The sequence below is a fragment of the Ruditapes philippinarum genome, unplaced genomic scaffold (genome assembly GCF_026571515.1).
Source record: "Ruditapes philippinarum isolate M1 unplaced genomic scaffold, ASM2657151v2 ctg4367_1_1_1_1, whole genome shotgun sequence".
Taxonomy (NCBI): domain Eukaryota; kingdom Metazoa; phylum Mollusca; class Bivalvia; order Venerida; family Veneridae; genus Ruditapes; species Ruditapes philippinarum.
The window spans coordinates 164456-225403 of record NW_026859066.1 but is presented as its reverse complement, the minus strand read 5'-3'; the positions used below and the strand labels follow the sequence as shown (position 1 = coordinate 225403).

The 60948-nt window shown below is 31.4% G+C and overlaps 2 protein-coding genes and 1 pseudogene across 6 annotated transcripts; 1 reads left to right on the top strand and 2 right to left on the bottom strand.

Annotated features, from left to right (window-relative positions):
* The first annotated feature begins 2809 nt into the window (after positions 1-2809).
* On the top strand, positions 2810-38290 carry LOC132755042 (transmembrane channel-like protein 7). Of its 5 annotated transcripts, none has more exons than XM_060745829.1 (17): positions 2810-3287; positions 9615-9675; positions 10210-10291; positions 11274-11536; positions 12410-12555; positions 19699-19849; positions 21091-21252; positions 21656-21831; positions 22360-22477; positions 23036-23133; positions 24586-24693; positions 28421-28496; positions 30571-30701; positions 31756-31911; positions 32730-33006; positions 35744-35800; positions 37411-38290. In XM_060745829.1, the coding sequence occupies exons 1-17, from the start codon at positions 2935-2937 to the stop codon at positions 37774-37776; spliced, it is 2781 nt and encodes a 926-aa protein (XP_060601812.1). In that variant the 5' UTR covers positions 2810-2934; the 3' UTR covers positions 37777-38290. The 5 variants fall into 5 exon arrangements, with proteins under 5 accessions (XP_060601812.1, XP_060601815.1, XP_060601816.1 ...); XM_060745832.1 differs by lacking the exons at positions 24586-24693; positions 35744-35800 and adding exons at positions 24950-25057; positions 34155-34180 and having other exon boundaries at positions 37411-37549; XM_060745833.1 differs by lacking the exons at positions 24586-24693; positions 37411-38290 and adding exons at positions 24950-25057; positions 34155-34180 and having other exon boundaries at positions 35744-35797.
* A 5786-nt stretch (positions 38291-44076) lies between these two features.
* On the bottom strand, positions 44077-45771 carry LOC132755058 (uncharacterized). The gene is made up of 2 exons (XM_060745845.1): positions 45634-45771; positions 44077-45421 (listed from the first exon to the last, which is right to left on the bottom strand). Exons 1-2 carry the CDS (start codon positions 45648-45650, stop codon positions 44275-44277), a joined length of 1164 nt encoding a protein of 387 aa, XP_060601828.1. The 5' UTR covers positions 45651-45771; the 3' UTR covers positions 44077-44274.
* A 4121-nt stretch (positions 45772-49892) lies between these two features.
* LOC132755057 (ADP-ribosylhydrolase ARH1-like) lies at positions 49893-51171 on the bottom strand (annotated as a pseudogene).
* Between the last annotated feature and the right edge of the window lie 9777 nt (positions 51172-60948).

Below are 60948 nucleotides of genomic sequence, written 5' to 3'. Positions count from 1 at the left end.
AACAGTAATAGTTTACAAAGAAAATATTAGTTTACTTAATGTAAATTTTTTCATTTTTTTTTCTCCAGTGGATTTTAAAAATTGTGGAATACTGGTATAAGTTTTTACACCTGTAATATCAGTGATTTGAATCAGTTTTACTGGTTTGTCTCTATCAGAAGGATTTATAACTATGTATTTCTGATTTTAATGTTTTGATGTACGAATTTGTTTCTTAATTTATGAAAAACAAATCCTAAAATTGGATTCTTAGAATTTTATAAAAATTTTAAATGTTCTGAAAGGATACTGATCATTTCTTTATTGGATAAAGAAGGATTTTATTTTGTTTGTAGATTTTGTGTTCACTGTAAACAAATAATTTTTTTTATTCAAAAGAATGGTAGAATAAGACAGGAGTTCAAAGAGCTTGTGTAAAGTAAATGTATGTTTGGTTATATAGGAGGCTCCAGTTGATTTATGTATGGTTATATAGGAGGCTCCGGTTAATTTATGTATGGTCAAATTTTAGGCTCCAGTTAATTTATGTATGGTTATATAGGAGGCTCCAGATAATTTATGTATTGTTATATAGGAGGCTCTGGTTAATTTATGTATGGTTATATATGAGGCTCCAGTTAATTTATGTATGGTTATATATGAGGCTCTGGTTAATTTATGTTTGGTTTATAGGAGGCTCCAGTTGATTTATATATGGTAATATATGAGGCTCTGGTTAATTTATGTATGGTCATATTTCAGGCTCCAGTTAATTTATGTATGGTTATATATGAGGCTCCGTTTAATTTATGTATGGTTATATATGAGGCTCTGGTTAATTTATGTATGGTTTATAGGAGGCTCCAGTTAATTTATATAAGGTTATATATGAGGCTCTGGTTAATTTATGTATGGTCATATTTAAGGCTCCAGTTAATTTATGTATGGTTATATAGGAGGCTCCAGATAATTTATGTATTATTATATAGGAGGTTCTGGTTAATTTATGTATGGTTATATAAAATATTATGAGGCTCTGGTTAATTTATGTATGGTTATATATGAGACTCCGATTAATTTGTGTATGGTTTATAGGAGGCTCCAGTTAATTTATGTATGGTCATATTTCAGGCTCCAGTTAATTTATGTATGGTTATATAGGAGGCTCCAGTTAATTTATGTATGGTTATATATGAGGCTCTGGTTAATTTATGTATTGTTATATAGGAGGCTCTGGTTAATTTATGTATTGTTATGTAGGAGGCTCTGGTTAATTTATGTATTGTTATGTAGGAGGCTCTGGTTAATTTATGTATCGTTATATAAGAACCTCCGGTTAATTTATGTATGGTTATATATGAGGTTCCAGTTAATTTATGTATTGTAATATATGGTAGGAGGCTCAGGTTTATTAAATTACAGTTTTACTCTGCTAGCTTGCCTAACTGTACTATAATAATTGATAATTGGTCATGTTGTACCTATTGAGAAATACAATAAGACAGTTTGAATAATGAATGATATTCCCGGCAATTGTTCTAACTCAGTTAATAATGCTGTGTCCAATAATATCAAACTGTTGATACAGTTTTATTGGGTTCCTCAATATCATTATACTTTGTGGGTAGATTGCGTACTGATGAAAGACAGATTCATTTTGGAAATCAAACTTTAATACATAAGGAAAAGGACAAAATGTGGATTTACTTGTTGTTTTTAGAAGGAAACTAGTGTATTCTACTTTACTTTGGAAACTTTTATGATAATTGTAATAACAGAGATAGATTTTAAAAGAATCCTCTTCAATTAGATGAATAAAGGGCTAACATTTTTTATTCGGTTTAAGAGACACATAAGAAATCGGCATTTTAAGTTTAGATTCATGTCTATAACAGTCATGTTCATGATAGTATATGAATATCATTATTAAACAACTGAATTTTATGACTTTAAATAAGGAAGGAAAAGTTTTGTTGTTTATATCTTTTTTATTCAAAAATCTTCAGGGACACAAATTGTGTGAAAATTAGAGAATTATATCAAACAAATTTGCAATTTGTAAACGTATTAAGTTCAATCCAAACTTTTTTTCGAAAAAAATGCTGAAAAGGTTATTTGAAAAATATCTAATTTCTGTTTTGAAAATATTTGATGCTTTGTTTTTTTGCATGGCTATACTGCTGTGATTTCAAAATTGAAACTCTTAATTTCTGTAATAAAATACATAATTTGATTAATCTCAATATTTAATACATGTATATACAGGAGAATTACTGTTTGACAAAAGAAATACATGTATTTCACAAGTTTTAAAGGGGAGCATTTAGGAAGAAATGTTATACCTATTCATGCAGAAACATTTGCTTTGATTGTTTAATCTGATTTAAAATTGGGGAAAAATAAGAATTGGGTATAATATTACAGATTTGTGAAAAATAAGATAAAATGTAATATTGTGTCAAATTGTGAAGAAAGGAATAGTAATCAATAAGTCAAAATTCTTGGGTTTTGCTGTGAAATTTAAAAGTTTTCAGATATTTTTATGTTTTGTGTGCTATATAATACTGCTACTTTGGAGGGTTTTTTTTTATCAAACAAGAATTAATTTTGTTTAATGTAAATAAATCACAAGGAGTAAAGGATATATTGGATTTTACAATTCTCATTTGTATTTATCTAGAGTAAATGAGAAACAATTGAAAGAAATGAATCTAGTAACAAAGATATTTGTTAAACATTAATCAAATGCTGTAAATGTAACACAACAATTGGTATGATCTGAGGTAGTATACCCATTTATTGTGTTACATTTATATTATAATGATCATTATAAATTAATCTGTTCTTTAGCTAAAACGAAACATTATAAGAAAAATTGTGATAAAAGAAACTGAAACACACAACAATTATTGGAACTATTTCAAAATTTAAAGTTAAAACTTTTGATATAAAATTATGTGGAAAGGGGCCAGAGGAAATCAAGTATCCCCCGATCCCTGGGGTGATGATCCAGTTGAAGTTGAGGAAGTGCCCATGGAACCCCCGTCATATAATGACTGGGACCAACCAAAACAATCGTACAATAAACCAGTACAGCAGAAAAAACAGGAATCAAAAATAAAAAATGAATCAAAGTCCAATGGTGAAATTAAAATGGAAAATATTCCTGAAAAGAAAGTTGAATCAGAATTCGTTTATCGAAGTAAAGAAAAAAAGCAAGTTGAAAACATGGAGGAAGTTGATACATATATAAACAAAAGATTCAACAACAGTCATGCTTGGACACCATATCTCTGTGAGAGAAAAAGGTAATAAAAAACATTAAATGAATGGTATACATGTATATATTTATCATATGATAGAAATACATGTAATATTATATGAGATTGGATCAATTATGCTTATCTTTAACAAATGAAAATATGTTGAAGACTGTATCCTTACTAAAACTGTGTCAAACTTGTAATAATCAAACTCTGTCAAACATTTATAATAGAACTTAGTTTTAACTTAGGTGCTTGCTTATTGTCACATTTCTTTTTATTGAACGGACATAGTCAGACTTAGTCATTTATCTTCAAGGGCAGATCCACAGAGGCAGTAGGGGGGTTGTGCATAAATGTGCCCAAAAAGCAATGTGTTAGTCAAAATTTCTCTTTATTAAAATCATTGTGTTACAGTGTTGTTGGGGACAATGGACATATGAAAAAAAGTGAAAAATAATATTTTTTGAAATTTACTAACCATGGCATTGCATGTGTAATGTACTAGACTGACTTTTTACATTTCTGAAGGTGCTTTAATTCTAAGACTACTGATTGCTGTTATAAGATATAAGCAGTTTGGTAGCATACAGAATTACCATGCTCTTTAATTGATGTTCAAAACAATTATATTTTCTTAATGTGGGTTACATACATATTATTATACTTAATGTTTGGTACATATTATTAAATACTGGGTCAAGATTATCAATACGGATAATATGTTATTAAAATCAGTTTATGCACATTCATTGGCGCAGTATTATAATGGTAGAAGGAATTGGGTTTTCCATGTTAAAAAACTGCTCTATGATTATGTATTTAGCTCTGTTTTTGTAAATCATGAAAACAAATTCCAAATTATTTGTAAATCTGTTCAAGAAAACAGTAACAGATTGTGCCTTACAGAAACTATTTGAAGATATTGAGAAAAATGAAATACTGAAATCCTTGTACATACATTTAAAACCGAGCTTTGGTATATCGGATTACTTGATTAAAATTAATTCATTTAAAATACGTAATAGCACAATTAGATTGCGCGTGTGGTCGCATAATTTGTTTATAGATTCTCTTAGACATGGGCGTAATCGAAAACCAAGAAATGAAAGATTATGTTATTTCTGCGGTTACAATGACAAAGATGATGAATTTCATTTTATAATCACATGCAAAAAATATTCTGACCCAAGAAACAAATTCATACCAAAATATTGTGTGAAAAATCCGAGCATGTACAAATTTATTAATTTATTGAGTTCTAAAAAGAAAAAAGTCTTGTTAAATTTGGGAAATTTTATAGCACAAGCATTTAAACGCAGGGCATTAAATCAACCGAATCTTCAGACATAATTATAAAAATGTTATCTTGTTAGTAATATTACTTTATTTCTTTTCATTCTCCATGTTCCAAAGATGTAGTTGTATCATTGTATGACACTTTGCTACAAATAATGTTAACTTTGATGATTACGTGATGTTTAATTATATTTGAATGTATGTATTTTGTGACCATGTGCATTTTGTACACGTCTTATATGAATAAACTATCTATCTATCTTAATGATTACAGCTTCTATAAATGGGGAAATATCTGTAGAATCAAATAAGACAATGATACTTGGAACAAATGACATAGGCAATTTACCATAAGTATTTAAAGTTAACAATATACATGAACACTTTTAGCTTACAAAAGTTACTAAAGTTCTGTTGCATGAACTTTGATTTTGTTTTAGTGCTAGCTCTTATAATGTCCTGCCATTGTCATTAGTAAAAAGTGCACTTAAATGAGCAGTGTTCATTAGGTAATACTGTCTAGACCGATTCCCTGTGAGTACTACTCCAAATAAAACAAGTAAAATGGTTTCCTGCGGTGAACATTTTAATGATATAAAGATATTTCATTTAACTATTTTCAACATTATTTTGGGGGGGGGGGGGAATAAACGTTTGTATCAGGAATATAGTTGACAATTGAATAAACGATCAATAAAGAAGGTCTTTGGAAACTGGTGACCGTTGAAGACTGGAGAAGGTCGAACCTAAAGCAATTATTTCTTTTTAAGAAAATGATTAAATAAGTCTACCATTTTATGAATAATTCCGAGCAAAAAATAAATAAAGTAAACACACAAGTTAATGCAGAAAATATCTCTATTTATTATGGCAGATGCCACTACTGATGTTTTAATTTTGTAGATTTTCAGTATAAACAATTTATTGTCATAGATATTAAAGAAACATTGATAATTTTCAAACACATCATTCAAGTTTTTCCACCTCAAACGGTAAAATAATTATAGAAAATTAGAAATATCACGTAATAGTTTTTTGTTCTTAATTAGATATAATTCAGACTAATTCCCTACAGGTAAATCCGTAACGTACCGGCAAACGGTATTTAGCTAGGTTTTCGAAAAGGTCAATTAACCAATTATGTACGGTTTACAGATCACATGCTCCTCCATGTACCGAAAACAGGTCACGTGCTCCTCCATGCCTCAAAAGTTAAACGCATACCAATTACCTGCGGTCTCCAGACCGCAGGGAATTACTTACATGTTCTTATGATAAAATTTTAAAAAGCAGAGGCTCAATGTAACAGTGCTATAACCTTGCAATTGTCAAAGTTTTATTTGTTGGAATGGTGTGAATTCTGTATTCTGTCACACATTTTGGCTTTAAAAAATATAAATTACTAACTGTTACAGTCGTCTAGAAATTGAGTTGCACACTTGGGTTTCATTAAATTTAAGCCTCTTAACATTTAATTAGACAGTTCTAAATTAAAAGTAGAACGTCTTAAAGCATTTTAACATTTACAGACATTGTGTTTGCATGTAAATTCATTTCGAGGTTCATGATTTCATCTAATAGTTACACTTAATGACTATTTTTTTAAAAAATAGATTTTTTAATCATCATAATTTTATAGTTATAGGTAATTTCATTTGATTTTAATAAATTGTAGGTTTAGTCACTTTTTTTACCTGTTTTTATCTTTTAAAATCAAAACAAATTTTTGATTTTCATAAATTAGCATGAACTATCTAAGCATGCAGGTTTCAATAAGATTCAGGTGGTTTCTGAAAAACTGTGACCATTGACTACAAATCAATGCCAGAGTTTAAGAACTATAGTCTATAGAAAGAGTCCTATTAAAAGAATTGTTTAAGTTGCAGAATAAAAGATTGATCGTGCAAGTATGAAAAGCTTGTTTAATGGTAATTTGAGAGTAAAATCTCTACTCCAGTATTGATTGGCTATTACACCTTCAACAGACTATTTGTTCTTATTAATATAAATCAAATAATTCCAAGAAGAAAACAACTTAACAACGGATAGAATTTCAATCTTTATCATAAAATATTCAGTTTTTCTTTTCGCTGTTAAAGTTTTGTTTTATAGATTACTGTGAATTCACTTATTTTCTTGGGCATGAAATTTCAAGGTTTTGTCAAAATGGACAGATTTTTTGTGATTTTTAATTTGGGTTTTCTGTTGTTGTTTTTTTACAAAATAATGCAAAAAATCTTAAATGTGTGTATTGACCTATTCACCAAAAGCAAAAAATTGGTGCCCCACAAATAATAATGATTTTACAATAAATTTACGTGTACATCTAAATTGATGTTATTGTTTACTTGTAATAATAATAATCATAGTAAAAATTAATCTTTAACTAATGAATTTGTAAAGTGGACCCTATACCTGTAATCATGCTTTGAATTTTCAACCATTTCTTCTCACTTACCGTAATGAGATAGTTTAATAGTGACAGAATCAGAAGCTATACATTTTAAAGTGATATTATGCATGTCCATCCAAGTGTATAAAGTGAGTGAAAAGGTGAATGTCAAAATAAGTTTACAGTTTGCCATAATTCCTTTCAGTTTTATAATTTACTTTACATGAACGATAAACAACTGACATGGTCCAAGGAAATTTCTGTAAATATCTATCAGAACTAAAAAATACCAGTATCATTCAAGATATAAAAAGAGTGGGGCAGTCTTTTTATCATCATCAGCTTTAGACATATTTGATCCTTAATATTTTCCGATGACAACTGATAGTCAATCACCATTATTAGTCAATCTTTGAAACATATATAGTCAATTCAATGAAAAAATGAGCATAATGTCACAGTAAGTTGGATCAGAAATGCCAGCTAGCTAATGGATGTTATAATATTTGTGACGTCAGTGACAAGATATAAATCATTAGAAAAGAAGAAATTATTTCCTCTAAATGATAGTGATATCAAGGCCAGAGAAAAACCAAAACCAGTAGATTATTACATAAAGTTAAAATCTCAAACTCATTCCAGTGTTATATATATTTGTTTTCTTTGTTAACCATTTATTATTGTCCTGTAATTTTTGTGCAACAATAAAATGTGTTTACTTTTATTTGAGCAGTTAATTGTTACCATTTGTACAAGTATTAAATACACCTAGCAGCTTTGTTTGATTCTATTTATCAAGAGTATGGATTTCATATTGACCTTACATAATTCAGTAAATTACATGATTCCATAATACATTCTTTTAATAGTCAATTACATAAATCATATAGCAAGTGAATGGTTGTCATAAAAATCAATTGAATACAAAACACAGGTAATTTGTTTAGGATATTTCTATTGTTTTATAATGAATGTTTAATGTATGCTGTATTAAGGGATTATACAATGAATCTGAAATGTTATTGAAATATTACCAGAACATTTTGAATTGCCTTAAGTGAATGAAGACCCTGCAATACTTTCTCCTGTTCAAAACATTGTAATAGTGAATTAAATCTTATTAGACCTTCTGTATGCTCTCTTTACAGCTTCCACACATATCACTTGTACAGAATACTCACTCTTGTTTTTTATTTATAGCTGGACTTTTCAAACAACATTGGGAAGAATTCTTGGGCTATCCTATCAATGTAACACTTTGGTCAAAGTTTTGCCTGCAACTTTTTGTACTGCCTCATAGGGAATCACTATCCCGTCCTTCAAATAATTGCATGGATTTTGACAGAATTATGGCTTTTGTGAAGACCCCTCTATTTGCATTTTCAAATGTATATTCTGTCAATTCCTTGTTCTCAGTTTAATTTCAGGTAAATCAAAACACAAATATAATAGTGAAACTTTCAAATTGTCATTTAATAATAAATGATTGAAATGCATAATAAAGTAACTTAAATTACTACTATGACATCATTCTTTTGTTCTGTCCAGATACTGTGTTGTATTTTTGATACTGTACAGGTAGGCATCCAATATTAATGTGTAAGTCCATTATAAATCATGTAACACATTTATATTAAACAGTGTAGATTAGCTTGTATATGACCACAGGACTGTGGAATTTTACCCAAACAAAATCTTATATCAGATGTAGATACTAGGAATGCAATGCCTTCCCCAACCCATTTCGCATGTTACAGAATTTTACGAATGGAACAATAATCATTTGTCTACACAATACAGAAATTCATGTACATTAAGCTGACATCCATACCTGATTTGCATCTATGTAATGTGTCATTTAGTTCAACTTTTCAAGTACAGGTAATAAACTTTTCAAGTACAGGTAATAGAGGTAATAAATTAATCTATTCAATACAAAAAGGATTATATTTGATAACATTATATGAAATACTTATAATATTATATAGAAACAGACTTCTGTGGTATGACAAACATCAAATTAAAAATATGAAAATATCATTTTGTTGCTATCTTTTTAAATTCACATATACAAAATATTATTTTAATATTAAATAGTCAGTATAAATCATCCTTAAATCCCCCTCTTGTCTTGGTCAATCATTCAAAATATCAGAAATTTATCACAAATTTGGAAACTTTTTTCTACTCAATTTGGAAAGTTACGGACATCTTATCAATCAAGAGGCTTAGCCCTATGGGGAATTTGCCTGTAAAAAACAATTGCTTAAACATTAAAATTGTACATTTCTAGCACAAGAATACATTATTTGAAATTCTTTGATAAATTACATGATATTTGATAATTAAAGTAAAACATAAGCCTCAAACAGTCCAATAAGTAAAATATTGAATTCCCTTTGGCACTACATGCCTCATGATATTCAATATTTTATATGTTCGACAGTTTTCGGCTAAATACTACTAATTAAAAAATGTACAACAAAGTTACATATGAAATACAATTACTAAAGAAAGAAACCCACCAACTGACACCTACAAGCTACCCCCAGCCCACTAAAAAATTAAAAACTAAATTTTTTCAAAAACTGCAAAAAAAAGTTGTGGTTGTTTTTGGAGAAATTTTATTAGAGTAAAGTATGAACTACAAGTTTTTATTTGGTAATTTTTTTCCATTTCAGGGAACTGCTGATGGCAGGACCAGTGAAGCCAAGCAAAGGTCTCAGACACAGAGTTAAAAATGTAGGTCATATACGAATATATTGAATTATACCATAAAATTCCTATTAAATGCCTCCGGGGGCTAAACATTTTCCATTTATTAAAACACATTTTTCCTAAATCCAAAAATCATTGTAAATACATTTGGTGTAAAACTAGTTAACGTAATAATGTAAAAAAAGTATTAAAAGTTTTACAGTTTATAATTTTGATTTTTATGTTAAAATTCTATCCAGCTAGCTTACAGAAGGTTGGTGATGGAAATAATGTACTGAGGGGTACTACTGGAAATTCTTACTCCACCTGAAAATCTGTAACCATTATGATCTTAATAGATAAACAATGTGACATAAAACTCATGCAATTCATCTTACAATAGCCAACACAATTCAAGCATGAAAATGATATTTGTTTCTGATGGACATTTTCAAAATAAAACTTTACATGCCTGCAAGAAATGTGATAATGACTAATGTTCAGCAATTATAATTATGAACAGTACATTATCCATTAAGCGACATAATACATGTATATTGTTTCTGTTGTTTCTTTTAGAGATGGAACAGCTTTAAGATAAGCTGGAACGAGTTTTTGTACAGCTTTGAGGTCTGGAGAAATGCTATCAAAAAAATTGAAGGTATCAAAACAATTATACTGATAGAATATCATTGTTTTATCCTGCATTGCCTATTGAATTTTAATTATGTTCACTTTGCTACAATTACAAAAGTTTCAGTGCTTGCTAGCTGGGATGTTAAATTATTAATTTATCTGATATTTATGCCCATTGATAGATTGGTAGGAAATATTGTTTTCAGTGTGTCTGTTTGTCTCAAATCCTGATCATAATTACTTAAGTTTGACTGGTTTTAAATGGATTTACAGAATTGTTGATTTGAAAGAAGTGACTTAATTATGTACATAAAGACAAGGCTAAAATACTGGCTGGTTAATGTTTTGTACTCTAATACCATGTAAAAAGCCATATATTATTATCATAGTTATAAAGATTTCCGACAGGTTGTATGGCCCTATATAAACAGTTGTTTGCATACATATCCTGAGCCACTAGGCAAGGCTTATATTGTAAACAACCGTATAACCTTTCAGGATTTTTTTTATAACAAATTTATAATACAGGAAGCTTTATTTTTGAGAGAAAGGGGCGTCCGTGGCCGAGTGGTTAAGGTCGTTGACTTCAAACCACTTGCCCCTCACTGCTTTGGGTCGGAATCCCGACCGGGGCATTGGATTCTTTCATGTGAGGAAGCTATCCAGGTAGCTTACGGAACGTCAGTGGTTCTACTCATGTGCCCGATCATGCCTGAAATAATGCACCGAAGGGCACCTGAGGTCTTCCTCCACCAGTAAAGCTGGAACGTCACTATATTATGACCTATACTGTGCCGGTGTGACATAAAACCCAAACAAACAAACAAACAAACAAATTTTTTAGAGACAAAAAAAATTGAGATTTCTAATTCATTAATTGACAGCAGCCTTGTATAAAAACTACATAAACATCACAAATTTCCGTGATGTTGCAAACGTGCAGTATTATAAAAAGCATATAAAACTAAAATAAAGTATGATTTAGTTTAACTCTCATTTTGTTTCAGGTCATCAAGGTGCCGGTGTTGCGTCATATTTCGTATTCTTACGCTGGCTTTTCATTTTGAACATCTTCATATTTCTGCTTATCTTTTGGGTGATCACATTCTTTCAAGTGACGTTTGATCCTGAGACAACATATGATACAGACCTGACAGGAACTGGATCTTCAGCCTTTACAACAACTGTAGCCGAGACATGTACGACCCAGTACAACCCAAATGTCACCTCTGATGCTTTGAGCCTTATATTGGGATTTTTTCAAGGAACAGTAAGTTTAGGGTCACATTAGTATATTGGCATTCAGACTGAAATTATCATCTAAACTTCATGTGAGGAAGCTATCCAGCTAGCTTATGGAACGTCGGTGGTTCTACTCAGGTGCCCTTTTGTGCCTGAAATAATGCCCAGAAGGGCACCTGAGGTCTTCCTCCATTAGTAAAGCTGAAACATCGCCATACTGTGTCAGTGTGACGAAAAACCCAATCAAACAAACAAATCATCTAAACATGTATATAATTATCAATCAAATGAATTTTTTTTTTTAAAGTTATATTGAACTATTGTTCCTTTGTTTTAATTTGATTTTGTTATGATGTCCAAAAAAAAAGAACATTTGAAATAAATTGCTTTTCTTAAATGTGATTTATTTTATATATTTTGGGTTTTTTTAACATAATTTTGTTTGTTAGTACCAAACTGTTGGAGTAATTTTAATTAAAATTTCATTATTGTTACAATCATGTAGTATCATATTTGTTAAAGTATCTCGTAAAGCTTTTAAAATTTCATCACCGGAAAGAATATATGAGCCGCGTCATGACAACTAATATAATGGGTTTGCGACCAGCATGGATCCAGACCAGCCTGTGGATCCGTGCAGTCTGATCAGGATCCATGCTGTTCGCTAACCAACTCTATTACAAGTAGAGAAACTGATAGCGAACAGCATGGATCCTGATCAGACTGCAGGGATGCGCAGGTTGGTCTTGATCCATGCTGGTCACAAACGCACTATGTTGGTTTTGTCATGACGCGGCTCATATCATCTTCATTTTATTTTTGCAAAAGCAAAGAGCATCATCTTTTCATATCATTTTGTGATAAATATCCACTAAGTACATTCTTGTGTGTATTATTTTAGGGTTGGATGGAAGAGACAGCCATGTTTAATGGTTACTATGTAGACAGGAAAGTGAAGCTGGCAGCGTCAAATTACAACCTTCCATTAGCATACTTCCTTGTTACTGTTGCTGTCATGCTTATCAGTCTCATCGTAATGGTTCGCAAGTAAGATCTTTACCTTGTCCTCTACAGTGTTGATCAATATCTAAACTTCATAAACCTTTAATTTGACCCGGTATAACTTTAATATACTACTGGTCAAGTTACTGTATTTCTAAATGTTCTTCCGGAAATATTGACCTTTAAACGACCAGTTTGGTTTAAGTCAATATTTGTTGTCATGGCTAATTAGTTATTAATTGATTTATGATATTAAAAATTGGCAATATAGTTCAGGAAGGACACAGATTTATATTCTCATGTCCAGTTTATAGATTCTGTACTATTTCTAATCAGACTTAAAGACTCACCAGTGCATATCATTTGTACATAATCACTGATTGAAAGACAAATTGAAAAAATGTCAGTCATGAATTGTCTTTAGGTTATTGGTTCATACATGCTTTGCTGTTGTTTCCAAGTCATGACCAACAAGTACGTAAAGAAATTGATTGTTGCTATTTTGAAAACTTTATTAAATATTTGAATTGTTTTGCACTATGCCTTTTGTACAGGTTTAGATATTAATCAGAATATAACAGAGATGTGGATATTTACCATGTACACACTCAATGAAATTATCAGATAAAGTAAATAGCTTTTAAAAGCAGTAGGTCTGATTTGAACAATGTCGGATATTAACACTTCCAGGCATTGCAATTACTTCCAAACATTGTATTTTGAAGCAAAAAATAGTATTTTTTCTTTTATCTTAATGTGACACTGTCCATCCAAAGACTGCCAAAACATTGGAATGTGGGTGGCATCCATGTTCTTTGGTCTCATTTCTAGATACCGTCTGCTCTATATTTACCAATTCTTTGAGTTTTTTTTTAGGAAAGTTTGTTTAATAGTTAACCACATTGTTATAATATTATGGCAGCATTAGTTCAAAGAATGCATGAAGATCTTTTTTTCAGCCTTCATTACTATTGCTGATAATGCCTTGGAAAGTTTTTCATGAATTTTTAAATTGGTATTTTATAAATGGACTTAATGTATATAATGCATGGCACAGCTGTGTCAGCTTAAGATCAAGGTCACACTTGAAGGTCAAATGTTTTAATGTCTGCCTCATATTACATTTGAGCCACGTCACAACAAAACCAACATAGTGCGTTTGCGACCAGCATGGATCCAGACCAGCCTGCGCATCTGCGCAGTCTGATCAGGATCCATGCTGACTTCGCTATCAGTTTCTCTACTAGTAATAGAGTTGGTAAGCGAACAGCATGGATCCTGGTCAGACTGCGCAGTTGCGCAGGCTGGTCTGGATCTATGCTGGTCGCACTATGTTGGATTTGTCGTGACGCGGCTCATTTATCTTTTGAATGAATTTTATGACAATTGGGTCAAATGACAAATGCAGTGAGACTGTGTGTATGTTAATATCTTTGAGAATGTACAAGCTAATAAGGTCAGTATGATACTGTAACAGGGGACAGAGCTGTCCTTTGATCTATCTTGTCAGTATCAAAAAGCATAGAAATGTGTCAATTGTTTTGGTAGTGGTAGTAATAAATTATTGGCAACATTTTTATATTATAATTATACTGGCTGTTAGTGAACCCACAATAAAAGGTAATAAAATAATCAATATTATGATCAAATAATGGAAATATTAAAAAATCATAAAGTTACATTGCATACTTCATTTCTGATTATATAAAGAATTTTAAAATTAATATGTTTTTAATTACATGTATAAAATATTCAAAGGAGTTTATGCAAGTTTGAAGTTAGCTTTATTAATAAATTATGTGTGAATTGTATTAAGTTTCGACAGCAGCAGTATACAATTGACAATTCATTTACATGTTGTAATTACAAATTAATAGCTTTTCTTGGAATTAAATTGATTTGAATTAAAATGATTTTATAATCGTTGATAATAATTACTCATAATTTTACTAAGGTATGACTGTAAATTACACTTGCAATTTTCTGGTAACCAATAGACATAATGGCAGGTAAGTGGATAGAAGCTTTATGTAGAAACACCAGGTAGTGCTGCCTCTATACTATGTTTAATATTCATTGTTACCTTAGTGCAATAAATGGTTTACTCTTATTAAATTTAGGACTTAAACCATTACTGCACTAAGGTGACATAATACAAAAAAAAAAATTCTTGAAATGTAATTGGCTGAGAAACATAACATATTGGCTGAGAAACATTACATATATAGTCATATTTGTAAAGAGCAAAATTAATCAGATGACATTACAAGTACCCAGGTATATCTGAAGTTGGTAACGTAATCGTACTGATTGATCAGTAACTGATCTGTTCATGATTTTATTTATAAATCCTTGGGCAAATATGTATTTGAATAGTAGTTGTTAAGAATATTAACATATATTTACCATACTATTTTTATTGAAGTTAATAAGCTTTTTTGTCAATACCTTAAAATGTTATGGAATGATCTTTTTTTTTTTGGAAGTTTTTCTTTTATAGAGTAATTTATCACAGATTTCAAGTTCCTTTGTTTATTTGAACAAAAAAAAAATGTATATAACAAACCGAGTTTTTTGTATAAATCAAAAGTTTTATCATCCGAAATACTCCCTTCTGAATAAAAGATAATGCATAACTAATGACTTGGTGCTGTTTGAGGCATTGAGGCACACAATAAGAATTTTTTAAAAATTGCAAATATTTTGGATCATTTATTATTTCAGATTTTGTTTTTTAAAAGTCAATAAACATGAATTCACAGTATCTTGAAATAGTTAAAACATATGCCTGTCAGTACTTGAACGACTTCATTTATATTTTTTCCTCAGTCAGGCTCCATGTTCATATGTTTTTGCAAGATCAGTAGATGATGTTATAACTCAATATATTACACACTAGTCTTGTACATGTATTTAATAATACAGGTTTTCACAATCAGATCATAAAATTTAGATTTAACTATCAAGGTGGGTAACCATGTGTTTATGGTAACATTGTGTTGTTGTTTATGGCTGCGTCCATGACTTTCATGATAATTGTTGATTTGTATCATATCATACAATATTTGAATAAGTTACATATCCCATAATCCAGGTGAATATTTGCTGATTCCAATGGTACTGTAGCTCTTGTACTTTTCCTGATATTTTTATAGGAAATTGTGACTCAATATTACCACATATTTTCATCAAAATCTTGCTGCGTAGAAATATTCCTTGTATGGGAAAAGTGAAAGAGCTTGTTTTATTAGAATTGGCAAAAATTTTCCTGGAACATGATAATTATGTGTTTTTGATTCAAATATTGAAAGGTATAACAAAAAAATATACAAAAAGCATTTTAAGTCCTGGGCATGGCCATAAGCTGTGACCTTATGTTGCCATAAACAAATGTCATCTATTACCCTGACTATAATGTTAGATATTTTCACAAATGTTTGATTTAGTTTATAAAATCTACACACATTATCTGAATGGAAGAAATATGCATGATCTGTGGGTAATTATTGTATTTTATTATGGGAGGTTTGTGTTTTTGAGCCAGTTTTTAAATGATCACTATGATATAATATGTTTTCTCATCACAGAAAAATAACAGATTAAATTTGCTTAAGAAAGTTGCAGTTTATATATTATCTCTTACTGCTGTTGCGGGTTAACTTCTATTATAATATAATAGGAGTTAACCCATTACTGCACTTAGGTGACAATTATATGATAAATAAAAATAAAATGATTTTACCTCCCAGTTATGATGTATTAAAGGATTTTACAGAACTCTTTTTTACCTTTATGTCCTTTTTATGTCTAAACCCTTATTTTGTGTAATAGATTTTGTCCTATTTGGAACTGTCAATTGTTTAATCTAGGGAGGATATAGACCAGAGAACTGATGTCCTCAGTCTACACCTGTTATTCTTGCTACATTGAGATAATTAGAAAAAATGGCTGAAAAAATAGGCAATGATTGACATTTACTGTCATTTATAATGGGCTAGGGAACTGATAACAGTGTATCCTGATTGATTCTAATATTGACAATGTTGTAGCCTCATTTGTTCTCAATCAATGATTCCAGAACAATATGAAATATGTGTTTCTCTTACTCCTTCATATTTTATGATGTATTTAATAAAAAATGAAAAATTAAGTTTGCAAGTTAATTAGTTTTGTGATAGATTTTTGCACTGTAGATCACTTTCTTTGTTATGTCTCTGAACGCCATTAGATTTTTTCAATCTTTTAGATGACATTTTATTGAATGATTAAAGTGTTGACAGTCATACAAATTGTAGTACTATAAAATTTATAGACTTGTTTATTTCAATTGTGCAATATCATAGTATGTTACTCAGAGTTATGACTCTTCAATTCCTTTTCACTTATGTCATCAGTCACATTAAGGTAGATGCACATAACAATAATTCATGATTGCTGTACTTTTATGCTATAATTTTATTCAATAGTTTATGCTATACGCCCATTCTCAATAAAATAAAGCATTTGAGGTTGAAAAATATTAAAAATTTGATGTTGTCAATGTGTCATTTTTTATCGCTGAAGTAAAAGTTTGGGGTATTTTGCAAGTTTGCCAGAAATATTTTGAACAAGAAACTATGATATAACAGGATGGCATTTATTTCGGTAATGACACTGTATTTCTTCGGTAACGTAGATTTCAGATCTAATAATGTAACATACTGGCTGCATATGAATAACAAATGTCTGTAAAATATATCAAAATCTGTAAATTCTCTATCTAGAGGGACTTTCTAACCCAGGAAAATTCAAAGAAGTTGGGTACCTAGCTAATTTTCAGTCAATTTTTTCAAAGTTAAATATTCGTAGAAAGCAAAAATAGTCAATTTTGAAAATGATTATTTTATGTCTTCATTCAAAGGATATATATCATATATAATATATGAGAGGTCGAATGCATACACAAATTTTGTATTAGCATTTTTTTTCTCAAAATATTCAACTTTCCACTTTCTTAATATTTGGTAAATTTAGCACTAAACAGTTCGATATTTATCCCCATATAGGATGTCACGTATGTTTCATTTTATTCAAATGCAAGTAAAGGTTGAGAAAACAATTTTATTTTTTGTAAAATAACTTATATTTATGGATATTATTTTAACATTATTATATATAGAATGAAATACGGCCAGTAAGCTCTTTGCAGAAACGAATTAGTTGTTGCTGAGAACATCAATATCTTGTAATATATTTTAACATTTTTTCTGGTACATCAACATATTATTAGCATATCTTTCCTTTGTAAAAGAATTTTTGTTTCTTCTTACTTCTAATACAAGGTAACCGTTACTAACAGGCATGTTAATCCCAACTTTAGCTTTAATTTTCAAAAATTGTTGAATTGTAAGTTGGAGTAACGTATGTTTCACACTCGCTTATTTATGAACTTTATTACGGAATTTAAACTTACATGTAAAATCGACTTTTTTATTTAGGAATCAAATGCACATCATTCTATTGTCATAAAAATGCGATTTTATGTTTTTATATATGCATGTGTAAACAATATAAAGTCTGTTTGATAAAAGTAACGTTTGTTTCACTGTGGTTACTTAAACAAGTAAAAACACGACCAAAGTTAACAAAATTTACTTACTAATGTCAAATAGAACTTAATGTTGATGTTATACGTGCTTTCTGACTTCAATTTCCCTTTTGATAAACTTACTTTAAAAAGTTGATAACGTATGTTTCTGTAACGTATGTTTCATTTTTACATTGAAAGTGGGTTAAAAATGACGCAAGACCGTTTAAGCCGCCATAATTTGTGGTTAATATATCAGAGTTACACACATGTTAATTTACTTTCTTGTTTGGATTCTTCTTTGAATGGATTGGCTCTTAAATAATGGTAACGTATGTTTCTTTTTAAAGTGCTGTTGAAAAGATATGAATAAAAAATGAAAATTTCCGAAAATAGAATGAAATTTGAGAGGCTGCAAGCTTATTTTTACTTATAATTATATATATGCTGTATTATTAAGCATGCATCGATTCAATTATGTAATTTGTGTTTCACTTCTTATTGTTTTAGGTTTGTCACTATTTATTTATATGCTTTTGGCGACATTTGATCATCCATTATACCAATGAGATTTAAACAGTCAAATATAATATTAACCAATAATCAAAGTGCATATACACACAGCAATGCCTAATTGCACATGTTTCGTTTATTCTGGAACTTATTTTTCTGAAACACAATTTCAAAGTTGAAAATTCTAGGTGGCGACAGTCACGTATGTTTCATTTTAGGGCATAAATGGTACTTGTAAAAGAAAAATAACAGATAGAAATGTAAAACTGAGAGTGTCCCTATTAGACAAAGTGGCAGCCACCTTTCTAACGACATTTTGACCTCAAGAAAAACCTTCGTATAAGAGCTACCCAGTGGAACATCAAATGCTGTGTTTTATTGAGAATGAGCGTATAGCTTTATGCTATAGTTTTTGTGCACTTTGGCTTTCTTTTGGCTATTTTAAACAATATTTTTATATAAAACTGTAGAATCACTACTTGCAGACATTGAATATTAGAACAGGTTCATGTCTGAAGATAATAGATTTTAGCTAACATTGCACTGTATAATTAGATTGTTCCATAAACATGTCTGTCTAATCAATAAATTCAGATAATAAATAAAAGTTTGAATAGGTTTCCATGGTGGAATCACCTTTTTATCTTCAGTTTATGACTTGTTACAATGAGATTAGTTTTAAAACTGATGCAGCAGCTCTTCAGAGAAATAATCTGTGAACCTCTATAAAGTTAAAAAATGATAGCAGAGGCGAAGATTAATGTCTTTCTGTGAGAGCAAGTTACAGGGTTGCATACTGTTTAAGTGGTTTAAGTTAGCAACATAGATATATTGGCAAATTAATTGAATTGACGAAAATTGCTAAAATTTGCTTTAGAATAAATATCAACCGACCTGTCATTAAATGCAACCCTTGCAGGATTTCCTAATATTTCCTCATGCAAAACGTCTGGAATTTTAAATATGCTAACTTTCCGACATATGGAAATATCCACTGGTACTGTAAAAGCTTAACAAAAAAAACACATAAAAGTCAGCATTTCTAATTCATTATATCATACTGTAATCTTTATTATATTCTGCATCAAATAATATATTTCAATTTTCAGTACCCTTTCAAACTTCAAGGAGACAGTGTTAGCCCAGGAAAATGCCAAACAAGCCACATATTGTAACGGTGTATTCGCTGGTTTTGATTATAGTGTTATTGAACTTGAAGCCGTGGAACTAAAACAAAGGAGCATTTATCGTGGACTTGTGGTAAGTTATATAAGTGATCTATGTTATGGTGTAACATTGGTAAGTTGTATGAATTATTTGTTATAATGTAGCATATGAAAAAATATATTATAGAGTATTGTGGATAAATGGTTACATGTGAAAAGTGTAATGTATTATTGATTTGTTGAAAGTTATGATTATAATTATGTATAATTTTATTTCACACCTTATATAACCAATTTTTTTCAGCATGTTCCAATAGAAATCATCATTGGATCCGTTCTAATCAATTTAGCCTTGTTTTCATTTCCATAGTCCAAAAAGTCCCTATATACCTCATGATGGCCTCATTTTCAAGTCCAAAATATATTTATCAAATGCATATCACACTCCTTCTAGCCTTTTCATGTAATGAGAGTCAATAAATTCATATCATATATCCTTATTATAATTGATTTAACAAAGTTCTGTCAAAATGTCAAACAATTATGGTGTGAAATAAGAGGCTTGCACCTTGTCCAATATTGTTTGACAAATGTTGGCCAATAGAATTCAGTATTGGACTCAGCAATGTCTAATAACCTTACAATATTGTATAGTGGATATGTGTGATAAGTTATAAGCATGTATTTAAAGGGAGACACAGGCAAAATTTTCATTTCTTCGTTTTGAATTTTTCATTCATTATTCTGTAAATGTCCTCAAAATGAATACACTAGGCAGTCACAGAAACAAAACTTTTCTCCTTATAAAGAATAAAATGGTTGTTTCCTAACTTGACCCACGTGGGTCAGGTTAGAGCGTTCAAATTTCACAATAGTTGTCACAGTGAACTCTGGAAACGTTAAAGAACGTGTCAAATGAATTACTTAGACTTGCTTCAATAATATAATATCAACAATATCTGTTATTGCAACTTCCAGGGTTTGTTCAAGTCAAATGGCTTGTTTTAAAATTACTCGGTAATTCTGTCGGTGTCTAAATTTTGTTCAACAATTATGGATATATTTAAGCTTGAAACCCAAAATATATAGAATTTATACAGAATTTTATGCTGGGACTTTACAAAATGTCATTTTAGCGTGATTTGAGTACATAAGATCATTTTTATATTTTTGTCATTAATTTGCCTGAATATCCTTTTAATGCTGAAAGAGTTCATCCCATCAAAGGTTTTGCTTGATATTATGCTATAGTGTTTAATCCATGCTTATAAATTAAATGACCTGTAAGACTATAATGGTTTCTATTGTCTTAGTAAATTTACTATTGTTTACCAGGCTGATTTGGGAGAACAAAGATATGAAATAGAATGTCAAAATCGTACAACAGGACAGAAATGTAGGCTGTATACTGTACGAATTATTGTCAACTTTATCATAATACTGATGTTAGCAGGAGCTGGAGCAGCTATCTACTATGCCCAGGATTATTCTACAGAGGTAGGTTCTACGTTTTTGCATGCATTACTAACAATTGAGGGCCTTCTGATTATTTCATGTGAGAAAGCTATCCAGCTAACTTACGAAACATGGTTGTTTCTACTCAGGTGCCCTTTTGTGCCTGAAATAATGCACAGAGGGATACCTGAGCTGCACTGGAAAAGCTGGAATGACACCATGTGACCTATACTGTGTTGGTGCAACTTAAGTCTCAACCAAAAGATCACTTGTCAACAAGTTTTGTATTTTCTACAAGCACATCATTCTGTGCTGTCTACTTTTAAGTAGCTGGTTAACAACTGGCTACACAAGATGAGTTATTATCCCTTGGACATTAATTGAAAAGAGAGAACCTAAAATTAAACAAATTTATTGGTATTAATATTTAGTTTTAATTTTTCAGTTTACAACAGATCCGGATGTGGAGAACAAGTATCATTCTCTTGTGATACTGGTGGTACAGTTTTTACCATCTATTGTGATTGGACTGCTGAACGGAATTTACCCACTTATTTTTGACGTTCTTGTCATTTTTGAAAAGTACAGACCAGCCTTTGTTATCAAGATTTCATTAATCAGGTAAATATGCTTTTCTTGCATTGTTGATACGACATTAAAACAGCTGACCTTCTGAAATGGACTTTTCCAACCTCCATTATTGGAAATGTTATTATTAACAGTTTTAGGGATATGATGTTAGATGAAAATTAAAAGTTAATTGTCAATAGTGCCAGGTCAGAGTGCATGGATGTACAGGCTAGCCTCTCTCTTTATTGATGGCAAGTAATGGTCAAATAGGCTCTGGTAAAATTTGAATATGGTATCTTAAACTATACATGTATTTATGAAATGCCTGGGTACGATTTTGGAAAGTGTTTCCTTAGTACTGTCTTTCAGTGTATCTGTTTATAAAGGTTCATAAATCAACTTAAAAATGATATACATGCATGTATACAAAATAAATGATGAAGTTATCGCAACTTTGTTATTTATAAATGTGACAAGTTTGTCTATTATAAAATAAACCTAACATGCAAGAGCCAATTAATGTAATTTTTACATCAAGTCCATGTATAAAGTCTCTAATATAGTTATTTTTTTTTAAAGGATGGTATTTCTGAAGCTGGCCTCGCTTGCTATGGTGGTAGCAAGTTTATATGTACAAGTAACATGTAATGATCAAAATGCCTGTCTTATAGGACAAAATAGCTGTCCAGCTATTGAGGTAAGTAATTTGTAACTGAGATGGAAGAAAAAATTATTTCTTCTTTTCAAATTTTGGCCAAAATTGATGACTACTAATATTGAATGTATCATATTGTCTAATGACCAAATTTCTATGGATTCAAACCTCAAATTGTGATGATAATCACCATGATTTTTATTACGACACAGTAATGATAAAGTCCTGGAGAAAGTGTATAAAGCTTATAGCTGTCTTCACATTTAATCTAAAATAGATAATGTTTAATGCAATTTTTGTTGTCTCCCTTTATCAATGTCTTTATTCTGATATATAAATATTTCTACACATACCAGTATGTTTCATATAGTATGTGCCTTAACAAGCTAAAAGCTTGAATTTGCAACAGTAAAAGTTTAAGGGTTTTCAATATCAGAATATAGAAAAAATAACAACTAATTTGCATCTCTATAAACAAGCTTTAGAATTAATGAAAATGATATTATAAACATGTACTCACAAAAAAACTTGCTTTAAGAAAGGATATGAAAATGCTATGAAACATGTTGTGAATAACTAATGGTGAAGATATGATTTCAGTGTTGGGAGTCCTATGTTGGTCAGGCTGTGTACAAACTGGTAGTGATGGATTTCCTGATAAATGTTGGGGTTACCCTTGGCGTAGAGTTACCCAGGAAGTAAGTGGATAATGCTTCTAATCAACATTAAGTATATCAGGCACCTTAATGCTGTAATGGGATAACTCCTATTAAGTTAAAAAGGAGTTAAACCATTACTGTACTAAGATGATAATATTTTCTTTTATCTTGAAGAAGTTGATATTGTATTTTATCATCAGGTCTTTAAATAGTGTATGTAACCAACATTTTTAATTAGTTTAAATGTACTATAAATACATTCTCATAAGTTTTCCAGGGAAATAAGTTTACTTTAACTTATCAAATGTTATATGAAGTGTTATATCAATGAATTGGTTTATTTTACACACAACATGTGTACCTGTATGAGCTGTATCTGTTATAGTTTAACTGATTGCTTCATATTGATGTGAAACAATTCATTAACCATTTAATGTTGCTTATCAAATGTATATAGTGTATTACAGTTATATATTATATTTAAAATTATTGAAATGTAGGATAAAATGCTATATGAAATATTATGTTTAAAAATTGTAAATGTTAAAATTTTTCTTATGAGTATAACATTTGTTCCCTGCGGTCTGGAGACCGCAGGGTATTGGTACGCGTTTAACTTTTGAGGCATGGAGGAGCACGTGACCTGTTTTCGGTACATGGAGGAGCATGACTTTTGTGATCTGTAAACCGTACATGATTGGTTTATTGACCTTTTCGAAATCCTAGCTAAATACCGTTTGCCGGTACGTTACGGATTTACCTGTAGGGAATTAGTCCGAATTACCCCTAATTAAGAACAAAAAACTATTACGTGATATTTCTAATTTTCTATAATTATTTTACCGTTTAAGGTGGAAAAACTTGAATGATGTGCTTGAAAATTATCAATGTTTCTTTAATATCTATTTCAAATTTTACAAACAATAAATTGTTTATACTGAAAATCTACAAAATTCAAATATTCGTAGTGGCATCTGCCATAATAAATAGAGATATTTTCTGCGTAAATTTGTGTGTTTACTTTATTTATTTTTTGCTCAGAATTATTCATAAAATGGTAGGCCTATTTAATCATTATCTTAAAAAGAAATAATTGTTTTATGTTCGACCTTCTCCTGTCTTCAACGGTCACCAGTTTCCAAAGACCTAGCTTATTCTATATTGATCGTTTATTCCATTGTCAACTATATTCCTGATACAAACGTTATTTACCCCCCCCCCCCCCCCCAAATAATGTTGAAAATAGTTAAATGAAATATCTTATATATTTAAAATGTTCACCGCAGGAAACCATTTTACTTGTAAATGTATTTGTTATAAGACTTAAAGATATAAGATTAATATGTTCTGTAGCCACCATCTCAACTACCTCATCCAGCATGTAGCATTTAGAGAAATGGTCATATATGGTACATGTTGTTTAAGCTAGGTTTGAGTGTTACTATAGGAATATAGGAGATGATGTTTTATATACTCTGTCTTTTTCAATAGATTAATTACAACAAAATGTGAATGTGGGTTGTTCAAGAAAGTAGGTCCAGCTAACTTTGATATCCCAAAGAATGTTTTAGACCTTGTCAATACTCAAACACTTTTGTGGTAAGATTGTGTGTAATACTAATAATGTCACACCTGAAAAACTGGTGATGTCACATGTTTACCATTTGGTAGTGGTAAAAAGATCATGTAACTGACATGCTTAAAAATTAGTAATATCGCCACTTAAAGTTTCATCCACCAATTGTCATATCACTGCTAACAGTTTATGTTTTTGTAGAAGTATTTTTCCATCAGCTGCTGCTAATGAGTGCTTGTGATTAACATTAGTGTGTTTCTCTTTGTTGTTTTATAACAGATTAATTACAACTAAATGTGAATGTGGACTTCTACAGAAAGTTGGTCCTGCTATATTTGATATACCGAAAAATGTTCTGGATCTTGTATATGGCCAGACATTACTGTGGTAAGCTTTTGATAGTTTATATAGAAAGTAAAATGTTGGACAAAAAAATTACATAGATCTATACATCCAGTTTAACATCTGTATATTGCGTAATCAATTAAAATGGATTGCTAACTTCTCTGTTTTAAAGAAACAAGTTGATCTATTATTATCCTTGGTTGTGGTTGTTGCTTATCATGATGAGGTACATTTGTATTACAATCGGGGCGCTATTCTTAAAATTATATTTTTTTTATTTATGGCCCTTTTTCACCTGGAAAAATAAACTGTTGTATAAATTGTAATATCTTGAATATTCACAATGAAGGATTTAATCATCTGTAACTGAGAAATGAAGTGCATAAAACCATACTAATATAATACTTTTTGAACCTAATATTTTAGTTTTTGCCTTTAACAGACTGTGTTAGTTCCGAACGTTTTTTGTTTGTTTTTGTTTTAATTTTTTTTTTTCAATTTATTTTCTTCAATGTTTTTTAATATATAAGTTAATTGGAAATAATAAAGCTTAAGTCATTAAATATAATATCAGAAAAAATCAATATTGCATACCTTAGAGGGTTAAACATAAAATTACATTATATTTGAACAAGAAGTTTAGCAATATAAAAACCTTTTATTATCAAAAATGAAAGCTATATCTTGATATTATCACAATTTAAGTTCAAGTCTATACTATAAACCTGTTTTAAACAAAACAGATCTTCTTTTAATACTCATTTATAAAATATTTAATAAATATTTGTAAATATCTGTTCTCCTGAATAGATATATTTATTGTCATTACTTTTTTTCACAAAACTTGGGCACAATATGCCTAATAATGCCAACTTATTTAAGTTTTAAAAGGTTTTTGTTTTTGGTGTCCTGTTAAAGTTTCCAAACAGTTACTCATATTTTGTTTCTGTGATGTTTTGGTGATTAGTACAGTTATTAACTAAGTGATTTCATATTAAGTATGGAATCAAAATACCACTTTGTTTATATTTCACTACTATTATGACAAAATATTTCACATTGATTGCTATTTTATTCTGATGATAAGCAACTTGCATGTATTAAATCCATTATGTTAAGGTTATAAAAAAAAACATGTTTGCCAATTTTACAGAAGGAAAAAATATTCATATCTGAAGCATAATGTGCCATACAAGCATTAAATGTGTCTTGTAATGAAGTATGCTGGTGCTAATGTCATAATTTTGTAGTACTGGATATCAAACCATCTACAGTAATGGCTGATGTGGCTGGTGATTTTTAGCTCGACTTTTCTATGAAAAGGGGAGCTATCCTACTCGCCCCGGCGTCGGCGTCGGCGTCGGCGTTGGCGTCACACCTTGGTTAAGTTTTTCGTACCACCCCACTTTATTTCAGAAGTATTACAAGTATGGCTTTGAAACTTACCATACTTGTTCACCATCATAACCTCCATCTACAGACAAGAGTACATAACTCTGTCAAGGTTTTTGACAGAATTATGGCCCTTTTTTGACTTAGAAAGTGTATTGAGCTTGGTTAAGTTTTTTGTACCACCTCACTTTATTTCAAAAACATTGGAGGTATTGCTTTTGAAACTGACCATACTTGTTTACCATCACGACCTTCATCAACAGACAAGAGGACATAACTCTGTCAAGGTTTTTGACAGAATTATGCCCCTTTTTGACTTAGAAAATACATTGAATATGGGTAAAATCCACTTATTGCCTTAACCCTTTGAGATATTGCTTTGAAACTTTTAATGCTATTTCACATCATTACCCCCATCTGTACGCAAGAGAAGGTAACTCTGTCAGGGATTTGTTTTAAAAATTAAGGCCTTTTATCGACTTAGAATCTTGGTTAAGTTTTTTGTACCAGTCAACTTTTTGACTGAACTGGTTGAGATATTAAATTGAAAGTTGGAATACTTGTTTACCATCATGGTCCCAAACATGGGCAGGAGAAGGTAATTCTGTTAAGGATTTTATTTGAATTATGGCCCTTTTTAGCTCGACTATTCGATAAGAATAAGTAGAGCTATTGCAGTCACCCGAGCGTCGGCGTCGGCGTAACCACTTATGTTAAAGTTTTTGTAATAGTTCAAATATTTTCAAAGTCCATTGACATATGGCTTTGAAACTTTGCACACTTGTTCACCATCATGACCCCAACCTGTAGACAGGAGGAGGTAACTCTATCAAGCATTTTGACAGAATTATGCCCCTTTTTCGACTTAGAATTTACGTTAAAGTTTTTGTAATAGTTCAAATATTTTCAAAGTCCATTGACATATGGCTTTGAAACTTTGCACACTTGTTCACCATCATGACCCCAACCTGTAGACAGGAGGAGGTAACTCTATCAAGTATTTTGACAGAATTATGCCCCTTTTTCGACTTAGAATTTACGTTAAAGTTTTTGTAATAGTTTCAAATATTTTCAAAGTCCATTGACATATGGCTTTGAAACTTTGCACACTTGTTCACCATCATGACCCCAACCTGTAGACAGGAGGAGGTAACTCTATCAAGCATTTTTGACAGAATTATGCCCCTTTTTCGACTTAGAATTTCCGTTAAAGTTTTTGTAATAGTTCAAATATTTTCAAAGTCCATAGACATATGGCTTTGAAACTTTGCACACTTGTTCAACATCATGACCCCAACCTGTAGACAGCAGGAGGTAACTCTATTAAGCATTTTGACAGAATTATGCCCCTTTTTCGACTTAGAATTTACGTTAAAGTTTTTGTAATAGTTCAAATATTTTCAAAGTCCATTGACATATGGCTTTGAAACTTTGCACACTTGTTCAACATCATGACCCCAACCTGTAAACAGGAGGAGGTAACTCTATCAAGCATTTTGACAGAATTATGCCCCTTTTTCGACTTAGAATTTACGTTAAAGTTTTTGTAATAGTTCAAATATTTTCAAAGTCCATTGACATATGGCTTTGAAACTTTGCACACTTGTTCACCATCATGACCCCAACCTGTAAACAGGAGGAGGTAACTGTATCAGGCATTTTTTTTACTATCAAGCACTAAGAATAGTCGAGCATGCTGTCCTACCGACAGCTCTTGTTGACTTAGAAACTCAGTTAAAATTTTCATTCTTGTCCACTTGTTGACCTAACCATTTGAGATATTACTTTGGAAGTTGGAGTTCTTATGTGCCATCATGAGACCTATCTGTAAGCAAGAGAAGATAACTCTGTGAAAATGTTTCTTGATTTGTACTTAGAAATTCCTAGTTAAAGTCTTGTGTGCCCTTAACTGTCAAAGTTTTGTTTTATAGGCAAGCACTAAAAAAGTCGAGCGCGCTGTCCTTCTGACAGCTCTTGTGTATTTTATTATAAGATTACATTATAACATTACAGGCTGGGATTTTACTTTGCACCACTGTTGTCTGCTGTTTGTATTGTGACATTCTTCCTTGTCTTCTACCTTAAAATGGTAAGTTCAGTTATCTATGTAGACTTTAAAATGTTTTTATCATGCCACTGTTGATCAGTCAGTCTTAAACTAACATCTTTAAACTGATTAAGTACCCTTCAATAATGTTGATATATATATTGAAGCAACCCTTTTATGCAAAATTGTGCTTAACTGGAGTGCAGGAATTAGTTACCTGCACTCCAGAGCATACCCATTGATTGACTCATTTTTTCTGTGGTTTACTTATTTTGACGGCAAAGAAAGGCATAGCAATGGTAATATCATATTCAGATGCTCGTTCACTGGTAACTTTTTTCTGGGGTTTCATACTGTGACAACAGGGAACATGTCTTTATTTTTGCCTATGATACCAAAGAGAAAGAACATCAAAACACTGCAATCTGATTTATACTCGGGGCTACTCCCCCTCGTACAAATCTTTCTTTTACTTATTGAATCATTGTGAAATTTTATGTATGATTATCTAGTATATAAAAAGGAAAGGAGCACTTTTAAGGCATTGTCAATGTTATCACTACAACAACCAGACAATATACTGTAACCCAATTTATATTCGCGAATACAAATTTTCGCGTTTTGCCGAGGTCGGACATATTCGCGAATATTAATTTCCGCGTTTTCTTGATTTCCGAAAAAAAATATTCGCGGATTAGAAAGTCCGATGGGGCCATAAAATCCATTAGCCGACTATTAATCTTCAATAATTGAGGTCATTATTGCTGTCATAAATGGGATTAACAATACGCTAGCCTTATATTGTATTGGCAAGTGAATTGTGATCACAATTCAGCAACAAATTTATTTATATATGTACATGTACGCAATGTTCGTCTTCATTTCTAAACATGTCGTTAAAAGGGTGGTTGATAAAAAATAAACCCTCAGAATGCAGTGGTAACTGGACTATGGAACACAGTTTATCTAAAAAAAGTCTTTAAGAAATTCAATTTAAGAGTTTCATAAAAAAATACCTTCTCCAATCAGGGATCGAACCAACAACGAGAAAATTATGTTATATGAGTCCGCAATCTAACCAATTTAAACAACTGAGCTATACAGGCTGTTAAGTTTGTCGGGTAAAAATCGATACTAGTATGAAACTATTTTGTATTTCACTGTTTGTAATTATGTACACCCTATCCCTTTTGTGATGCTCAATAGGTTTATACCACCTTTGTCTTAACAATTCACTCAAACAATTATTTTATAGGATCCAGAAAACAATAGCCTTTTGTGATGCTCGATAGTTTTCCCACTTTTGTCATACGATTTATTCAAACATTTATTTTATAGGGTCCAAACAGGTCGAGGTCACTGGACTTGAGGACAAAAGGCAAATTATTTCTTTTGATATTTATAAAATAGTAGTAGTTTACTTAGTTTGTGTTTTTATTGCTTTATGGGAATATTCATAACAATTCATTACTTCCTAACAGGTGCCCATAAAATTCGAATACATCCGGTCAAGTAGCTTTGCATGAACAAAGTCTAAAATAAAAATTTCTCTCCAATTTATTCGCGAAATCGTGCGGACTTATTCGCGCAAACAAATATTCGCGCTTCGTGGCCATCCGCGAATAAAGCGAATATTAATTGGTCGTGAATATTCGTTGGGTTACAGTATTGTTATTGAAATGTTGTTGAAGGAGAAGTGTAGTACATCAATCTCAAACTCATACCATATATTTTATAGAAATAAATTTATTTAGACTTTTATTTTGACAAATTTGGATAATTATCACCCATTCATTTCTCATAAGGTAACTAAGAATGAAAAGAGATGTTTTTGTTATATTATTTCATACTTAGTAATAAACATTTAATGTAAGTCAATTTTTAATGCTTTGCCTCTAAAGTTTCATGAGTCCATGCAAACTTTATACCAAAACAAGCAAAGAAAAAAATTAGTAGACATTGTTCAAAATAAACTTGTTTAGAAATTCTCTTCTGATCTGGAAAAATACATACTTTTGGGCACTGTGAAGGCCTTCTTTCAGGTGGTTATTAGATTTTATTTGGTTTCATTGTAAGTTTTTACAACTATATAATAGACAGTCATCTAATATTTCAGTTGTCAGCAATGTATAATACAGTGCCTCCTGAGAAACCCTACCAGGCTTCAAAATCTAACTCCTTCTTTACTGTGATTCTGATGATAGCATTCTTCCTCATCTGTGTACCTGTTGGGTATACGTTATCCAAGTAAGTTGTTATTTGTACCTGTTGGGTATATGTTATCCAAGTAAGTTATTCTTTGTACCTGTCGGGTATACCTTATCCAAGTAAGTTGTTATTTGAACCTGTAGGGTATATGTTATCCAAGTAAGTTATTCTTTGTACCTGTCGGGTATACCTTATCCAAGTAAGTTGTTAATTGTACCTGTAGGGTATACCTTATCCAAGTAAGTTATTATTTGCACCTGTAGGGTATACCTTATACAAGTAAGTTGTTATTTGCACCTGTAGGGTATACCTTATCCAAGTAAGTTATTATTTGCACCTGTCTAGTCTATCTTAACCAAGTAAGTTGTTATTTGTACCTGTTGGGTATATCTTATCCAAGTAAGTTTGGATATATCATATCCAAGTAAGTTGTTATTTGTACCTGCTTGGTAAACCTTATCCAAGTAAGTTGTTATTTGTACTTGTTTGGGTATATCATATCAAAGTAAGTTGTTATTTGTACCAGCTGGGTAAACCTTATGCAAGTAAGTTGTTATTTGTACCTGTTGGGTATACCTTATCCAAGTAAGTTGTTATTTGTACCTGTTGGGTATACCTTATCCAAGTAAGTTGTTATTTGTACCTGTAGGGTATACCTTATCCAAGTAAGTTGTTATTTGTACCTGTTGGGTATACCTTATCCAAGTAAGTTGTTATTTGTACCTGTAGGGTATACCTTATCCAAGTAAGTTGTTATTTGTACCTGTAGGGTTTACCTTATTCAATTAAGTTGTTATTTGTACCTGTTGGTAATAAGTTATCATTGTGTGTTTATTTAACTTAATTGGTAACAAAATGAAACAACTAGGTATGAAAAAGTTAGTTTACTTAATGTTTCCATTAACATCTCTTTAATCCTTTTCCATTTTGTAAGAAAATAATTATTGATTGTTGATATTTAAAGATGCAAATGATACTCTTGTTGATGGCACAAAAATTATGATATTACCAACTATATCAGTAACTTTGTATTATTAGGGGTTATTTTAGTTTTTGCCAGTTTCTTACCTTATTGTGTTCATTATTATTGCAGCATGGACCCATCACCTATGTGTGGACCATTTAGGATATATAATAAACCATCAGACATTATTGATGTACAGATTAACAATGCTGCTTCCTGGTTCCAGACAGTATGGAATATAGTAACATCTGCTGCTGTTGTGTCAAGTCTTCTTATACTGTTGTTGTAAGTAACAATTATATTTCATGTCTGAATAAATCTCACCTCATTAAATCTAAAATAAACTTCAGTCCATCTTTCAGTCTGGACAAGACCATAATTATGTGTATTTAGGGGAAATTTTCAAAAATATATACAGACTGAAAAGAGAAAAGTGCAGATCATGATCATTTTGTAGAGGCTGACATGGCTGTAGGTACAGGCAAGACATTTTGGCATGTACATGTAATGATAAAAATGTATCATGACAAATGTTGGGGACAAATAAGGTGTTTCGGTAACAACTATGGTATATCAGATAAGCAGTTTACAAATTGAATACTGCATGATCTTTTAGATAATAGTGAATAAATGATCCATAAAAATGATTTGCAAATATTGCATGAAGGTAGTAAGTAAGTGATATTTTAACACAGAATTAATTGTTACACAGAATTTGTATTTGTAAGTAAGATTTTGATTTATTTATACAATCTGTCAGACACTTAGTTTAATAGGTGCATTTAATTTGTTAAAAGGGGTCACTGGATTGGTCATCTGGTGAGGTGAAATTTCTCTGTATCAATCTCATGAGATCAATTGTAGGTCACTTGTGGAGAAACATATAATTACTTGTTATTTAACCAGGGAATACTCTAAGATGGACTGACCACCAAGATATGACCAAAAATGTCTTACAATCAAATAAAAACCAACCGAACATTTATAAATACAAGCATGCTCATAGCATTATATTATAAAGTCAATAATAAATATTATAGACATTTTAGCAACATTTTACATGTGAAGCAATGTTTCAGTTGATGTTTTCTTTGTTATTTTAGATTAGCAATCTACTATTGTTCAGCATTAAACTCGGCACACAAAGATCTTGTTGAAAATATGAAAGATCAGTTAGTATTAGAAGGAAAGGATAAACAATATCTGCTGTCAAGAATTGCAGAGCTGACAGGAGAACCTCCTAAAAAACAACCACCTCCTTATCAAAAACCTCAGCTTAAAACAATTAATGAGACACCCCCACCACCTGTTGTAAAAGGGAAGAGCAAACCTGTGAAGAATTCAGATTTTCCAGAAAAGAATGGAGATATTGGAGTAGAGGTAAATAAGATGATAAAATAAAATGAAATATGTCAATCAAATTTAAATTTACCTTTTTTTAATTCTTCAAAGATACTCTGTATCTGGTGAACATTGAATTCTCTGTTATTATAATTTCTGATAAATTCGTTTTCATAGATGTTTTAAAGAAATACTTGTTACCAACTTTTAAAAATCATATATATTCTAATACCCAATAGTTTTCAAATTTATCTCTTTCCTTCAATCCTGGTTAATCTAAATCTACTTAATTGTATAATACTGCATGTTTTATAACATCAACTCTAATTTCATTGGACAGCCTACCTATATACTGTAATTCTTTAATCATAATTGTTTATATTCAAAGTTGCAGCAAATTTATTAATAAATTTTTATTTTAATTAAAGAATGGAATTATGCAGTATTATCAAATCCCTACACAAACTATTGACAGGTTATATGGCAATATGTCAACAGTTGTTTGCAATATAACTATTGCCTAACAGCAAAGGTAATAAGCTTTCAACTGGGCCATATATATTGGGCCATATAGCCAGTCAAGAATCTACTACAAACTATAACTTATCAATAATGGTCCTTTTCAGTGTTAGAATTTATTATTAATTTTTACTAAAAACCATCTAAATCCCACCCATAACTTCTATTTATCAATGAAAATTTAATGAAAAGTTAATAAAATAATAAAAGATTTTAATGTCTAAAATTTAAATTGGTTAAGAATATAAATTTCTTCTCTTTTTTATTTGATTATCAGTATATAATATTTTATATTTCATTTAATGTAGAATTAATGTGTAAAATGTCTTTGTTTTCTTGTATTTGTAAACTAAATGTTTTCAATCTTAAGTTATCTTTAGTTGCATTCTTACTCTTATTTTGTTTATATATAATACATGTGACCTGAAATTTAAAAGTTAAGAAATTCTTATTTTATTTTTGTTAAAAGATACTGAAATGTTTTTATCTAATTGACCATTGAGTCAGACAAAAGTAATTGATAAGATATTTTATAACTGATATATTCAAATTGCAAATATCTTCTACACTTTAGCTGGGACATACGATAACTTATCGTTTGTCCCAGACTTTAGTCATATGAATCATCAAGTTATGAAAAATACTTGGAACATTTTTTTATCACACAGGATCTATGGTGATTGGTTAACAATAGGTAGTGATGACATTAATTTATACAAGTTACTAGGCTCATATTGCTTGAAGTCAAACTTAACTCATTATGAATAACTCTAGAGGGATATTGTACAGTAAATGGTGAAATGTAAAAGTTGTAGGACTTTTGTGACAAGTGAGGATTCCCTGTGACAGGAGGAGATACCCTAGTTAGAATCACTGCCTTTATCGTATATTGATGTATGTCATGTATTATTATATTATGTTAGTATATATACCAAACATAATGAGTTACAGTTAGAACAGATATGAGTCTAGAATCTTTAAGCCTGGCTATCTATTTTATCCTGGTTTGAGCAACTTTATACAGCACTTTCACCCTGTTTTATATATAACTTGTTTGATCCTGTATTCACTATGATCCCAATTATTTCTTCTCTTATCACTCCAGCACTGGTAAGTTTTGCTTGTTTGTACTAACACATTGTTACAGAGACTTCTTTTCCATAACTTATCAAAGTTAAAAAGCTTTCTTATAGATGGTTTAAATAATTTTGCAGCTTTTAATGTTGATTTATTGTGTACTGTTTAATAATAATTTTACATTTGAGACCATTGGCCATTGGTGTTGATGTTGTGTGTTTAAATTATCTGGCCAAAAATGTTCTACTGCATGGCCAAAAATATCCTACGGACAACATGGTTTTGCTTGCATTCATTCTTTGGGCACAATAATTATGGCCAAATTTGTTTGTAAAAATATAATATTATATCCTTTAGTAGCAGTTGGACTAGCAACTGAAAGTTTAAGAACTTAAATATTTGATAGATATTGCTTAATCTGATGCATTTAAAATGTGTGTAATTAATTCACAAAGATCATTTAAATAGTGCTTTAGGTTAGGTATAGCATGTAGCATGTTTTTTTTTATTTCTTTGTACAAATAAAACCATTAGCCTTGTCTTGTTTGATTTGATTGATTTGGTTTGTTGATTGTTTGACGTGAATATAAGTTTCTTAATAAAAGAAATGAACAATACTTTATAGTTTAATGTGTAAAATATCTCCAAAAACTAATGGATGCAACTATTTTTATGCTCCCTAAATGTTTCAAGAAGTATTGACAGATTTTGATCAGACTTGTACTCTCTACCGTGAGACATATTTAAGGGAAAAAAAAAATGTCTGATAATTACCTGATGAATACAATAACATATATAACCCTTGACAACAGTAATGTCAGGATAAAATTCAAGCAAATTCATAAATTTAGTCCAATGTCTTACAAAAATAGTTTTGTTTTGAAGGTTTTTGATACGGATGTCATGTTTAACAGTTGTAATGGGTAGAGTTGGTTTTAAGTCAGAAAACGGCTAATTTTAAACATAACTTATGTTTATTATATAAAAAAATTGATTTTTTTGTTTTTATTTTAGTTGTTCTAAACCATTTATTAATAACGTTTTTATTTCTTTTAAAATGAAAGTCTGTTTACATCACAGCACATTTTATTCCCAATTACTAATTACACATAGAAAAAAAACACTATTTTCAAAGACTATATAGATGTTGATGGTACTTTTTCTTGTCTATTTGTCTTAGAAAACAGAAGAAATAAATTTGTATGGAAAAGAAAAGAGCATAATTCTCTCACCAGTGGTATGTTCACTGACAAAATGCATATTTCCTAAAATATACTAATAGAAGCCACTAACATTTTGTGTACTTTCACTTCTGGTCTTTCTTGCCGTATTTTTTTCACATTTTTATATTACCAGTTAATGACACACACATATATTTATATATGTGTGTTTGTGTCATAGGTATTTGGAATGTTTGGGGTTAAAGGTTAATTGGGTCAAGGTCATTATTGTTAAATGTTCAAATTCACCCCATAAAGTCTGTAGTGCTTTCATATGTTGAATAAGTTTTGATATGTAGCTACTTTCTGCATATGTGTACTTTTTTATAGATATAAACTTTAATGATATTTAGGTACAGGTCATTGGGGTAAAAGAACTAGACTAGTTTTTTCTACATTCTTCTAACTTTTGTCATTGTTTGTTCACAGTGTCAAAGTGGTATCTGCATTTATCATTTGATTGCACAAATATCTTGATATTTGAATTACTATTTATGTTAAAATTATGTATTTTAAATAGAAATGCAAAATGAAATTTTTGCAGCAATTCTCACATGCCTCTACAATCAATGAACATTAGATTGATTTTCTTTTTGGTTTAAAAATATAAATAGTTTTTGTAGATTTACAGTGTCACAGTATATTTGTTTACTAGTGGTGGATTAATTCAGTCATAACAGTCTAGTATTTTTCTCACTGCTTTGTCATAAAACAGTGGTTTGGATAATAAAGTTGTTGTTCTTGTATATACACTTAATCTTTGTAGTAGTATGATGAAATTGAAGGGAGATGATTTAAACATGAAAAGATAGAATTTGTATGTTTTTTACTTTGTACTACTTCCCTTTATCAAAGTGTGCAATAATTGGCTGATACAATATAATTGCCAAGAAGGACATTTATTATGAAAGGAAAGTCACTGTGATAAAAATATGATTATTTAACTAAGTAAAGGATCATCTTTTTATATTCTTATCTGCCTGTTATTTTAAACCCATGTATCTATGACCAGCCAACTACATGGACATGCTAGCTTGACCAAAATAAAAAAGAATTATTCCAGATAAAGGGAAAACAATCATATTATATAAAATACAACCAAAGTGGCTGAATTTTGTCTTGTTTGTGTGCACAATTGTTTGATTTTTTAACATTTTGGATTGACTAATACAACATTTTAATCACTGTTTCTTTAAACATTATATTGCCTCTCCTACTGTTAGAATGTCTACAAGTGTAAATTGCATAGATTAGTTGAAGAGTGACATAAAGTAGTACATTGTCATATATTGTCACATATATTACAGCTTTGGTAAATTTTAGAAGTTTTAAGCCAGTTTAATAAATCACATTTTAGTGTCAGTGTATTTTTTGTTTTAATACAGCAACTTCTTAAGCCTTTTTTAATATTTATTTTTTTGAAATAATCAGTATGCTGAAGCATATAGTGTTACATTTATTTTCAGTTTAGTTTGTTTCAGTTTTCATGACTAATTTTGCAATCACTTTTATTCTGTAATGAATTGCTTGAAGACTCATATTTATTATAAATGGTCAAAATAAGTTTGAAGTCTTATAAAAAATTTCTATAACATGTCATTGATCATAAAATGTTTTGATATTACAGAATGGTGTAGCTCCTCAACCAGCATTGTACAAAAATGAAAAAGATGTAAAACCTGTGACACCAGCTGCTGATTTCCGTGAAAACACCTGGAATAATCCGTCTCCAGACACCTCCCATTTTGTCAACAAGTCCAGCCCTCCTCCAGTCGTCCTACCAGTGAATACCAGATCCTCTCCACCAGCAAAACTGGTATCTACGGCAGATAATCAACCTTCTCCTGTAAATAACACACCTAGTTACAGGGCACCAGTTCTAAAAAGTGATCCTGTGAAAGATTCTACACCAAACAATGGACATGGGTCATCTCCCCTGTTTGCAAACAACTCTAGTAAAAAGACGGCAAAAGAAGCCCTGGATGACTGGTAGACTAAATACACATACTTTGTAATATACAGTGATGTAGAACAATATTTTGTGATAATTTTTTTCTGTGATATTTTTATTTAACATAAGGTATTACATTTGTTTACTAGTATTATAACTAGTATTATATTTTTATAAGAACATTTTTTCTCTGAAACATATGATAAGCAATTATTTCTTTCATTCCTACCAGAAAGTTGGAAAATACATTTGATTGGTCATCATAATGTTTGGGTATAAGAAACTGAAATTAAATATAACCATAGGTTAGGACAATAAATTGTAACATTAATGATTTGGGTTATGACAGGCTGTTTACAGTAATTTGATTTGTGAATATATTAAACATGTGATGGAAATATTCATAATGTAAAATATATGCAATAACTTGTAAAGAGCTGCATATAATGTGTGATTTTGTTCATTCTCTTTAACTTTCAGTTTACCATTACCATGCTTGATATCTTAAATGGACTTGCCCATTCTTTTATTATGAACAAAACCATTTACCTTTTGTAGGGAAAAATTTGATAGTGAGTACTAACATATTAGTGACCAGTGCGAACATGATCACACTGCACTGTTTACCAGCTGATCTTGGTGTGCACTGTTTACCAGCTGATCTTGGTGTGCACTGTTTACCAGCTGATCTTGGTGTGCACTGTTTACCAGCTGATCTTGGTGTGCACACTGTTTACCAGCTGATCTTGGTGTGCATTGTTTACCAGCTGATCTTGGTGTGCATTGTTTACCAGCTGATCTTGGTGTGCATTGTTTACCAGCTGATCTTGGTGTGCATTGTTTACCAGCTGATCTTGGTGTGCATTGTTTACCAGCTGATCTTGGTGTGCATTGTTTACCAGCTGATCTTGGTGTGCACTGTTTACCAGCTGATCTTGGTGTGCATTGTTTACCAGCTGATCTTGGTGTGCATTGTTTACCAGCTGATCTTGGTGTGCATTGTTTACCAGCTGATCTTGGTGTGCATTGTTTACCAGCTGATCTTGGTGTGCATTGTTTACCAGCTGATCTTGGTCAGCACTGTTTACCAGCTGATCTTGGTGTGCATTGTTTACCAGCTGATCTTGGTGTGCACTGTTTACCAGCTGATCTTGGTGTGCATTGTTTACCAGCTGATCTTGGTGTGCATTGTTTACCAGCTGATCTTGGTGTGCATTGTTTACCAGCTGATCTTGGTGTGCATTGTTTACCAGCTGATCTTGGTGTGCATTGTTTACCAGCTGATCTTGGTGTGCATTGTTTACCAGCTGATTTTGGTCTGCACTAGCTGTATGAGTAGAATCAGTTTCTGCAAGCAGGATAAAAGTTCAGTGGGCAGATAGCTCTACAAAAAATAATATCATGAAAAAATATCATTTAAATGTAGATAGATGTCTAATATTAAAGGGACTCCACTGAGGTTTTTTGACATGATGGGACTGGAAATACTTTTTTGAGATTATTACTCCATTTGATTTAGATCTATACCAATAACTTATGTGCAAAATTTCAGATCATTAGCTCGCTCCGTTTTTCCAGAATAATTATTATAATAGTGAAAAATTACCCAAAATTGAAAAGTGTTTAAACGCTTTTCACTCAAATCGGACTGAAAATAGCACAGACATACGATTTTTAATATATTTCTTATATATTTCTTAATTATATCTTATTTATGTTTCTATTTTAAGTGCTCATGTTTGTCTATGTGAAAAATTAAGATTTTATGTTTTTAGGCTTATAAACCTCAGTAGAGTTCCTTTAACTTTTTATTTTACTTTTTTATATTGCTTTATGATTAAACCATTTTCTGTTTTAATTTTGACAAGACCATACATCTTTTTGATTTGTCAAGCGACAGCACATATATGCCAGCTGATCTTTGTCCGCACTGCTCAAATTGGTTAAAATTCTGTTTTTTTGTTTTTCTTTGGTATAAACTCAAAATATGATAATTATACATTTATTGTGTGGCTGTCTGAACACTGTTTAGATATTTTTAAATCTGTACACTTAATTTATTATCATGCTTCAATTATGTACCTACTTTGGTTGATATATTTATACATATATTTCTATGTTTATTTACAATCTCTTGTTCATGCTTGAACTATCATTTATTATTTTTATTTCTGAGCTGGTCTCAAAGTGATGTTTGTGCATAAATTATACTTTTAAAAGATATGTTAACGCCTTTGTTCACAGCAGCAATAACTCATATGAATATTTATATATTGAACGTGTTGTACAATGTACTGTTTTATTGTTGTTGTATTTTTAGCTTGACTTTTGGAAGAATAGTAAGGCTATCATATTCACATGGCGTGAATGTTGACGTAGGAGTAACACTGGTTAAAGTTTTGCATTCAACATCATATCTCATCAACCACTAATGATATTTGCTTGTAACTTGACACATGTATTTGAGAGTATTATAGGGGGTCACTATCCAAGGCCCATAACTCTAGCATGGATTTGGTAGAATTATGGCCCTTTTTGAACTTTGAATTTCATGGTCAATGTGTTTGCATGATACATTATTCTTCAAAACAACTAAAGGTTTTTACTTATAACTATATACATGTTTGCTGTATCATAATTGAAGGTCAGTTGCTAATGTCCATAACTCTCTCACTGATTTTGACTGAATTATGGCACTTTTCACAATATTTTCTTAGTTCAAGTTTTTCGTACAAGATCAGTCTTAAAGATCCTGTATGTTTTGTGATTGATATTGTTAGTGTTTGTATACTTCTTCTTCTTCTTCTATTCTATGCTTAATGAGGGTCCATCCGCCCTTTCGGGCACAAAATGCAGCTTTCGCTGTCGAAAACGGACCCCGGACATGTTACCAGTCAGGTCCTTAAAGGGTTATTTTTGAACCACAAAGTAGTGATATTTTACCTCCATGCAATTTCCACGGAGAATTAGCCAAAGATAAGAATTTTGAGCCGAAAAGTAGGTCACTGTCACTGTACAAGTAGGTCACTGTACGGCGGTCAATGAGAACCTAAATGTACAGTAACCTGTGACAATAGGTTACTGAATGAGTGTTTGTATACCACACTTGCAAAACATTAAATATGTATATAATTATGCAAATAAAACAATTTTCAAACACTGAAGAATATGTAAAATGTGTACTGCAAATATTTATGCACATTATATTTAATCAATAAATTATATGCATTCATTTCTTAATGGAAACTTTGGCTAAGAATTTATAGAAAATAAATTTCTAATTACCTCCCTTTATTTGCATGAAATTTTAAATTCGGTAATATCTTTATAAATAATGCTTATTGGAACTTAAATTATTAACAAATCTTAATTTGAGCATCATATCTTTGAAATAAAACCATGAAAAAAATGTGTTACAGGATCTTTAACTATCGAAGGTATTCGCATAAAACTTAATACATATCTTTAGGATCATATTTGGAGGTCACAATTCAAGGCCCATAGCTATGACATGTGTTTTGACTGAATTATGGCCTTTATGAATTTAGAAAATTTTTGGTTTAAGCTTTGCTTGCAACATGATCTTTCATAAAAGTACTGATTGTATTCACTTGATTAATGCTTTTTGAATTACAATATTGAATGAAAACAGGCTCTTCGTAAACTTAACACAATTTTTTGGTCAATATCCAAGACTCATAACTATGTCATGTACATTATGTTAATATTTCTGAATGAAATCTTCCTCATTGTTAATTCTTAAATTATCCAGGCTCTTATACTACTATCAAATACTGAGAATAGTCAAGCAAACTGTTCTATCTATGGACAGCTCATGTTTATATAACTTTTGTTATCTAATTATTATTTGCTATTCTGACTTTTTAGCTCTCCTATTTAAAGAAAAGGGAGAACTTTGTACTCGACTCAGCGTAGGCATTGCATAACCCTTTTGCAAGTTTGTAGAAGGGTTTGGGTTGAAACTTTCTACATTTAATGTTCTCAGTGATGGCACAGGTCCCATTAACTTTGATTTAATAAATGATTTAGTTATGCCCCCTTTTCTTACTGTCAAGGACTGAAAATAGTGAAACGCGCACTGTCTTACTGACAGTTATTGTTAAATCATAAGTTTAAGAAAATTGTAAAAGTAGACAACTATTACCAGTGTTGTATCAGGTTGATGATGGTCTGAGATAGAAGTATCATGTGTTTCACAATAATTTATAAATATTGGACAAATTTCATAACAATATTACTAAAATCAACCTTATTATAACTTTATAATTATATTATGATACATTGTCCATATACTTTTGTATGTTTGTTTTAATATTTGTCATCAACTAAAGCTTTGTTTTCTATGAACCTGCATGACAGAATAAGAGTGATATTTGAATAACCTTAAAATGGGGTCATTGGAAATTGTAAAAAAAAAAAAAATTGTGTACTTTTATGTTACATTTTACTATTTACCTATGCATATTCATCGAGAGCTGACAAGTCTGGAATTAACTCAGATTGATAATATAAATACATATTTTATAAGGAAAATTATTATTTTCTGTGTTGTCAATTTAAAGAAATATATTTTACAGTTTTATTTTATGAACTGTTAAGCTTTACTCATATTTAGAAAACACTTTGAAGAAATATTCACATTCCGTCCACATGACATTGTATTAAATTTTGAAAAATTAATGCTCCTTTTTAAGTTTTTCATATACATGTAAATACATGGTAATAAAATATTTTCAGCATTATGTATTTGTGTGTGGTTTTTGTTCGCTTCAATTGCGATCCAACGTTACAAATTTATGAAATATGTATTACACTTTAAACATTATACATCTGTGTATGTGCTGACAAAGCTCTTTATTGTTTATGATATACCATAAGAGCTGCAGTCAAGCATTTCTGATACATTAATCTGGGGATCTCTGCATTGTTTTCCTTAACAATCTTTCTGTGTAAATTAACTACTGTACATTAGATTTTAAAGCAGCACGCCTCCAGATTCATGTTAATTTTCAGGAAAATTTTGAAAATGTATTTGAAAGTAAAATATTGTGAGGTGAACAAATAAAGTTTTTTACATGTTTCACTCGGCACAATCTATGCAAATAACCGAAAAGAGGTCAAAATATGCAAAAACAGCCCTTACTGCGTTAGTAACGCAGTAGAAATATGCTGATAAAATACTGCAAAATCGGTCTTAAAACGAAATAACATGTAAACTAAAACACGAATCTTGAATGTTTTTACCTTTCTTAAAATATTAGTACAGTTTTCTCAATTTTTATTTTTATTTGAAATATTTATGCTCATCTGGAGGCGTGCAGCTTTAAAAACGTAATCTTTGAGATGCAGTTGAAGAAAAGAAAAAAAAAATGATAAAGCTTCAAGTTTCTGAGAAAATAAAGTATAGACCATACAATGTATGAAACATTATTTTTGAAGATTGCACGATGGGTGACACCGTTTGTTAGAGCAATCTTGAAATTGATGTTTGATAACAATACATTCAGAAGATAACGTGTAATATAACTTTTAGGGGCAGCATACTATGAACGTATCGGTCCATTGTCGATCTCTAGGCCTACTGTCATTTTTTATGATAGCCATTTATGACATGATAATGTAGGGAGATGTTTTTACGACGATTGTTACACATTTTTGGCCATATCTTGAAGTTTGGTCCAGCTAACCAACTTTTCCAGTAACCAGTAATTTCCAGATTGTAACTAAGCAACTGACTACTGGTTCACCATGGATGAGAGACAAATGACCATCACACCTGGTGTCCGAGAATTCTCGTCGCGAAGAAATTTCGGGTTGTCCGATAATCGAACCAGTGACCCTTGGATTAAAAATCCGATAATCTCCATAATTAGCTAAGTGGAGGGATGTACTAGTATTTGTTATATAAAGCTTTCGTGTCACCAAAAAAACTTACGGAGTAAATATGACTTAAGTAACCAAACAAGGGAATTAGAAGTAATCAAACATGGGAATACGAAATAACCAAACAAGGAAATAAGAAAAGGTGCTTGTACTACCGGTTCTCAAATGCCTCAAATTTAAAACAACACCAATCATTTATTTACAGTTTTAAAATAAAATGAAATGAGACAAAATAAAAATTTGACATTTCATAAAGACATATAGACATACAATATTCGTAACAATTTCAAATGAATGATGGAAAGCTATGTAACAAAGTACATGTATTTCACACAAATATATATTGTTATTTGCTTCTAGTATACATGTATAGCAATGTCGTATAAATTATAAAATAATTTAAGGCTGTTTCCATACAGACAAACTTAAACATGTTCATTTCCGTTTGTAAATTGATTTTGTAAAAGCTTTATTTTATCTAATGAAGATGTATTAACATAAATATAAGATAATAATACATACATGAATATGCATACATGACGAAAATTCCTTTTTGTTTGGTCTGTCTGTATTAGATAGAATGATATTATTGATTGTCTTTCAAGACAGAGAAAGTTAACCTACAGCTGACCTAGTCTATTGTGGCAGCAGCTTTAGCTTTATTTGATAGTTCTCTTCACAAAAGTTGCCTGCTTTCATGACCTTAAATTTGGCTCCTGCTGGATATGTTCTTTCATTCTCGTCATGCGAGGCATATTTTTCGATATTTTTTGGTTGCCATACACATTTTGCACTGTTGTCAATTATAAACAAAACAATATTATCACCTGCAACATTTTCAACTGTTGGAAAACTTTGGGCGTTTACCTCATCTTTTGTTGACGAAACAACAGATTGCCAATAGAAAGCCGTACCTTCAGTATACATGTCTACATCCTCCTTGATCATTTTCATCTGGCGGTACGTTATCCCGCTTTCAGGGGTTATTTTGTCCCAAAAGAGCAACAGCATTTGGTACATGACAGCATATGGTCCAAGGGCCAGGTCATCTCCTGTTGGCTTGTAATTATGGATGCTTGTTTGTCTTCGCATAGCCATACTGATGTAATTGTAAAGGTAGTTGGTCTCAATTGTGTATGCCTTTACAATCATCTTGTAGAAATTCTCCTTGGTCGTAGTACCCATTATCATTTCCGCATTTTTGGTTGACACGATGTGCATAGCATCACAAACTTGTTTCTTCACAGCTTCAAATCTTGCAGTATTGCTCTCTATGTCCTTCCAGATATCATTCAAAATTTCAATATTTGATTTGTATGGGCTGATATATCCCGGATGAAATGTAGATTTATACGCAGCGATTGTGCAACTAAGAAGTCCTAAATGTGGCTGTGTTTGAAATGTTGGCAATTTTTGTCCAAGTATGTTATTTCTGTGTGCCGATAGTATTCTATCCATGTCCGGGTATTTGTATGCTCTTGCAATTTCTAGAGCACACAGTCCACTCGTGTCACCGCATTCTGATGTACATCTCTTTGCGCGCATATCGGCATCACAAGCTTCATATTTAAGTATTTTCTTCAAAATATTAACATCATTCCAAAAAACTGCTTGATGTAATACTCCCCATCGACGATTATCGGGAATACAGTTCAACAAATGAGCTTTCTTTGGGCTGTCCGGTTCGCCGATAATATCCCAGACCTTTTGGAAATTCCCTTGTTTTGCCGAGAGAACTAGATCATTGATAAGCATCGACTCATTTTCGATGTCACAACAAGAGCTGGAAAAAAGTTTTCAAAACGTTTTTATAATTGAACAAACGCAGTATCTCAAATTGTAAAATATCTATAAAATTTATGTTATATTGTATTGTTTCAATGCCCTTTTTACTTAAAATTATATTTACATATAATTTACTTCTGTGTAATCTATTAACGTACTCCATATAATTTAGATAACAAAATATGATAGTAAATATAGAAATCAACGTACCTGTCCGAAGCACCCATTCTGATATCGAAACATGAAATAAGTTTTCTTTCATTTGTCGACGCTATATGTATCTCTAAATATATATAAATGGTTGACGGGAAACCCCTATTAAAACCAGATCAGTGAATTTTCAAAACAAGCAGCGTGGAAAACCCCGTTTCTTATTCTCAAAGTGGTTTTCCGATAATTACAAATATAAACCTGTATTAACCATTACCTCCTGATCACACGTTGTGTTGAGTCATACTGATAATATGAATTTAAAATATGTGTCTATCGCATTTATATAGGCCTACTACTTAAATTGTCGGTGTTTGGTATTACATTGTAAATAAATATGTGTAACCGGCGTATCGTTATTCCTTTTTTTAGCTTACCTCCATCGTTATTCACAAATCTCCATAATCACGCGGTTGAATGCAATTTGTATTTATATAAGTGGTTCTAGCCTGATGTACAGGTATGTAAAAAGAGCTATAATTGACTTACGAGAGCTCTTCGAAAAGAATTGCTTATTGTCCTCTATCTCGTGATCCAAGTGGGACACGACATAACTGTATAGAGTAATTCAATACACAACGGTGTATAAATGTACATGTAAGACTAAGTGTACGACATACAATTTGCCATTTAAATACACGCAGTCATTGACCACTGTAAAAAAATGGTTGGTAGAAGCGTCGACAAAAAAGATGAAATACGGGCTTACATCAAAGCTCGCTCAAAACTTGGTTGCTCTTTGAAGCAGTTGATGACTGAACTCTCTACTGCTTACGGGCTTTCTTGTGTGTCTTATGACACAGACAATGGAAAAAGAAATTTGAGTCTGGTGTAGAATGCATCAAAAATGCACCAAAATCAGGTAGGCCAAAATCTGCATCTCGTAACGAGATCGTTTCTAAAATAAAGGATATCATTGAAGGAGATGCCAGATTTACAGTTCGTGTTATTGCACGAAAGGTAGGCATATCGCTATGAACGGTTCACTTTATTTTGAAGAAGCATTTGAAAGTCAGAAAGATTTCTGCTAGATGGGTGCCACATCTGTTGACCGATGATAAAAAGAGGCAACGGGTTAAGGTGGCCAAAAAGCTGCTTCAAATGTTTCCAAAATATGACAAAAACAGTTTGCCATGTCGTCACAGGTGATGAAATTAGGTCCATTATTGTGAGCCCGTCAGAAAAGTTAGCAAGAAAATCTGGGCCACTAAACACAACAAACGCCCAATAATTGCCAGATGGTCTTTGAGTGCAAAGAAGGTTTTTTTTCTCTGGTGAAGGAGTCGCAATAAAAGTGCCGGTGGAAAAGGGCAAAAGTATCAATGGGAAGTACTACAAAGACGCAATACTTAAGAAACTGAAAAAGTATTATAAGAAACGATGCCTTGTCACTGGTTTTAAGCATATCCGTCTTCTACATGACAATGCCCCCGCTCATACCTCCGCAATAGTTTCGGCGTTTTTGAAAAAAAAGTAACTGTTTTTGCCTCACCCCCCCCCCCTATTTCTAGACCTTGCCCAATGTGATTTCTTTTTGTTTCCAAAATTGAAATCCTTCTTTGCTGGGCGGAAATACAAGTCCTGACAGGCACTTGGATCTGCCATTCATCAGTACCTTATTACTGTGCCCAAATCAGCGTACCGTGACGCCTTCAAGAAGTGGATACATCGGCTGAAACTTTGCATTTCTAGCCACGGGGAGTACTTCGAGAGCATGAAATGAACACGTTTGAACTAACTTGAAATTTAAAGTCTCCAGATAAAAATAAGCAATACATTTCGAACATCCCTCGTTAAAATGAAACTATTTTTTTTATCTTCTAAAACAAACTTCAATGCACATAGCGAAGATATTTGGCATGTAACAAATCGTCGTGAGATTGTCTGCAAGTCATGTAAATTATGCACCAGGTTAGAATTGACCCACCCTTGAAGTCACTTATCTTAATAATAAAGGCTTATCATAATTTTACATTTATGGGAAACTTAAGTGCAGACCTAGGACACATATATATCGACATGTAACATTACTTTGTGGAAGGCTACATGTTATTTACGTAATTATGACCCTGAGATCAGAAAATGACCCGCCTCGGGATCATATATTTTTGAAAAGATTTCTTCTTAAGAAATATATTTTATTTTTTTGTATGATGTTACATGACCTTAAGCTAGGGTATTTGGTCTGTAGCACCATTGTCTAGTGTACCCCTACATAAGTTAATGAACCATGGCCAAGGTGTTTGGAATGTATGATTTTTAGACCTTGAAAGTCGTTCAAGTTTTGATTTCACTAAGGTCAAGGTCATCATTTATACATTTTTCTATTATTAGTCATATTATAGAGCCTTTTTAATAAGTGATTTATAGACAGATTTCTTGAACATCACATTTTTGGGGGTCAATGCCCTTATATGACTTAAATAGTTCCTTTTTTCCCCTTTAAGAACGACGATCAAATTTGATGTGTAGGTACCTTACAAGTGCTTGTACCATAACGTAGTGTTTTATACCACTTGGAGACTGAATACCTTTTTTTCTGCGTAATCGTGTGGACTATCAATTTTCGCCCTGAAAGTTTAACCCTATAAAGACATGTTTTCTAGAACAAATGCAAACGATTAAATGAGACAGCTGCAAACGATTAAATGAGGTTGATAACGACCAAAAACTAACAGAATGCAATTAAACCTTGCAATTCTTACACCAATTGTATGCCAGCTTTTCTAAATATTACGCCCCCCCCAACATAAACCCTGGATCCGCTTCTGCTTTTTAAAAACCAACTGGCTTATTGCGTTTGTTAATAGGTTCACACTATGTAAAACTAAATAATACACACCATTCCATGCTTAGTGTTTTGTCCAATAGGATTGTAGTATTTTAAATGAATCGTAACACATTGACTTTGTTAAATCGGCACACTGTTAATCAGTCTAGTAAATCGACTTTTTGTAAAAATAATTTAAAACACTAAGTCGGTTAGAATTTATAAGTAGGTTTTAAAAAATCAAATTTGTCGCGCGCTGCGCTGCGCCTGACCAATTTAATTTTGTAAAAACGTACTAATAAACTTTAACCTATACATAAATCGGGTTGTACTCTATTATCAACGTAGGCCTAAACACAGTGTCTCTTTCACATTTTGGTGATCTAGCTGTGTAAATGAGAGCCATCGGCACTTCCGTTATGGAGCCACCGACCAAAACAAGATTCATGAAAAAGTAAAAATAAAATGTATTTAAAAGTAAGACATTGGGGAAGCGAACTAAGAAAATAATTTACACATAGCACCACGTTAATTACCAAAACAAAAAGAGATTAAAAAAGGAAAAAATAACCACAATTACATTAGGAACGGAGAAAAAATCGGGTGATAAATATTGAAAAATCAGACCATAATCGCACACTACATGTTGATTATTATTTGACTCTTAAATCTTTTTACTTTTCATAAAATCTTTTTTTCAAGTTTAATTTTCTCAAAATAGTATGACTCATCTGGAGGCATGCATCTTTAAGGTAAATAAAATTAATGTCTCAGACTTTTAGAAATACAATGATATTTGCATATTTTATGCATTTCATTAAAACAGGTGTCCAGAGAAAAGTACCACAAAAAAATGGTTTATATATGTATTGTACACATACTGAAAACGTTTATTCTCAGACAATAAGGTATAACGCTTGGAGTTTTGTTTGCTGGATCGTGTTTAAAATGATCACTTAATTGATTACAGATACATTTATAGATATAATTTTTATTGAGACAAAGTATTATATATAGTGAAACATTCTTTGTTTTAATCATTCTACAGAGGTTTAATAAAAAAGTGAATACAAATGTCTGCTAAAGCATTAGGACAGCAATGGTTACATGTATATTTCTTGTATCAAATATCAATTTCAGTCAATTATGTCAATTATTATTTGCTATCATAAAAAGAAAGAATAATATGATTCATAAAAAACCCCAAGGGGAACAGTTATATGTCTTAACATTTTAACATTAATGACACTGTAATGGACATAATTTGGTAATAAATGGACATATTTTGTTTTAAAAGCGAGAAATGTATGGAAATGTATAGTACACAAACACGTTTTTCAAAAGCTTTTTTTTCAAAGTAGTTTTATGTGTAATGATTTTAATTTTATGTCAAAATTAAAAGTTAGAAAGAAAAAAAAGGGGTTTTTCACACTTTTATTTTAAAAACGCAAACAAAAAGTTCGACAAAAAATTTTTCAATTGGGTCATGGTACTCAAAATTTAAAATTTCACTTTGGAACATCACTGACCCCATACAAAACGCCGAATAAACAACCTGCAATTGCACCAGTACTGTCACTGTCACCGCCGTGAAACATGGCTCGATCGCATAATACACTCCAATCACCATCGCAGGCAAGTAATGCGTCATACGCAATCATCGGGGCGTCATGTCCGCTTGCCCCTCCCCAGTTGTCGTAACTCATCATCGTGTAAAACTGATCTCGTTTAACGACATTATCTGCCGGAAAATGTGGCTTATTTTTACCTTCGTGTATGTTCCTCAATCTCAAATATGCCTTCCACTTGTTTTCAAAATAGCCCCAGCTTTTTTATATTTTTCTTCACGAAAATGCCCTTGCACGAAGAAACGTATTGCTTAGCTAGTTCCAGACATCCGATCAACCCAATTCCCCATTCGCTTACTGGTTTCTTTTGAACCGCATATGAAGTGAAAAGAGCAGAAGCAAGAGAGCCGAGATATCCAGTTGGGTGATGATGGGTCATTCTTCCAGATTCTATGCTAACTTCGATAAGATCTTCAATGTCAGCAGGTCGTGGATATCTCAGTCCAATACACATTGACCTCATGGCTGCCCCACAACCCCCTCCTCTCGGATTAAACGGAATACGATACCCAGCTTCCTTGAATGGCTTTAACTTTTTTGCCATATCCATGCAAGTCACACCAGGGGAACGATTTTCCATATCATCCATACATTTTTGGTATGCATCTGCAAGAAGTGAATAAAGGTTTTCTTTATCTTCACACGTTTTGTGTTCAACAAGAGCGTCTGCAGTTGCTAAATGCATCACCGTGTCATCACTAACTGTCCAATCAGGTAAGCTTACCTCAATATGCTTAATACCGCCCATGTCTTTTAACTCTTTATGAATTTCTTCACCTCGCATGCAAAATTCCCATGCACCATTTTTGTAGCCGAGAGCATCTCCGACAGCACTTAGAACCATACCAGCAATGTATTTTTCTCTTCCTGTTTGAACTGACCAACACTTCGTACTCGTTTCCATTTTCTTTCGATTCATTTCTTAATTCAGACTTCCGATAATTTGAGTTGCTTGCAAAACAAGTGTCCGTTCAAACACAAAGTTGAATTGCTGACATGTGAAAGAAAAAGTACATTTCCTTGTATTTCTAACTTGACACATTTTAATTTGCGGAATTTTTACTTGGGTTTCCTATTTTCACCAAAATTATGCTTCCTGGTTTATTTTCCATTTTAATGTCAGGTGTTCTGTTCATTATATAGAACTTTTTTAAAAGTTTAGCACAAAATCCACAAGGGTACAATTTTCAATAGTTTGAGATTAAAGTTTTTAAATTTAAATAAAAAAGAAACCTAAAATTTAATGAACGGAAATTTTTTCTTTCTTTTAAATTTTAAGGGAAAAATCGTTATTTTTTAGGTTGGGGGGCCCCGGTTTTCTATTTTTTTTTTCTTTTGGTATTGAAAATGGGATTTCACTGCCGGAGTTTTTCCTTTTATTTTTTAAAATAGGAAAAACACCCTCTAAATTTTAAAACGAAAAAACATTTTTAACTTTTTAAACGAATATTAAAAATTAGAGTGAAAAAAATGAATCCCTAAAAACATAATGCAGATTATTGTATTTATTTTTTGAAAAAAACAACACAGCAAAAAAAAACTTTCCTTTTGCAAAGGGGGTTATACGTGAAATGTTTTGTCATTGCAAAAAAATTAATATTTACTTGTTTAAAAAATGATACATTTAAAAATGGGTCTTGCAAAATTTTTTAAAATTTTTTTAATTTGATTAAAAAAAAAAAAAAACACAAAATTCCCATTTTCAATGGAGATTAGACCATATTAATTTAAAACAAAAAAAAATGTTTATCTTATTTGCTTTAGGAGACGAAAAAAATACTTTGAATATGACGCGAGTTAGTAGAAGATTTTCTCCCCCGGGCAAAACGGCCAAGGGGAAAACTCTGGGGGGGGTTCTTGGAGACCCGAGAGCCTTAAAAAACAGGTTTTTTAACGTAATTCCAAAAAATCGACTTTGGGAATATTACCAGGCAGCTTATTGGGAACAAAAAAGTTTTAAAAATCGAAACTTTTTAAGAATAAAGCATGCGAAAAGGAAATATTTTGAAAAACAGTGCACATCGAATTGGAGGACGGATCGAATAAAGTTTTGGCAGATTCCGGGCTATGGAATACGGGATGGGGAATTCTTTCCCACAAAAATTCAGTTCACACAACAGGCACAAAATTTAGTCTGTTGATAATATAACAGGGGAAGGGTCTGGCTGATAACGTTTCGCTTGCGCGTATAAAAAAACTTTTCACCCCACAATAATCCTGAAAATCTGTATAGGGTTTCTTGGGGATTTTTTTTTAGACATAAATCGATCAGATTTGCTTTGGAAAAAGTCGAGTAAATTTTGCGCGCATTTTCGTTTTTAGGAAATTATAAAAAAGATCGAAGAGCGAAAGTGAAAACAAATTTTTTTAAAACAATTATAAACACGTACACGATGGGGGAGAAATATGTACACGTTTTAAATAGGGCTTTTCCGGCAAAGGAGACCCCTATTTACCAACTGGAAATGATCTGTCACTTGGACCGTTCGCTGTCATGTATCAAATTCTTTTGTTATTTTGGTCAGAGTTACAGCGAGAAAGTAGAACAACATACAGGAACATGTTGTTGACGAAAGCAGATTGTGACCAGTATGTCATTGGGAAACGGTTTGTTTGGCAGTCAATCGTTTCGTCATCCACTGATTTGAAAAACGCTGTTCCTTTCCCGACATGTGGGCCAGACGGAGAACAATCAGTTATTTTCACAATCGATAACAGAGCCAACAGTCAATGGCAGCCTCGAAATATTGAGAAATATGCCACGTATATGGAGCATGAGAGAACCTACCCAGCAGGTGCCAAGTTTCAAGTTACAGGGAGGACTGTTAATGGTCCTGACATTCACGTCTCCCTCACGCTTCTAACAAACTAAAAATTGAGAAATGTTTTGATTTTGTATTCAATCGTACTCATTTCCGCATAATATTACTTGTTTGATAAATAGCTCAAAAAGCATACGATTTCTCTCGCTAACTAGGTAGAAAGTATTAAAAGCTGATACCCTCAGAGGAACCAAAATATTTCAAGAAAATTAAACTAGAGTAAAATTATTCATGATTTAAGCAATTATTTTTTATTTTGTGCGGTTTAAAGACTGATTTTTAGAAATTTATGTAACCCTTTAATTTTCTTCCCCTTTTCAAAGGAATGGCATAAATTTATATCTTCAATTAAAGCCCGGCTCGCCCGACCGAGTGAAAAGTCAATATTTGCAGATGTTATAAAAAATAATTACATTGCTATCATAAGAATAAATTCTAATGTGACAATTCTCGATTTGTTTTTGGGAAAAATACTAATTTTGAGGTATTGTTAAAACCTTTAAGTTATAAATCATTTTATGATTTTTTTTAAATTTTTTTTCAAAGAAGATTCATAGATAAATATGCAGCAAGAATGTAGAGCTAGTATTAATTCTTGTGATGAATTTATTTTTATATATAAATTCGATAAAGAAGAGCTTTTGGAGTGGCACCTTATAATATCATTGAACAAAACACTGCGTATTTCAGCTCATAATCTTAGAACACACGGGCAGAGAAAGGGTAGATCGCTCGGCACACGTGAACCTCCATAAATGTTCAGTTATTGGTGTACACATCCCTAATCATAGCCATATTTGAACAGTGTTAATTATAAAACATGAGTATGACGTTCCGATCGCACACTATATTACTCCGACATGAAATATCATAGTAATACTTTACATGAAATATACGTTGATTTGTGAAAAACTTTGTCTGAAATGCTGCCTGTGGTTTATTAAAATCTCTTTTTATCCGCATATGCTCAAATGAAATATCAAAATATATAGTGCCAACTCATTTTGTGTAAAAATTAAAATTGTTAATTAAGCACGGATTGTTCAAAATTTTTGATTTTTTAAACGAAAACTTAATAATAAACAGAAAAAAGCTATTCTAGAAAAGGAACTGAGCAATCATGAAACAATAATACTATTTACACAAAAGATGTGTGAATAATAGAAGATGACTTAATGTGCTCTTGATATTAATGGTATAGCAGAGCATATGTATAAGAAGTACTGTCAAGCAGAAAAAGATGTAATATGATGGGTCAAAACACTTCCATGATTTGATTGTTCAAATTCAGCAAATAAGTAAGAATTAAAATCAGCTTTGTCGGATAGCATAGTATCGCCTGTTACACCGGTATGTCCAAGATGATAAGTTAAACGACAAGCGTATCTGTTCCTAACCACTTATGTTTAAAAATTATACATTGTACTAAATATTCTATACATTGTTAGAATGTAAAAAGGGGAAGGTTTGGATTTAAACCCAAAGGTTTTTATAGTCCACCAAATGCTTTTCCATGTTTTCTGAAAAATTTCTAATTTCAAACATGTCATTCAAAAATTTTTTTGAATATTTTTTTTTTTTAAAAAGAAATTTGTACTTGGATTTGTCGAAAAACCTCTGTTAAACGAGCATCCAAACCCCTCACCACAAAGAAACCCAAAACTAAATTGGGTTTGTAATTTATTATTTTAGTCAAATTAAAAAATCAAGCTTAAACTGTAAGATTTTTATATTTAAAAAAGAATGAAAAAAAATATTAGAAATTTCACCCTTTGGGGGAAAATTTGCAGAAAATTAATGCGCCTTCATTTGAAATTTTAGATTGATTCCCCGAAATTTTTTTGGCGGTTATGTATAAGGGGAATAACCCGCTTAAAAAAGTGAACTATTTTTCATTTCAATAAACATTAGGTTGAAATTTGCTACCATTAAAATTTTTTGGCTGACACCCCAAAAAAAAAAATGATATTATTTTAATTTGAATTTCACGTACTGAAAAATGATATTTAATCTAAAACCCTTCTTTTTGGGGAAGTATTTGCAAAAGTATTTAAACTAGTTTTTGACCTGAAATTTTAACAACGATCTTTGGCCCCTTTTTAATTTGGAAATCACTGTTTTAAATTTAAAATACTTTTTATAAAAGACAAAAAGGTAAAATTTTGTTTATCTATGGATTTAAATATGTTTCAAAAAATGTCGTATGGTTTTTAAAAGGCAAAATGACCATTGAAAGCCATGAAATTTTTTAAAAAGGGAAATTTTAAATTTCGAAATATATAAAATTTAAAAAAGAATAAACCTTAGGTAGGTCATTAACGTTAAGGTCAAATTGTTTAAAACTGTTTAAAAGTTTTTTTGGTAAGTACAAGTAAATTTTATTCATTTTCCAAATTAACAATCAATTAAGAAAAAATCAAGTGAAAATAATTCCTTCAAGGTCAAAATTTAATTTTTTAAAACACAAAGAAGGTTTGCCGAAAATGTCATTTTTATATAAATCCTCAGCTAAAAATTAAACCTTTTTAAAAAAAGAAAAAAAAATCCTAAAATTTTGCCTTCAAGAAGGCATTTGGGCGAAAATCAAAGCTTTGTAAACGAAAGGTCTTTCCAAAAATTTAGCCTAAGAAAATAAAAAAGGCAAAAAAAACAAGAAAAATTTTAAAAATTTGCGTCAAATTTATAATGGGTCAAAAATCAATGGTCAACGAAAATTTTTGTCCAAGGAAAGTTGGTCAAATATAAAAAATCAAATTACTAAAAAAATTGGCTTATATAATTCAAAGAAAAAATTTTTTAAAAAAAAGTTGAAAATTACATTGCTGGGTATTTTTTAAATCGACTATTTTTGTCCGACATACTTTCAATTATAACTTTACGGAATAGACTTATTTTCCTTACGATGTGAAATATAAACAATCGTTATACATTATCAAAGATAAAATCCTTTTCTAAAACACATGGTAGAAGTCTTTAAATAGGTCAAATCCATACTTATGCCTCCGAGAAGAACGTACAAAATAGGTCAAATCTATATTTATGCCTCCAAAAAGAACGTAAAAAATGGGTCGTCAAATCTATATTTATGCTTTCAAGGAGAACGTACAAAATTGGTCGATCTATATTTATGCTTCCAAGAAGAGCGTACAACAAGGGTCAAATCTATATTTATGCTTCCAAGAAGAACGTACAAAAAGGGTCAAATCTATATTAATGCTTCCAAGAAGAACGTACAAAATTGGTCAATCTATATTTATGCTTCCAAGAAGAACGTACAAAAAGGGTCAAATCTATATTTATGCTTCCAAGAAGAACGTACAAAGAGGATGAAATCTATATTTATGCTTCAAAGAAGAACGTACAAAAAGGGTCAAATCTATATTCATGCTTCCAAGAAGAACGTACAAAATGGGTCAAATCTATATTTATGCTTCCAAGAAAAACATACAAAAAGGGTCAAATCTATATTCATGCTTCCAAGAAGAACGTAAAAATGGGTCGTCAAATCTATATCTATGCTTTGAAGGAGAACGTACAAAATTGGTCGATATATATTTATGCTTCCAAGAAGAGCGTACAAAAAGGGTCAAATCTATATTTATGCTTCCAAGAAGAACGTAAAAATGGGTCGTCAAATCTATATTTATGCTTTGAAGGAGAACGTACAAAATTGGTCGATCTATATTTATGCTTCCAAGAATAACGTACAAAAAGTGTCAAATCTATATTTATGATTCCAAGAAAAACATACAAAAAGGGTCAAATCTATATTCATGCTTCCAAGAAGAACGTACAAAATAGGTCAAATTTATATTACGTACAAAATGGGTCAACTATATAATTATGCTTTCAAGGAGAATGTACAAAATTGGTCAATCTATATTTATGCTTCCAAGAAGAACATACAAAATGGGTCAAATCTATATTTATGATTTCAAGGAGAACGTACATAATTGGTCAAGTCTTATTTATGCTTCCAAAAAGAACGTAGAAAGTGGGTGAAATGTATACATCTGTGGATAGATAATGTTTCTTAATTCAAAATTTCACCCTTACCATGATTAAACGCTGAATGTTCTTCAAGCCAGTGCTTAGGGACATTGACGGTTAATTACACTTTCAAGTACCGTCCATGAAAAGGCATCAAGTCTACAACATTTCAAAATTTGGCATTTTGTGCGTTCTTTAGGGATTCTTTATTTCTCTCTAATTTATGCATCCAAGAAGAACTGAACACTTTGGGTAAAAGCGATATGTGTTCTTCCAAAAAGAACCGTACACACGGGGTCAAATCTATATTTGAGCCGTGTCACGACAAAACCAACATAATGGGTTTGCGACCAGCATGGATCCAGACCAGCCTGCGCATCCGCGCAGTCTGATCAGGATCCATGTTGTTCGCTTACCAAGTCTATTACAAGTAGAGAAACTGATAGCGAACAGCATGGATCCTGATCAGACTGCGCGGATGCGCAGGCTGGTCTGGATCCATGCTGGTCGCAAGCCCATTATGTTGGTTTTGTCGTGACACGGCTCATTTAATCTTCTTCGACGAACCGGACATATATATACGAAAAACCGTAGCAGGAACTCGAACCATTTGCCTTCGGATTGCAAGCCCAGTATGCTAACCACTACACCATAGCAACCGTAGCTACTTTATCGTTATTGGCTGAATTGGGGTCAAAGCGATACGTGAGTCGTACAAACGCGTCAAATCAATATCTGTGCTTCCTAGAAGAACATTAATCTATATTCATGCAACCAGAAAGCGCTGTATAAACGGGGTCAAATCTATATTCAAGCTTCCAAGAAGAAACGAACAAACGGGGTCAATCCTATTACATGCTTCCTGGAAGATAGTTGAAAAGTTTTAATGACAAAACTATTTTTCAATATTTGTATAGATATCAGTTTGTTCATGTTTTATTCAGATTAAGATTTGTATTCATGGGACTTGAATTTATGCCATAAAATTATAGTGTTAAAGGGGTACAAAAAAATTAAAGAATGAAAGAATACTACACTTAAACTCAATTTGCACAACTTATACCATTATAAATAGAATGACCTTAAAATCAAAATGAGTCGGTAATTATATTTGATCTTCAGGCAGTGTGAAAAAATATTAAGATATCGACTATCGGCTTTTAATGTGATGTTGACAACACTCTTAAAGCAGCACATAACTGAAAAACCACCGTCTTGCTTGTGCTTCAAAAACATTATATATAGTATAAGTAATCGGAATGATAATTACATTAAAATGTTCATATTTTAACATTTTTGCTATAAAGACAGACCGTTCGCTTTCTGGTGACGTTTCAAACAGCCAATTAATCAATCGGCGAGCTATCAAAATTTTGAAAGCGATATGGTTTTGGGAAAACCAACACTGAGTAGGTACTTTTCACGATTTCGCGCTATCCATATAGCCGACAGATAAACTGGCAAAAAATCCTACCCATTAAAATACTAATAAATACATTACTATACGAAATAATTTTTTTCCATTCTCCAATTGGCATGTGTCTTTAATAGTACAGGTTAATCAATAGTAATAATAAGAACTACAATAAATTAAGCTATTTAGTATTGTCAGTTAATTTAAGTTATTTTCTATGTTGAATTAGCTGACATATTTTTCATATTAGCTCCTTATCATTGTGACATTGTTAATTTTATAATATTTTATATGTACTTGAAACAACGAGGTACTCTATTTGTACAAGTTGGAAATAACCTTTTCTTCTTCATGCCATGTCATGTCATTAAAATTTGACTCTATTATTTCAAAGTTAATTTGTTAAAAATGACTTCAAACATTACGGTAACGGTATTTTCATACTTTGTAAAAGCCGGTTTGATTGCATGTTTGAATAGCTTTCTCGGGAAATCAGAATTATATAGAAGGCGAAACATTTACGGTCATTGATCAGATCTACGTATAGATCTGAACTTTAGTCAGATTGAGTGATTTATAACACTAAAAGTTATAACTGATTAATTATATTATATACAATTATATATATAATGTCTAATATTGATTTACACTTTAGCTTGAAATATGATTAGGGCATACTTTTTAACGCACATACGACCCCCGGGCATTCGGACTCCGGGATTTTTTCCGAACAACTGATGTGACACCGAACTTTGTTGAATACATAATTTCTCCTAATTATATTAGCTACTAACGCATTAGTTTCTGCAAACAAAAAACACGAAATCTTAACGTTTATAAAATTTCAACATTCTTTTATAAATTAAGATGCCAGTAATTATAAATTTACACAATAAAATTCACTAGACCTGTTAACCGTTTAGTTTAAATTCTATTTAATTTCTTTTCTATTAACTCATCTTGCAAAAAATTGCTTCGTTGCGATATGAATTGACATAATTATAATGATGAAATAAAAAAGTGAAAAAGTAATTCTTTTAAAATGTGTGTTTTAAAAGTTGATCAAAATCCTGGCTTAAAATTGAATTGACCTTTATTTCACTTGAAAATCATTTAATTAAAATCAATACAACTGGACAGGTCACAGAAATGATACAGATCAACACCAGTATTCTCGGCTATTATGCTTCGAAATAGACCTCTTTCATAATTAGACGACATATTGAAATTATTTTAGTCACATGATTCTGCCATTTTGTTAGTTTATGTATATGATGTCAAAAATACCAACACATATTTGCACAAATTAAATGTTATTATGGAAGAATTTTCACAGTTTACATTTTTTAATTTAAGAATAAAGAGTAAACAGTTTAACAGAAAACACTGTTTTAGAAGCAATAATGTAATAATGTCTTAAATATAGAGTCGATGTGTTCTTATTTTTGAACGTGCCATACCAACCTATTTTCGATTCAGAAACCTGATCAATTACTACACACATCTAAAAATATAAATGACATTTTTTTAGAGTTTAAATTCAAACCTTTTTTATCCAATGCCAGTGAAGGATGGGAGTTTCAAACAGGTAACAAAACAAAAAAAGTCATCTTAAAAAGTTAAAAGAAATGGTTTTATTTAGCTTAAACATAATGAACGCTAAGTACTATAGATCTTTTTTTATGATTATTTCTTTTAAATTATAATATTCTTAAAGGACGGAAAAATGTATGTTTCAGTTCCTTCAATGACATTGAAGAGAAGTCAAAATTGGTTAATGACTTGGTACTTTCGGCGAAAAATGGAAGCTTTGGTCGGGTATGGGAAATTATTGGCGAGCCGAACAAGACGAAAAAAGCTCATTTGTTCAACTGTATTCCTGATTCACGCCGTTGGGGAGTTATACATCAAGTGACGTTTTGGAATAAAAAAGATGTCCTAAATAAACTACTTAAATATGAAGCTTGGGATGCCGATATGCGCACAAAGAGGTGCACATCAGAATGCGGGGACACGAGTGGAATGTGTGCTCTAGAAATTGCAAGAGCATACAAATACCCGGACATGGATAGAATACTGTCAGCACACAAATGTAATATGATGGGTCAAGAACTATACACATTTCAGAGAGAACTATATTTGGGACTTCTAAGCAATACTATTGCCTCATATAAAGCAACATTTCATCTTGGTGTAATTGCTCCTTTTGCAACAGGTCTGGAAATCTTACATACGATCTGGATGGATATGAATAAAAGCAACCAAAGGTTTGATGCGGTGAAAAAAACAAGTATGCGATTCAATGTTCGTTGTATCCGAGGCAAATGCTATTTTGATAGAAGACACCACTACTAAAGAAGATTTCTACAGGATGATTGTAAAGGCATACAGTATCGAAACAAATTTCCTTTACAATTACATCAGTATGGCTATGCGAAGACAGATCAAGTACCAATTACAAGCCAACAGGAGATGACCTGGCTCTTAGACCGTATACTGTCATGTACCAAATGCTATTGCTCTTTTGGGACAAACTAACCCCTGAAAGCGTAACAACGTACCACCAGATGAAAATGAAAAAAGAGGATGTAAACATGTATACAAGAGGTACGGTTTTCTACTGGCAATCTGTTGTTTCCTCAACAAAAGATGAGGTAAACGCCCAAAGTTTTCCGACAGTTGAAAATTCCC

Coding starts and splice junctions, on each gene's coding strand:
- LOC132755042 (XM_060745829.1), top strand. CDS start 2,935: ATGTGGAAAGGGGCCAGAGGAAATCAAGTATCCCCCGATCCCTGGGGT. Junction 19,850..21,090: donor GCATTTATCGTGGACTTGTG/GTAAGTTATATA, acceptor ATTGTTTACCAG/GCTGATTTGGGAGAACAAAG. Junction 30,702..31,755: donor GTTGGGTATACGTTATCCAA/GTAAGTTGTTAT, acceptor TTATTATTGCAG/CATGGACCCATCACCTATGT.